The following is a 72089-nucleotide window of genomic DNA, read 5'->3' on the forward strand; positions in this document are numbered from 1 at the left end:
AGTACTTTGTCCTTTCTTGTGGGTTAGTATAAACCCTCAGTTACTGCTCTTATTGGAAAAGCAATACCTCCTATGTGAGGTCCAAACACTTGGCCCTATTTGAATGCATCTAATAGTTCAGGAAATTAGACCTCACAAAGAATATTGGGCTTCCTTCTGCCCTGCTTCTAAACTGGAGATAGGTATCACTGTATTTCAAACAACATTTCAAAACTGGGAAATGATCTCCAAGATTTCTCCCAGTAACAGCATGCGATTTCTGAGAAACCAGGCCCAATGCATGCAGTGTATTAGCCAACATTCGGGAAATCCCCTTCCTATTGCCTAGTCATGGAGTTTGCTCTTTGGTTTCAGTTTCCTTACAGAGATTTCCAAACTTCGGCCCTTCTTTCCTTAGTTTCCATTTCATTTTCCAGTCTTCTGATCTCAGGCAAAAAATAGCGGAAATCCCCACGTTGGATAAGGAAGAGATATGGCAGAAAGCCCACACCTAAACTAAGGGACAAGAGTTAGGACTCCTACCACATTCTCATCAAAGCAGCTTTCTTATCAAGAAAAAGGACCTCTGCTGGGAGTTTCACAGTTAAGGTGAGATTGGGGCCAGGGTGGGAGGAGATTGGCAAGGGGCAGCTCACTGCAGAAACATTCCATCAGGACAGGATGCTGCAGAGCCTGATGCGGAATATCAGGCCTCAGTGAGGGTTCAGCTGTGGTTTTATCAGATGGTCAGGAGGATTCTGAAAGGCCGGCTTGCTTTGCTTAATGCTCAATTACACACAAGCATGTATGGAGAATAAACTGAGAGACTGAAATGTCTTAAAGCTTTTTTTCTTCCTTTTCCGCCTTATGACCTATCTGGGAGCATAATTACCACTTGTTACCTTTATCTTTGATAGAATCTGATTAAGCTGGCTCAAACTGCAGCCTTACTCGACAATGATTGCCTTATTTTTATGAGAAACAGCAATAATGAGAAGCAACGTAATTAGCATGCTAACATTCCTAAGTTGGTGGTGGGGGGGGGGTCCCTGAGTGTGGCAAATGGTTAAGTGCTTGACTACTGGGCAATTCGAACCCACCCAGAGGCGCCTCAGAAGACAGGCGTGGCACTCTGCTTCCAAAAGGTCACAGCTCTGAAAATCCTATGGAGAAGTTCTACTTTGCACACAGCAACAACATTGTTAGGTACAAAAAAATAAGAAAAAAGAGGAAAGTTGAAACCTGGAGTAAACAATGAAGAGGTTTCCTGAAAACAGCTACATATTTTTAGTCATAGTGTCGTACTTTATTTGAAGATCAATTTTTTCTTTTAGACATAGTTCTGATATAAGTGGTTTCAATTTCTCCATGCCCTTAGCCCCTTTTGTGTTGGATCCTGCTTGACTACTGTACTTCCTCTATAGTATAAATCACTTGATTCAGCAGTTGTTGCCTGACTTGACCCCTCTGACAATATCTGGCAATTTTGCTTACTCCTTGGAACTCTCTCCACCATATAACACAAGTTTTATGCATCTCTTGTTTGATTTCCATTTATCTCCTTGTTAAGAGCCTTTTTTCTTAAACCACAATCAACACAAAACAAAGCAAATAACAACAACAAAACACACAGGACACAAACTAGTATAGCCAAAAAAAGAGATATTTTCTTTCAGAATCTCCGTCTCCAGCACTCCTGAACATTTTCTCCTGTATTTCTTAATGTTTTCTTTATTTGCACTTTTTTTTCTCTCCTGTAGCTTTGTCTTTATTAAGCTAGCAGTTTTAATGAGTGCATCATTGAATTTTACCTCCAACTATTTACTTACTTATCCTCTTTTTTTTTTTTTTTTAAAGAGAAACTAGGCTTAAAGACTTGAGTGAAATGTCGAATGTCAGGTAGCTAGCCAGTGGCAGAACTGGGATTAGAAATCAGGTCTGCTTTACTTCAAGGACAAAATGTGTATTCCTTTTTTGTATCTCAATTCATTCTTGCATTGCCTTCATTTATAAAAGGTTATGGTACAGTAACAGAGTTAGGGAAAATGTATCCCAGAACACACAGCACTGGCTGTTACGAATGGCAGAGCCATGGTTGAATCTGCAATGGTATTTTGGAGCTTGGGCTCTCTTAAGGAGCAGTAAAGATGTTATCCAGTTAACATGTGGGGACGATGCATAAAATAATATTATTAGTATAGACATATAGCAGTAGTGTTATTTCTGAGGCTTGAAAACGTGGACAAATTAGTTCCCCCCCCCCGCCATTAATGACATCAGCCCAAAGCACAAAAGCTGGTTGCCCCAATATCTGCGTATATATATTTGGTTCTCCTAGCTAACTGTTATAGAACATCACTGCCAGGTCTTACATCTTTCTAATTTAAAAACAATTATGGCCCTTGCTATAAATGAGTCAGGCAACCAGAACTCTACAACTATAAGGCACCAATACTGCTTAGGGAGTGGATTAGAATAGAAAGAGACTTGTCATTTGAGTTTCTAAAATCATTGTGCAATCCCTTCTTTCTGGATAAGACTCGAACTTGGCATTTCTGATTCCCATGCCTGGTGATGTGCCATGTGCCATGGATTTCTACTGTCTACTTCGAAGCAGTTTCTGTTTTGATCTGTCACCTGATTCATCTTTGGGTCCTTGGCTATGAGAAAGAAGTAGAAGGGGGAATGTGTCCTTAGAATTGTTTTTAAAAAACCCATTTGTTTTTGCAATCTGCTAATAAAGAGGTTAGGAATCCAAATCTTTTAGTCGCAAGATAAAGGAAGTTGCAAGTTAAAGGAAGAGTCAGGCAGATGGTGGATTTTTTTACTTCTGTAGTAGATACTCACTTTTAAAACAGAAGTAAATTATTCTTTACAGTAAGGGAAGGTAGAAAAGTGTGCATTTTCTTGTATCTCATATAGCCTAAAAAATATTTTATCAAGGACTCTTTGGGCTATAGGAATTAATGCCCAGAAGTTAGAAAATAAGTGGTTAATCATAATTAAAGGAAATATTTTTACTCACCTCCTCATCCATAAAAAGGTCACGTTTGAAGTGTTATTGAAGAAGCTATATCAATAACTGTATATAAAACTTACTGAAACAACATAGCTCTAAGAAGAAAACAACTGTAATGTGTTAGATAATGCTATGTAAAGAACTGGCAGGATTTAATATAATACAGTTTGACTGGACATAGCCCTAAATAAGAGAAAAGCAAGTTGAAATGAGGTAAAAGAAAGAAATGTAGTATAAGATATAATGGTCATAAAGAATCAATCTAGTGATGCAGGGAGATAAAAACTAGGAAACAAAAGTAAACCAAAAATCAATGGAGTAAGATTCAAACTAACGGTACTAAGTTAAACTGAGGAAATAGATTTTCTATGCCCATCAAATATTTAAGAGCCAGTGGGGTAGCCTGTAAGAGACCTTAAAGAGCCTCAAGACTTATTTTACTGTGGTTCTCTTTGCAATCACTTTTTAAAAATATTTATCCAGAAATTTAGGCCATGCTGGGGAGTAGTATGATACCAAATTCCAGAAGTAAAATGACTTCTTCTGCTTAAACACCAGACATTTCAGGTCATTTCACCTCCTCCCTTGCAGACAAGGTAACACCCTGGACATGGCCTCAGAGATCCACATGCCAGGCCCAATGTGCCTCATTGAGAACATTAATGAGCAACTGATGATTAATCAGGAAGCTCTGAAGATCCTGTCTGCCATTACTCAGCCTGTAGTGGTGGTGGCTATCGTGGGCCTCTACCGCACAGGCAAATCCTACCTGATGAACAAGCTGGCTGGCAAGAAACACGGTAAGTGCCACCAACAAAACTGTACTGAATACCCTGTCTTCACTCACGCTGCCCACTCTGTAGTTAAGATGATTTCAGAAGATAAAGTTTAGACAAAAAGATGCATATTGAAAGCTAGTGTCTGGGCTCCGATCTGGGAGTTTAAAGTCTGCTCCCAATTTCTGGCATACCACTTTTTTTGCCTTACTATTTCCTTGGAAAAAGTATTTTATCCTCATATTTCTCATAAGGAGTAAGAAAGCAATGAAATAACTTTGGTTTACATAATTACACCATGAATGTTGTTAATAACATGATATTCTTGTAAAAAATATCAAATTTCAAACCTATGGTATCTGCTGTTGTCATTTCCCATTTGTGTAGTTGTAGTTTAGATTGCTACCAGTTGTACTTTCTGCTATTTCCTCATCCTGCTTTCCTTAAATCCTAGCTCAGTTATCAAGTCCCCTATTTCCAGAGCCCCTCTGCTGTCACAACCTTCAGTCACCCCCGCCCCTTCTGCAGGGTTCTCTGTTGGATCTACAGTGCAGTCTCACACCAAGGGTATCTGGATGTGGTGTATGCCTCACCCGGAGAAGTCAAATCTCACACTAGTGCTGCTTGACACTGAGGGCCTAGGTGACGTAGAGAAGGTAAGGAAGGAGGATTTGGTTTTGATTAACCTCCTCATCTCTGAACATTCTTTACACAGGTAGGTTTTACATAAATTTGTACTTCCACTTGACCAAAGTATACCTTATCTTTTTTCCTGTTTTAAGTAGTCAAGGTTTGGAATTGTGAAGTGAGAAAAAATATTTATATGCCAGAATCATGACTAGATCTTACTACACAGATGTTGCCAGGCGGTTATTGCAGATATATTAAGATGATGCAAAAAAAAAAAAAAAAAATCACTCAAGAGTCTGTTCCTGTAGAGATGGTGGTTAGGGCCTTGGGCTCTGGGTCAGGTGAACGTGTGTACAAATCAGGGCTCTGGCACCTGTAGATCTCTGACTTTGACAAGTAAGAGAAAGAATATTTCAATGCTTCTTAGTCTATACGGAGTTCAAGTGTTCCAAATCATTTATTTTCTCTTGGTCTTATCCAACTCATCATTTGATTAGTAGCTACATGGGTTTTTCGCAATGGTGTGGTGATAAATGCTTAATGATGAGCTTACTGGGGGAAAAAAACAAAGCCTTGATTTGTAGCACTTGTGCATTTCCTAAATACTGCCTTCATGGCTGATTTCAAGCTGGGAAGAGACGTACACAATCTGCTCTCATATATTGTTATGAGTTGGCTCTAGTGCATCACTGGATCCCTTGAATTTCCTTCTTTTTTAAATTTTTTTCATTTTGCTTTGATTTACCAGAGTTTAGAGATGATTAGCCTCAATTTGAACCTTGGTTTCCTTATCTGTAAAATTTATCTCACAGTGTTGTTTTGAGTTTAAGATCACGAATGTGAACTCTCTGGTGCATAACAGCTAATCAATAAAATAGATATATATGGGTTTGCAATGAGTTGAAATTGACTCAGTGGCTGCTAACAACTGCAACATTATGCGTATAGGCAAACTTTGTTTTATATAATAAAAAACTTGATTTTAAGAGCTTTGGTTGATTTACTAACTTCGACTCCCTATTTTGCAAATATCTAACAGTAGTTACAAGAGGGATTGATGAATTGAAAATTTATAGTTCTATATAAAATTATCAATGCTAATGATAGAACTATTCAAAGTTCCTGTGCATGTGACAATCATTTTTATTTATGTCTTGTTTGATATTTGCAATGCACAGGTCTATTTTTAACAATTGCTCTTCTGGGGATGCCATGGGACATGACATAAATCTGTTTTCGCTTCTAGCTTGATAAGAAGAATGATACCCAGGTCTTTGCTCTGGCAATGCTACTGAGCAGCATCTTTGTATACAATACCATGAACAAAATCGACCAGGAAGCTATCGACCTACTGTAGTATCCTTTTATGGTTCAAGAAAGCACCAAAACCAGAGAGGAATCCTATATTCATCAGCTGTATGTCTATGAATCATTTGAAAGAAACCTAAAAATGAAAACATGATAAACACTGAGAGTACAAGGAAAAAGTCTATATCTTTGCTGGTGAAGTGATGAATTGGTTAAGGCCCAAGGGGAAAATAAACGTTCAGAGATACATGGAATTAAATATAGGCTTAGATGCAGTCCTATTTCTACCAGTTATCCTTAATTGCATTTCAGCAAAGTGACAGAACTGACAAATCTGCTCAGGGAAAGATCCTCATCTGATCTTGACGAGGTTGCAGATTCAGCTGACTTTGTGAGCTCCTTCCCCGACTTAGTGTGGACTCTGAGAGATTTCTTCCTTGAGCTGGAAATGGATGAGCAAGTCATCACAGCAGATGAATACCTAGAGAATTCACTAAGACCGAAGCAAGGTAACAGGGACTTCAGTTTTGGAAACAGAGGGAAAATAACACAGGAAATTACCTGTTTTGTGTAGGTGGTTAAATTTATGGTCTCCTGTATGTATGTAATCAACTAGTGGTTAAGTGCTATGGCTGCTAACCAAAGGGCTGGCAGTTCAATTCCAGCAGGTGCTCCTTGGAAACTCTATAGGGCAGCTCTACTCTGTCCTATAGGGTTGCTATGAGTTGGAATTGACTCGATGGCACTGGGTTTGGGTTTGGGTTTGATATGTAATCAACTAGCTATTCTACCAAATTAACAAGTACTATTAATTTTTTTTAATTAATTTAGACCCTGGTGGTGTAGTGGTTAAGTGTTATGGCTGCTAACCAAGGGTTCGGCAGTTCGAATCCACCAGGCGCTCCTTGGAAACTCTACGGGGCAGTTCGCTATGAGTAGGAATCAACTCGATGGCACTGGGTTTGGTTTTTTTTGGTATTAATTTAGAATAAACTATGAGACTCGGTACTAATTTGTACTACTCCTAGGTTCTTGGAGAAAGTTTCTTTTTTTTTTTTCCCCCTAATTATTTACCTTATATCTTTTTGCTTGGAGCCCTGGTGACATGGTGGTTAAGAGCTCAGGCTGCTAACCAAAGTTGGCAGTTCAAATCCACCAGCTGCTCTTTGGAAGCCCTATGGGGGCAATTCCACTCTGTCCTATAGGGTTGCTATGAGTTGGAATTGACTCAACGGCATACATCAACGACAATCTTTTTGCTTAGAGCTTGTGAAGATATATTGAAATAAATAACAACAGATAGAAAGAATATTTATTGAGGGAAAGAGATTAAAATTAACATAAACACCATATTAAATAAATCCTAAGGTGCCGTGGTAGCACAGTGGTTAAAATGCTTGACTGCTAACCAAAAGGTCGGAAGCTCAAACTCACCAGGCACTCTGCTGGAGAAAGATGTGGCAGTCTCTGCTTCTGTAAAGATTTACAGCCTTGGAAACCTTATGGGACAGTTCTTCTCTGTCCTATAGGGTCGTTATGAGTCAGAATCGACTTGACGGCAAAGGGTGGTTTTTAAATAAATCCTACTTTTCCATCTCTAGGCACTGATCAAACAGTTCAGAATTTCAACTTGCCCCGCCTATGTATACAAAAGTTCTTTCCAATGAAGAAATGCTTTATCTTTGAGTTGCCTAGTCATCGGAAGAAGCTTGCCCAACTTGAGACTCTACGTGATGATGAACTGGATCCTGAATTTGTGCAACAAGTTGCAGAATTCTGTTCCTACATCTTCAGCCATTCTAAAATAAAGGCTCTCCCAGGAGACATCAAGGTCAATGGACCTCGTGAGTATCTTTTTTAGGATTTTCCTTCAATTCAACATAATAAATAAGGAACTTTGTTATAAGATTCCCTCTCCCAGTGTCAGTGTTGACAAATACGTAGTCAATTACCATCAAGCAAATCATATTACGATATTTGTTAAGTTCAAGTGGGTATCAAAAATATTTCTAGTGCTTTTTCAGTTATGCTTCCAAAGTAGGATAAAATGGGAGCATAGCCTGAAGAAAGGGCAGAGTTAAAGAAATTCTACCCATAAATGGTCCACTGTTGAACTAGAGTAAACCACATGGGTTGGAAGCATTTGTTCCACAGATTTATTGGATACTTATTATGTGTCACAGCCTGTGCTAAGCACAAGGTGAGCAAGTCCTATAGAAATAGAATTTAATCAATGCAAACATAAACAAACAGAGGCCCACGATGTCAAGAACACCAAAAGAGTCTGAGCAGACTTCTCGGTCCAGGTGTTCCTAAGGGTTCTATGTCTAGAACTTTGTAAATTTTTGCAGTGTTATTGAAGGAAGTTGGATATAAACAAAAACTGTGCCAAGAATAAGGAAGGAAAACATGAAAATTCCAACAAAGTTAAAGGAGACCTGTTCTAATTTGCTCATTTGTTGTTATTCTGTGGAAGGTAACTCTTATATCACCCTTACTGAAGTGAAAGAAAAGGGAATATTGAAGAGAATAGACACCTGAGGAAGAGGAAAGAAATGGAAGGGTAAAGAGGCAAAAGGCCTATAGCATTCTAATGAAATGAATACATGTGACTTTTACATAATCATCTCCACATTTCTCCACGGGAGTAGGAAGAAATGTGGACAATGACATGGACATCTTGAGTTCTCTCTATTTTTCCCTTTGAACATGGTTTCTTTTCCCAAAGAGTGAAAGATCAGACTTCTTGGTCACACAGTTTCCCAAAGGAACTTATCTGGGCCACTGGAGTACTGTACAAAATGCTGGAAAAGTTCAGGCAATGCAATGTTAAATTAACATTCTCAAAATGACTCAGTATAGAGCATGCCCTTTTTACCTACAAATAATAAGAGTACCTTTCCCCCCGTGAAGGTCTAGAGAGTCTGATGTTGACCTACGTCAATGCCATCAACAGTGGTGATCTGCCCTGCATGGAGAACGCAGTCCTGGCCTTGGCCCAGATTGAGAACTCAGCTGCAGTGCAAAAGGCCATTGCCCACTATGATCAGCAGATGGGCCAGAAGGTGCAGCTGCCCACAGAAACACTCCAGGAGCTGCTGGACCTGCACAGGGCCACTGAGAGAGAGGCCATCGAGGTCTTCATGAAGAGCTCCTTCAAGGATGTGGACCGAAAGTTCCAGAAGGATTTGGTGGTAATTTTTGTTGTCATTCTAGTTCATGGAGATTAGAGTCAGTATAAGGCAAAGTATTGCTATGAAAGGAAAAAATGGAGACTTAATTAAGAAAAGCAATTCTTACTAGACTAGAAAAAATGATAATCATTTATGTGGCCAAGGTATCAATGTTATTTTGGAAAAAAAAAAAAGTAACTGCTGTGGGCCCTATAGATTTTGAAACTTTCATATGCATATAATCTACTTTTTGCATGTTATTCCCATGGTCCCATTTTTTTGAATAATATTATTCTTTTAAAAATTGTATTTTTAGAGGCGGAGCCAAGATGGCGGACTAGGCAGACGCTACCTCGGATCCCTCTTACAACAAAGACACGGAAAAACAAGTAAATCGATCACATACATAACAATCTACGAACCCTGAACAACAAACACAGATTTAGAGACGGAGAACGAACTAATACGGGGAAGCAGCGATTGTTTCCAGAGCCTGGAGCCAGCATACCAGTCAGGTACGGCACAAGCACAGAGACCTGCTCCACCCCCCTGAACTAACCCCGGGAGGGGGACTAGCCGGTTCCACGGGCGGCGTGGGACGCAGCCGTTAGGAGAAGTCCCCGGGAGGCAGTGACTGATCTTGGAGCAGAAAGAGCAGCATCCGAGCCGGGGAACCGTCCCACAGGGATTTGGACTGCACGCAGGTACGCCATAAACACGGAGAGTTGCTCCACCCCCTGAACTAACCCCGGGAAGGTGACCATCCGGGTCGCGCGGGCGGCGTGGGACGCAGCCGGTAGGAGAAGTCCCCGGGAGGCAGCGACTGGTATTGGAGCGGGGAGAACAGCGTTCCAGCCGGGACACTCGGTCGCGGCACAAGCACGGGGAGCTACTCCACCCATCTGAACTAACCCCGGGAGGGGGCCCACCTGGTTCACGGGGGCGGCACGGCCACGCGGCTGGAGGGACGAGAAGTCCCCGGGAGGCAGCGACTGATTTTGGAGTCGAGAGTGCACCGTCCCAGTAGGGGAGCCTTGACGCTGGGCGTGGGGCTGGAAGCGGAGGATCTGACCGTGACTCCAGCGGGCCAGACCCCCCGGGGGCAATCTCCACACAGACAGCACACATAGGCGACGCGCCCGCGGGAATCTCAGATATAAGAGTCATTCCAAGCAAGACAAGCAACTCTGGCTATATTCTGAGGTGCTACTCTCCTATCTCTCTGTTCCCTCCCCCACCCTCCCCAGGCGGCTTCATTAACATCTGAATAGCCTGAGCCAGAGGGAGAACTCTGATAGGGATCTGACTGCAGTTTTTTTTTAGCGGATTTTCTGGAAAAACTAGTTTCCCAGTGATGGCTCGGAGACAACAATCCATATCAAACCACTTAAAGAAGCAGACCGTGACAGCTTCTCCAACTCCCCAAACAAAAGAATCAAAATCTTTCCCAAATGAAGATACAATTTTGGAATTATCAGATACAGAATATAAAAAACTAATTTACAGAATGCTTAATGATATCACAAATGAAATTAGGATATCTGCAGAAAAAGCCAAGGAACACACTGATAAAACTGTTGAAGAACTCAAAAAGATTATTCAAGAACATACTGGAAAAATTAATAAGTTGCAAGAATCCATAGAGAGACAACATGTAGAAATCCAAAAGATTAACAATAAAATAACAGAATTAGACAACACACTAGGAAGTCAGAGGAGCAGACTCGAGCAATTAGAATGCAGACTGGGACATCTGGAGGACCAGGGAATCAACACCAACATAGCTGAAAAAAAATCAGATAAAAGAATTAAAAAAAATGAAGAAACCCTAAGAATTATGTGGGACTCTATCAAGAAGGATAACCTGCGGGTGATTGGAGTCCCAGAACAGGGAGGGGGGACAGAAAACACAGAGAAAATAGTTGAAGAACTTCTGACAGAAAACTTCCCTGACATCATGAAAGACGAAAGGATATCTATCCAAGATGCTCATCGAACCCCATTTAAGATTGATCCAAAAAGAAAAACACCAAGACATATTATCATCAAACTCACCAAAACCAAAGATAAACAGAAAATTTTAAAAGCAGCCAGGGAGAAAAGAAAGGTTTCCTTCAAGGGAGAATCAATAAGAATATGTTCTGACTACTCAGCAGAAACCATGCAGGCAAGAAGGGAATGGGACGACATATACAGAACACTGAAGGAGAAGAACTGCCAACCAAGGATCATATATCCAGCAAAACTCTCTCTGAAATATGAAGGCGAAATTAAGATATTTACAGACAAACACAAGTTTAGAGAATTTGCAAAAACCAAACCAAAGCTACAAGAAATACTAAAGGATATTGTTTGGTCAGAGAACCAATAATATCAGATATCAGCACAACACAAGGTCACAAAACAGAACGTCCTGATATCAACTCAAATAGGGAAATCACAAAAACAAACAAATTAAGATTAATTAAAAAAAAAATACACATAACAGGGAATCATGGAAGTCAATAGGTAAAAGATCACAATAATCAAAAAGAGGGACTAAATACAGGAGGCATTGAACTGCCATATGGAGAGTGATACAAGGCGATATAGAACAATACAAGTTAGGTTTTTACTTAGAAAAATAGGGGTATATAATGAGGTAACCACAAAAAGGTATAACAACTCTATAACTCAAGACAAAAACCAAGAAAAACGTAACGACTCAACTAACATAAAGTCAAACACTATGAAAGTGAGGATCTCACAATTTACTAAGAAAAACGCCTCAGCACAAAAAAGTATGTGGAAAAATGAAATTGTCAACAACACACATAAAAAGGCATCAAAATGACAGCACTAAAAACTTATTTATCTATAATTACCCTGAATGTAAATGGACTAAATGCACCAATAAAGAGACAGAGAGTCACAGACTGGATAAAGAAACACGATCCATCTATATGCTGCCTACAAGAGACACACCTTAGACTTAGAGACACAAACAAACTAAAACTCAAAGGATGGAAAAAAGTATATCAAGCAAACAATAAGCAAAAAAGAAGAGGAGTAGCAATATTAATTTCTGACAAAATAGACTTTAGACTTAAATCCACCACAAAGGATAAAGAAGGACACTATATAATGATAAAAGGGACAATTGATCAGGAAGACATAACCATATTAAATATTTACGCACCCAATGACAGGGCTGCAAGATATATAAATCAAATTTTAACAGAACTGAAAAGCCAGATAGATACCTCCACAATTATAGTAGGAGACTTCAACACACCCCTTTCGGAGAAGGACAGGACATCCAGTAAGAAGCTCAACAGAGACACGGAAGATCTAATTACAACAATCAACCAACTTGACCTCATTGACTTATACAGAACTCTCCACCCAACTGCTGCAAAATATACTTTTTTTTCTAGCGCACATGGAACATTCTCTAGAATAGACCACATATTAGGTCATAAAACAAACCTTTGCAGAGTCCAAAACATCGAAATATTACAAAGCATCTTCTCAGACCACAAGGCAATAAAACTAGAGATCAATAACAGAAGAACGAGGGAAAAGAAATCAAATACTTGGAAAATGAACAATACCCTCCTGAAAAAAGACTGGGTTATAGAAGACATCAAGGAGGGAATAAGGAAATTCATAGAAAGCAACAAGAATGAAAATACTTCCTATCAAAACCTCTGGGACACAGCAAAAGCAGTGCTCAGAGGCCAATTTATATCAATAAATGCACACATACAAAAAGAAGAAAGAGCCAAAATCAGAGAACTGTCCCTACAACTTGAACAAATAGAAAGTGAGCAACAAAAGAATCCATCAGGCACCAGAAGAAAACAAATAATAAAAATTAGAGCTGAACTAAATGAATTAGAGAGCAGAAAAACAATTGAAAGAATTAACAAAGCCAAAAGCTGGTTCTTTGAAAAAATTAACAAAATTGATAAACCATTGGCTAGACTGACTAAAGAAATACAGGAAAGGAAACAAATAACCCGAATAAGAAATGAGAAGGACCACATCACAACAGAACCAAATGAAATTAAAAGAATCATTTCAGATTATTATGAAAAATTGTACTCTAACAAATTTGAAAACCTAGAAGAAATGGATGAATTCCTTGAAAAACACTACCTACCTAAACTAACACATTCAGAAGCAGAACAACTAAATAGACCCATAACAAAAAAAGAGATTGAAACGGTAATCAAAAAACTCCCAACAAAAAAAAAAGTCCTGGCCCGGACGGCTTCACTGCAGAGTTCTACCAAATTTTCAGAGAAGAGTTAACACCACTACTACTAAAGGTATTCCAAAGCATAGAAAATGACGGAATACTACCCAACTCATTCTATGAAGCCACCATCTCCCTGATACCAAAACCAGGTAAAGACATTACAAAAAAAGAAAATTATAGACCTATATCCCTCATGAACATTGATGCAAAAATCCTCAACAAAATTCTAGCCAATAGAATCCAACAACACATCAAAAAAATAATTCACCCTGATCAAGTGGGATTTATACCAGGTATGCAAGGCTGGTTTAATATCAGAAAAACCATTAATGTAATCCATCACATAAATAAAACAAAAGACAAAAACCACATGATCTTATCAATTGATGCAGAAAAGGCATTTGACAAAGTCCAACACCCATTTATGATAAAAACTCTTACCAAAATAGGAATTGAAGGAAAATTCCTCAACATAATAAAGGGCATCTATGCAAAGCCAACAGCCAATATCACTCTAAATGGAGAGAACCTGAAAGCATTTCCCTTGAGAACGGGAACCAGACAAGGATGCCCTTTATCACCGCTCTTATTCAACATCGTGTTGGAAGTCTTAGCCAGGGCAATCAGGCTAGACAAAGAAATAAAAGGTATCCGGATTGGCAAGGAAGAAGTAAAGTTATCACTATTTGCAGATGACATGATTATATACACAGAAAACCCTAAGGAATCCTCCAGAAAACTACTGAAACTAATAGAAGAGTTTGGCAGAGTCTCAGGTTATAAAATAAACATACAAAAATCACTTGGATTCCTCTACATCAACAAAAAGAACACCGAAGAGGAAATAACCAAATCAATACCATTCACGGTAGCCCCCAAGAAGATAAGATACTTAGGAATAAATCTTACCAAGGATGTAAAAGACCTATACAAAGAAAACTACAAAGCTCTACTACAAGAAATTCAAAAGGACATACTTAAGTGGAAAAACATACCTTGCTCATGGATAGGAAGACTTAACATAGTAAAAATGTCTATTCTACCAAAAGCCATCTATACATTTAACGCACTTCCGATCCAAATTCCAATGTCATATTTTAAGGGGATAGAGAAACAAATCACCAATTTCATATGGAAGGGAAAGAAGCCCCGGATAAGCAAAGCACTACTGAAAAAGAAGAAGAAAGTGGGAGGCCTCACCTTACCTGACTTCAGAACCTATTATACAGCCACAGTAGTCAAAACAGCCTGGTATTGGTACAACAACAGACACATAGACCAATGGAACAGAATTGAGAACCCAGACATAGATCCATCCACGTATGAGCAGCTGATATTTGACAAAGGACCAGTGTCAATTAACTGGGGAAAAGACAGCCTTTTTAACAAATGGTGCTGGCATAACTGGATATCCATTTGCAAAAAAATGAAACAGGACCCATACCTCACACCATGCACAAAAACTAACTCCAAGTGGATCAAAGACCTAAACATAAAGACTAAAACGATAAAGATCATGGAAGAAAAAATTGGGACAACCCTAGGAGCCCTAATACAAGGTATAAACAGAATACAAAACATTACCAAAAATGATGAAGAGAAACCCGATAACTGGGAGCTCCTAAAAATCAAACACCTATGCTCATCTAAAGACTTCACCAAAAGAGTAAAAAGACCACCTACAGACTGGGAAAGAATTTTCAGCTATGACATCTCCGACCAGCGCCTGATCTCTAAAATCTACATGATTCTGTCAAAACTCAACCACAAAAAGACAAACAACCCAATCAAGAAGTGGGCAAAGGATATGAACACACATTTCTCTAAAGAAGATATTCAGGCAGCCAACAGATACATGAGAAAATGCTCTCGATCATTAGCCATTAGAGAAATGCAAATTAAAACTACGATGAGATTCCATCTCACACCAGCAAGGCTGGCATTAATCCAAAAAACACAAAATAATAAATGTTGGAGAGGCTGCGGAGAGATTGGAACTCTCATACACTGCTGGTGGGAATGTAAAATGGTACAACCACTTTGGAAATCTATCTGGCGTTATCTTAAACAGTTAGAAATAGAACTACCATACAACCCAGAAATCCCACTCCTCGGAATATACCCTAGAGATACAAGAGCCTTCATACAAACAGATATATGCACACCCATGTTTATTGCAGCTCTGTTTACAATAGCAAAAAGTTGGAAGCAACCAAGGTGTCCATCAAGGGATGAATGGGTAAATAAATTGTGGTATATTCACACAATGGAATACTACGCATCGATAAAGAACAGTGACGAATCTCTGAAACATTTCATAACATGGAGGAACCTGGAAGGCATTATGCTGAGCGAAATGAGTCAGAGGGAAAAGGACAAATACTGTATAAGACCACTATTATAAGATCTTGAGAAATAGTAAACCTGAGAAGAACACATACTTTTGTGGTTACGAGGGGGGGAGGGAGGGAGGGTGGGAGAGGGTTTTTTTATTGATTAATCAGTAGATAAGAACTGCTTTAGGTGAAGGGAAAGACAACACCCAATACATGGAAGGTCAGCTCAATTGGACTGGACCAAAAGCAAAGAAGTTTCCGGGATAAAATGAATGCTTCAAAGCTCAGCGGAGCAAGCGCGGGGGTCTGGGGAACATGGTTTGCGGGGACTTCTAAGTCAATTGGCAAAATAATTCTATTATGAAATCATTCTGCATCCCACTTTGAAATGTGGCGTCTGGGGTCTTAAATGCTAACAAGCAGCCATCTAAGATGCAGCAATTGGTCTCAACCCACCTGGAGCAAAGGAAAATGAAGAACACCAAGCCCACATGACAACTAAGAGCCCAAGAGACAGAAAGGGCCACATGAACAAGAGACCTACATCATCCTGAGACCAGAAGAACTAGTTGGTGCCCGGCCACAATCGATGACTGCCCTGACAGGGAGCTCAGCAGAGGACCCCTGAGGGAGCAGGAGAGCAGTGGGATGCAGACCCCAAATTCTCATAAGAAGACCAAACTTAATGGTCTGACTGAGACTGGAGGAATCCCGGCGGCCATGCTCTCCAGACCTTCTGTTGACACAGGACAGGAACCATCCCCGAAGACAACTCATCAGACATGAAAGGGACTGGTCAGCGGGTGGGAGAGAGACGCTGATGAAGAGTGAGCTAATTATATCAGGTGTACACTTGAGATTGTGTTGGCAACTCTTGTCTGGAGGGGGGATGGGAGGATAGAGAGAGAGGGAAGCCGGCAAAATTGTCAAGAAAGGAGAGACTGAAAGGGCTGACTCAAGACGGGGAGAGTAAGTGGGAGTAGGGAGTGAGATGTATGTAAACTTATATGTGACAGACTGATTGGATTTGTAAACGTTCACTTGAAGCTTAATAAAAGTTATTATAAAAAAAAAAAAAAATTGTATTTTTAAAAGTATTAACTTTTTATTTTTATTAATTAAGCAAGCAAAACTCCCAGTTACATCTTCTAAAAATTTATGTATTTGGGCTTTGTACAGTAGGCTGATATCATTCCAGGCCAAAGCTAAGAAATTGATGTCATTAAAAACCAGAATGGCATTAGCTATACCACAATTATTCTAATAATCACCTCCTTATTTGAAATCCCAAGTCCAGGATAATACTGAAACCAGGAATGTGAAAAAAGTGATAGACACATTTAAAAGAAGGGCATGAGACTAGAGATCTGTGATCTGCTCCTCACAGCTAAGGGAGAAATAACAGCAGAAAGGCACTTAAGGAGATTTCTAACTTTCTAGAAAAAATATAGATTCTTTTTGAGAATCATTGCTAGAACTGCTGCTGTGTTTCTTTGAAGACCCAGCTAGAAGCAAAACAGGAAGACTTTTGTAAGCAGAATCTGCAAGCATCATGGGATCGTTGCTCAGCTTTACTGCAGGGTATTTTTTTTTTTTTAGAAGAAGAAGTGAATCAAGGGATTTATTCTAAACCCGGGGGGTATCGTCTCTACATTCAGAAGATGGAAAGGCTGAGGAAAAATTACTATCAGGAGCCCAGGAAGGGAATACAGGTATTCTTAATTTACCAATTAATTCTAGAAAATTGCTGGGTAGTGGGGAAGGGGGTCTTTAAAAATTCAGGGAGAACAGGAGGAAAGGCATATACAGGCACACAGATGAGATTTATGTCTCTGCCTAGTAGTTACACTTTCATTCAATCAATAAGCATGGATAAAAAACCTACTCTGTGCCTCCTATTAGTGTTCCTGGCACAAGATTATGCTGTAATGACAGCTGTGAAATTAAATTGAAATATCAGCAAAATCATCAGACTTTTATTGCAACATCTATTATGGTAAGATCTTTTTGGTTGCATAGGACAGAAACCTAACAACTAAAACTAACTTAAGAAAAAACAATAGTTTATTGGCTCATAAAGATTAAAAACAAAAGATTTCATTTAGTTTTAAGCACAACTACATTCTGAAGTTTAAATAATGTCACCACTTCTCCTTCCTATTTTCCACCCCCACCCCCCTTCATTTTTTTTTGTCGTTGTTATTTCTTTTCCCTCCCTTTTGGCTTTATTCTCAGCCAGGCTCATCCCAGATGGCAGCGAAAACACCAACAGCTCCAAGCTTAGCTAGTCCTTAGTGCCCTCAGTCTCAGGAAAGAGAGCATCTTTTTCCCAGAATCCATGTCAGTCTTTAAAAAACTCAGGTTGCAGTGTTCCCCTGCCTGTGAACAAGTGCTTTGTATCTAGTGGCCTTGTAACCGATTGGCCAGCCTGGAGAAAGTGCCCACTCCTGTGACAGAAGAGGCTTGTTTGACAGTTCCACCAGCGTGGGCTGTGCACTTCTGGGGATGAAAAGACTCTGGGAGGACACAGAAATGAAGATGTTTACATTTCTGACCATCAATTCCTGTTCTAACTGCATGTTTTGGGGGTTCCTAGGCTGAGGAAACTCTGCAGAAATATTTAATGTCCAAGGAGTCTGTGAGTGATGCAATTCTACAGACAGACCTGATTCTCACAGCAAAGGAAAAGGAGTTGGAAGGTGAGAAGAAAATGGAAGATAGACCAGAAATATCTCCAAGTTTGAAGTTAACTTGGCCTGGTCCACCTGGGATCATCAAATTAGGGCAGGAATGCTGAAGATGTTTCTTACTTCCTGAGGCTGTATCTGGGTATGGCACATATAATCAGCTGTATTAAGGCTACCTGGAAGGAAAAAAGGGCCCCAGGGAATTTTCTCTATAACAAGAGTGGAAGGTAGAAGGGAGTAACACTTCAATCTTAGAGAATTTTGTTTTTTTCCTTTGTCCTCAGAGGCACGCATGAAAGCAGAGGCTGCACAGGCTGAAGCACAAAAGTTGGAGGAGATTCGAAGGCAGAATCAGCTAATGATGGAGCAGAGGGAGAGACTCCATCAGGAGCAAGTGAGACAGATGGAGAGGGACAGAGCAAACTGGCTGGCAGAGCAACAGAGGGCCCAGGAGTGTAAAATCCAGGTATGTAGCAATTGTATCATGCTAGGATTGTAGTCTTCTCCATTTAATGATGAGACCAGGCAGCAATGACAAGGAAGAAAAGGCAGCATAATATTGTGACCCTGGATAAGGACTCTGGAGCCAGTCTACTTGGGTGTGACTCCCATTTCCACTATTTACAAAATGTATGATTTGGGCAACTTATCTAACCCCTCTGTTGCTCAGTTTCCTCTTCTGCAAAATGGAGACAGTACTAATACCTATCTTATAGGATTGTTTTAATAATTATATGAGTTAATATTTGTGTTTGCAATGGTGCCTGGGACAGAGTAAGCACTATAATTTATTAAACAAAAGTGAAGGACATTTCTAGCCTACAGTTATTATTCTTTTCTGTTAACTTATTAACCTCTCTGGACAATCTTTTGCTTCAGTCATAGATTAACTAATTAATTTAATATTACTGTTTTTATGACCCTAACCTTGACTTGGGAAACCCTGGTGGCATAGTGGTTAAGTGCTACGGCAGATTCGGCAGTTTGAATCTGCCAGTTGCTCCTTGGAAACTCTATGAGGCAGTTCTACTCTGTCCTATAGGATTGCTGTAAGCCAGAATCAACTCGACGGCAGTGGATTTTTTTTTTTTTTTTGGTTTCTCAACCTTGACTTGATCATCCCTGGTTCTGAAGGTCTTTAACTGGCAAACTTTGTTTCATCCCATCCTTTTTTATTATTATGATTATGAGTCAATAGGCAGTAGTTCTGATTTATCAAGCATTATACAAACACTTGGCATGCATTGCCTCATCTGCTGTGTTCACTATGAAGCTCAACTGTTATGTGCCCATTTTCAGAAAACAGACTCCAAAGACATAACTAAGTGCCAGCATTCCACAGCCTAGGAAATTATCAGAACTGTCTTCCCCACAGAATGAGGTCCACAATTGCTTCTGCAAACCTGGTATAAAATTTCTGTGTGAGTCCCCTTATGGGACAAAGGACATTCTACCCCTCCCCTTGGGTGACCAGTCTACCTGTGTATAATAGTTTTCCACGTGGTAGTCCAAGACATTTTTAAGATTGCCACTCTGTTCTGAAGGACAGTATGGTCAGTCTGGGGTCTTTGATTTCGTTCTACTTCTGCTACCAAAACTGCAGAGACATGGAACAGATTCCCTCACGTAAGGCTCAGACACCTCACCTGATTCTGGGCACCCTGCTGCAGGATCAGCTTCCCCTTTTAGAAATATGTGAGACATTCATCTGTGTAGCAATGAGGCTTGAAGTTAAGATGTGACTAAGATTTCCTAATGAGATTGTTTAGAATGAAGGGGCAGGGAGTCTCAGAATGGAATTCTGAGATAACAGCATTTCATGGACTGAGAGATGATGATGTTTCTGGAGCTACAGCAAGAGACGTATAGATGCTTACAGAAGTAGGATATCCAAGAGTGGGAGAGAAAACAGGTATGAATGGAAGAGAGGAACTGAGTAATTGTTGTTACTGATAGATTAAAATAAATAAGGAAAAAAAGATTTGTTTGCGTGTTTCCCCCACCGATTTGGGCACTACTATAGGGTCACTATGAGTTGGAATCAACTTGACAGCCCTGGGTCTGGCTCTATTCCCACAGTAATTAGTCCTTTCTGCGAACTTATTAACCCCAATGTTTTTATTTCTCACTCATTAGGAAGAAGCCAAAAGGCTCGAAGAAAGATTAAAAGCTGAAAACAGAAGGCTTCAAAAAACATTACGGCGTCTTTTTAGGTAATACATGTGTCTTACTGTAAAGAGCTAAACATCAGAGCTTCCTTTTATTGCTCACTCTCACCGAGGACACGACTAGCCCAAGCAACTACAGAACTTAAGACAATTACCATTTAAGTAAACTTTATAATTGGTATGAACATATCTGCCAAAAGAATGAACAAATCTGTCTTGGAAGAAACACAGTCAGAATGCTCCTTTGAAGCAAGGATGGTGAGACTATGTCTCAAATACTTTGGACATGTTATCAGGAGGAATCAGTCCGTGGAGATGGACATCATGCTTGGTAAAGTAGAGGGTCAGTGAAAAATGGGAAGACCCTCAACAAGATGGATTGACACAGTGGCTGCAACAACGGTTGTGAGGATAGTGCAGGACTGGGCAGTGTTTCATTCTGTTCTCCGTAGGGTCGCTATGAGTTGGAACCAACTTGATGACACCTAACAACAACAAACCAAAAAACCCATTGCCACTGAGTCAGTTCTGACTCAGCGACCCTACAGGACAGAGTAGAACTGCCCCATAGAGTTTCCAAGGAGTGCTTGGTGAATTTGAACTACCGACCTTTTGGTTAGCAGCCATAGCTGTTACCCACTACACCACCAGGGTTTCCTAACAACAACACCATAATTATTATATTAAGCATTTGTTTAAAGTTATGGTGCTAGTAATTGGTAACATGTGCATCTTAATAGTCCAATAATTAAAAAGATGCTTACTTCCTTAAGGAGATTATAAATTGTATAATAGAAAACATTTTACCACTACCTCAATTTTGGGGTGATATGTAGCATATTCCAAGAGAGAGAGCTTTCTCTTCCACCCAAATGCCGCCAGTCTAGTTTTCCACTTCTGTCTCAAAAGATAGCAAGTGACCTGTGAGTATTATCCACATGACTAAGTCAAATGGAAGTTGACCAAAATCTTAGGCTTAGTTGGACATCACTCCTGTCAGGTGGTCATGTGCTAGTTGCCAGCAGATGGAGGCGCCAATGGTAAAGACAACTAACCTAGCTCCCTAGTTGAGACAATATACAGTTCTCAACTAGGTGGCAGTTTTTCAGTCTATAGTCAGCAGCATGACACCTGGGCACTGTCAACAGACAGTTTGCATGGACCAAGATGAAAGCAAATAACCTCATAAAATCTAGATCCTCCAGAACATGGAAGGTGCTATCAACATGGAGTTGAAGATGTATCATAGGCTGAAGGACTAAAGAAGAAACCTTCTCTTTCTTGTTCACCTTCACCCAAGACATAACTTAAATAGTACATTGTAGAACTTGAAACAGTTGACACTGGACTATATAATTGTGTTGCATGTTTAGGTCCTTATAGCTTGTAAATATATGGTATAAGTGATGTTAGATGCAGTGGCAAAAATCTGATGGGGCTAATGTAATTTTATACTTCTTTATAGTTTTAAAGTTAAATGATCTCAGTTCTTTGTAGTCATGTTTGAAACTCTGCTGGTGTTTCCTAAAAACATTATGGATTGAATAAAATTATTTATTTGTACATATTTAATCTGTAAACTTCCATTAAAATTTTTTGAAAACCCTAACTCTCCTTTTTACTTAATTTTTTCCTCAATTTTTAAAAATCAATAGGGAAACCATTTGAGTTTCCATAAAGAGGTTAAGAATTACACTAAGGCAGGAAATAAAGCAAAAATGTTTTATTAGACCCTTAATATTTTTGTTTGTTTGTTTACTCCTGTAAAGTAAGGTTTTAAAATTATAGAAACATTACCAAATCTGCATTTTGCCTCCCTCGTAATTGCTTATCTGTCCAAGGAATCCTCAGATTGGGTTATATTGAGGATCTTGAAATTTTTTAGCTGCTCAAAATATGATTTACTTATTTGCAGAAAAAAAAGCTTATCTATTTTAGTGTCCCTAATTGAAACAATTATCACTGACTGTGCCATTAGAAAAGTCCCAAGTTCAGAATATTTATGACTTCTTGCAAAATCTAAAAATTCAAATACTACCTACCTACTGCTTGCTGTCAAGTCAATTCCAGTATTAAAATAGATCTAAGATATTTGAGAAAATAGAAAAATGGTAATACTTCTCAAATAATTTTGAGGCTAATATTACCATAATTTTAAAACTGATTAGAGCAAGTAAAAGAAAAGAAAATCATAGATCATCTCATTTATGAACATATTTCTTTACTTATTAATTCAATAAATGTGTGTTAAAACTATTGCCATTGAGTTGATTCTGCTTCATAGATACTCTACAGGACAGAGCAGAACTGTTCCATAGGCTTTCCAAGGAGCAGACGGTGGTATGAACTGCCAACCTTTCAGTTAGAATCTGTGCATTTAACCACTGTGCTACCAGGGTTCCAAATGTGTATCAGGTACCTATTATGTTCTAAGCATGTTTAATTACTAGAGAAACTGGTGAAAATGTATACAGAGTTTTTAGCCCCTTGAACTTAATTCTCTTGTAGAGAAAGTCAATATACACATTTTAAAATAGGTATAATAAGCCATAGGTGCAAAATCCTAAATAAAATATAAATAACCAAATATAACTCTGTATTAAAAATATCACAGACTTTAAAACTGAAATGAAGGCATGATTTATCAACAGAAAATCTAAAAATAACCTTTAATCATGTTTATTGTTAACTTTTATATGTAATTTTTCCCCTTTTTTTACTGTGCTTTAAGTGAAAGTTTACGAATCAAGTCAGTCTGTCATACAAAAACTCATACACACACTGCTACTCCTAGTTGCTCTCCCTGCAATGAGACAGCACACTCCTCCTCTCCACCTTGCATTCCCTGTGTCCATTCAGCCCGCTCCTGTCCCCTCTGCCTTCCCATCCCAACTCCAGACAGGAGCTGCCCACACAGTCTCATGCATCCACCTGAGCCAAGAAACCCACTTCTCACCAGTATCATTTCCTGTCCCACAGTCCAGTCCAATCCCCATCAGAAGAGTTGGCTTTGGGAATGGTTCCAGTCTTGGGCTAACAGAAGGTCCAGGGACTGTGACCTCTGGGGTCTCTCCAGTATCAGTCAGACCATTAAGTCTGGTCTTTTCATGAGAATTTGGGACCTGCATCCATGGCTCTCCTGCTCCCTCAGGGGTTCTCTGTTGTGTTCCCTGTCAGGGCAATCACTGGTTGTAGTTGGGCACCATCTAGTTCTTCTGGTCTCAGGCTGATGGAGTCTCTGGTTTATGTGGCCCTTTCTGTCTCCTGGGCTCATAATTACCTTGGGTCTTTGGTGTTCTTCATTCTCCTTTGCTACAGGTGGGTTGAGACTGATGCATCTTAGATGGCTGCTTGCTAATGTTTAAGACCCCAGACGCCACTCACCAAAGTGGGATGCAGAATATTTTCTTAATATACTTGTTATGCCAATTGACCTAGATGTCCCCTGAAACCATGGTCCCCAGACCCCCGCCCCTGCTACTCCGGCCTTCGAAGCATTCAGTTGTATTCAGGAAACTGCTTTTGGTTTAGTTCAGTTGTGCTGACCTCTTCTATATTATGTGCTGTCTTTCCCTTCACCTAAAATACTTCTTGTCTACTATCTAGTGAATACCCCTCTCCCTCCCTCCCCACCCTGTAAATATCAGAGAATATTTTCTTCAGTGTTTAAACTATTTCTTGAGTTCTTAAAATTTAGAGGTCTCATACAATATTTGTCCTTTTGCAACTGACTAATTTCACTCAGCATAATGCCTCCCAGATTCCTCCATGGTATGAAATGTTTCACGGATTCATCAATGTTCTTTATCATTGTGTAGTATTCCATTGTGTGAATATACCATAATTTATTTATCCATTCATTCATTGATGGGCACCCTGGTTGCTTCCATTTTTTGCTGTTGTAAACTGTGCTGCAATGAACGTGAGTGTGCATATATCTGTTTGTGTGAAAGCTCTTATTTCTCTAGGATATATTCTGAGAAGTGGAATTGCTGAATTGTATGGTAGTTCTATTTCTAGCTTTTGAAGAAAAAAAAAATTTTTTTTTTTTAAGGAAGCACCAAATTGATTTCCAAAGTGGTTGTACCATTTTACATTCCTACCAGCAGTGTATAAGTGTTCCAGTCTCTCCACAACCTCTCCAACATTTATTATTTTGTGTTTTTGGATTAAGGACAGCCTTGTTGGAATGAGACCGTATCTCATTGTAGTTTTGATTTGTATTTCTCTAATGGCTGATGATCGAGAGCATTTCCTTATGTATTTGTTAGCTACCAGAATGTCTTCAATGGTGAAGTGCCTGTTCATATCCTTTGCCCATTTTTTAATTGGGTTATTTGTCTTTTTGTAGTTGAGTTTTTGCAGTATTATGTAGATTTTAGAGATCAGACACTGATTGGAATTGCAGAAGCTAAAATTTTCTTCCCAGTCTGTAGGTAATCTTTTTACTCTTTTGGTGAAGTCTTTGGATGAGCATAGGTGTTTGATTTTTAGGAGCTCCCAGTTATTTAGTTTTTCTTCTGCATTGTTAGTAATGTTTTGTATACTGTTTATGCCATGTATTAGGGCTCCTAGTGTTGTCCTTATTTTTTCTTCCATGGTCTTTATCATTTTAGATTTTATATTTAGGTCTTTGATCCATTTTGAGTTAGTTTTTGTGCATGGTGTGAGGCATAGGTCCTCTTTCATTTTTTTGCAGATGGATATCTAGTTATGCCAGCACCATTTGTTAAAGAGACTGTCTTTTCCCCATTTAACCGACTTTGGGTCTTTGTCAAATATCAGCTGCTCATATGTGGATGGATTTATGTCTGCATTCTCAATTGTGTTCCATTGGTCAATGCATCTGTTGTTGTACCAGTACCAGGCTGTTTTGACTACTGTGGCAGTATAATAGGTTCTAAAATCAGGTAGAGTGAGGCCTCCCACTTTGTTCTTCTTTTTCAGTAATGCTTTAGTTATCTGGGGCCTCTTTCCCTTCCATATGAAGTTGGTGATTTGTTCATCCATCTCATTAAAAATACCATAGGAATTTGGATCACGATTGTGTTGTATCTATAGGTCGTTTTGGCTAGAATAGACATTTTTGCAATGTTGAGACTTCAAATCTGTGAGCAAGGTATGTTTTTCCACTTATATAGGTCTTTTTGGTTTCTTACAGTACTGTCTTGTAGTTTTCTTTGTATAAGTCTTTTATGTCTCTGGTTAGATTTATTCCTAAGTATTTTATCTTCTTGGGTGCTATTGTAAATGGTATTGATTTGGTGATTTCCTCTTTGACATTCTCTTTGTCAGTGCAGAGGAATCCAACTGATTTTTCTATGTTTATCTTGTATCCTGATACTTTGCTGAACTCTTCTATTAGTTTCAGTAGTTTTCTTGATTATTCCTTAGGGTTTACTGTGTATAAAATCATGTCATCTGCAAATAGAGATACTTTTACTTCTTCCTTACCAATTTGGATGCCCTCTATTTCTTTGTGTAGCCTAATTGCTCTGCCCAGGACCTCCAGCACAATGTTGAATAAGAGTGGTGTTGAAGGGCATCCTTGTCTGGTTCCTGTTCTTAGGGGGAATACTTTCAGACTATCTCCATTTAGGATGATGTTGGCTGTTGGCTTTATATAAATGCCCTTTATTATGTTCAGGAATTTCCCTTCTATTCCTATTCTGCTGAGAGTTTCTTATCAAGAATGGGTGTTGAACTTTGCCAAATGCCTTTTCTGCAACAACTGAATAGATCATGTGGTTCTTGTCTTTTGTTTTACTTACATGACAGAACAGATTACATTAATTAGTTTTCTAGTGTTGAACCATCCCTGCATAAAAAATAGCTGGTATGAATCCCACTTGGTCATGGCGAATTATTTTTTGATATGTTGTTGAATTCTATTGGCTAGAATTTTGTTGAGGATTTTTTTTTATCTAAGTTCATGAGGATATAGATTTATAATTTTCTTTTTTTATGGTGTCTCTACATGGTTTTGGTATCAGGGATATGCTGGCTTCATAGAATGAATTTGGGAGTATTCCATCCTTTTCTATGCTCTGAAATACCTTTAGTGGTAGAGGTGTTAACTTTTCTCTGAAAGTTTGGTCGAATTCTGCAGTGAAACTGTCAGGGCCAGGGTCTATTTTTCTTGGGAGTTTTTTTATTTACCTTTTCAATCTCTTCTTTCATTTTATGGGTTTATTTAGTTGTTCTATGTCTGTTTGTGATAGTTTAGGTAGGCAGTATGTTTCTAGAAATTCGTCAATTTCTTCTAGGTTTTCAAATTTGTTGGAGTACAATTTTTCATATTCATCATGATTCTTTTGTTTTCAACGGAGTCTGTTGTGATATAGCCTATTTCATTACTTATTTGGGTTATTTGTTTCTTCTTCTGATTTTATTTTGTCAGTTTGGCCAATGGTTTATTGATTTTGTTAATTTGTTCAAAGAATCAGCTTTTGGTCTTGTTAACTCTATTGTTTTCTGTTCTCTATTTCATTTAATTCTGCCGTAATTTTTATTTGTTTTCTTTTGGTGCCTGAGGACTTCTATTCTTGCTCTCTTTGTATTTGTTCAAGTTGTAGGGATAATTCTTCAATTTTGTCTCTTTCTTCTTTTCGGATGTGTGCATTTATTGTCATAAATTTACCTCTGAGGACTGCTTTAGCTGTGTCACAAAGATTCGGATAGGAAGAGTTTTCATTCTCTTTGGATTGTATGAATTACTTTATGCCATCTTTAATTTCTTCTATAACCCAGTTGTTTTTGACCAAGGTGTTGTTCAGTTTCCACGTGTTTGATTTCTTTTCCCTGCTTTTTTTGCTATTGATTTCTACTTTAATGGCTCTATGGTCAGAGGAGGTGCTTTGTAATATTTCAATGTTTTGGATTCTGTTATGGCTTGCTTTATTACCTAACATGCAGTCTATTCTAGAGAAAGTGCTACGTGAATTGGAAAAGAAAGTATACTTGGCTGCTGTTAGGTACAGTGTTCCCTATATGTCTATGAAGTCAAGTTGGTTGATTGTGGCGTTAGGTCTTCTGTGTCTTTATTGAGTTTCTTTCTGGATGTTCTGTCTTTCACCAAAAGTGGTGTGTTGAAGTCTCCTACTATTGTCGTGGAACTGTCTATCTTGTTTTTCAATGCTGTTAGAGTTTGTTTTATGTATCCTGATGCCCTGTTTTGGGGTGTGTAAATATTTAATGAAGTTGTGTCCTCCTGGTATATTGTCCCTTTAATCATTATATAGTGTCCCTCTTTGTCTTTTGTGGTGGATTTAATTTAAAGTCTATTTTGTCAGAAATTAATATTTCCACTCCTGTTTTTTTTTATTTTTGTTAGATTGATATTTTTTTTTCCCATCCTTTAAATTTTACTTTGTTTGTGTCTTTAAGTCTAAGGTGTGTCTCTTATAGGCGGTATATAGATGGATCTTTTTTTTTTTTTGTCCATTCTGTGACTCTCTGTCTGTTTATTGGTGCATTTAGTTCATTTACATTCAGCGTAATTTTCAACAAGTATGAGTTTAGTTCTGTCATTTTGATATTTTTTTTTGCGTGTTGTTGACAGTTTCTTTTTTCCATTTAATTTTTTGTGCTAAGTAGTTTTTCCTTATATATTGTCTTTTTCTCTTTTTCATTGTCGTTGATTTTGTTTTTCCTGAGTCTATGTTTTTCTTGTATTTTATTTTGATGTGTGGGATTGTTAGCCTCCTTTGTGGTTACCTTAATATTTACCCCTATTTTTCTAAATTTAAACCAGATTTTATCTCTTTATGTTGCCTTGACTTCCTCTCCATATGAAAGATCTATGGCTACATTTTTGAGCCCCTCTTTGTTGATTTATAGTTGTCATCTTTTACATTATGATATTGCTGTTTCGAGTATTTTTTTATCTTGATTTATGTTTGTGATTTCCCTGTCTGGGTTGATATCTAGTTGCTCTGTCCTACGTTCTAGTCTTGGGTAGTTATCTGGTATTATTGATTTTCTAACCAGAGGACTGCCTTTAGTATTTCTTGCAATTTTGGTTTGGTTTTTACAAATTCCCTAAACTTCTGTTTATCTGGAAATGTCCTAATTTTGCCTTCATATTTGAGAGACAGTTTCGCTCGATATATGGTTTTGGCTGGCAATTTTTTTTCCTTCAATGCTTTATATATCTCATCCCATTGCCTTCTTGCCTGAATGATTTCTGCCAAGTAGTCCGAGCTTATTCTTATTGACTCTCCTTTGTTGGTGGCTTTTTGTTTATCCCTAGCCACTCTTAAAATTCTTTCTTTATCTTTGGTTTTGGCAGTTTGATTATAATATGTCTTGGTGACATTCCTTTCGGATCTACCTTATGTGGGGTTCGATGAACATCTTGGGTAGATATTGTCTCATCTTTCAAGATATCAGGGAAGTTTTCTGCCAACAAATCTTCAACAACTCTTTTTGTATTTTCTGTTCTCTCTTCCTGTTTCTGGTATTTCAATCCCTCATCAGTTATTTCTCTTGATAGAGTCCTACATGATTCTTAGTGTTTCTTCATTTTTTAAAATTCTTTTCTCTGAATTTTCTTTGAATATATGGTGCCAAGTGCTTTATCTTCAATTTCACTAATTCTGACTTCCATTTCCTCAGTTCTGCTCCTGTGACTTTCTATTGAGTTTTCTAATTCTGAAATTTTATTGTTAATCTTCTGAATTTCTGATTGCTGTCTCTCTATGGCTTCATGCAGACTATTAAATTTGTCATTATGTTCTTAAATAACCTTCTTAATTTCCTCTGCTACTTTATCTCTATATTCCTTGGTTTGATGTGCGTTTTGACTTATCTCCTTCCTGATCTCTTGAAGAGTTCTGTATATCAATCTTTTGTATTCTGCCTGTGGTAATTCCAGGAATATATCTTCATCCAGAAGATTTCTTGGTTCTTTGTTTTGAGAGCTTGTTGACGCGATCATGGTCTGCTTCTTTATATGGTTTGATATTGACTGTTTTCTCAGAGCCATCTATAAGTTATTGTATCAATTTATTTTATGTTTGCTTACTGTATTCTAGCTTCTTGCTGTGTCTTGTTTTGATATGTGCAGATAGGCTGCTTGAGAGATCTAGCTTGATTATTTGCACCTTTGAAGCTGTAATGTCCTACCACCAGATAGTTAGAGCTGTTACCAGGTATATGAGCGTAGGAGTCCATTTACTTTTCTTGTGTGGATTCAGCTCAGGAGCCCAGGTATTCAGTTACCAAGTGTGTGATGCAGGCTCTATCCTACAGTCTTTGAGGGGCAGGAGTGACTGGTGAAGGCACAGGTATCTGTTTGCAGTAGGGGGTCACTCTCTGAGCAAGACAGGGGGCTAACAGCTGTCCCCGAGTGTCTGTGAGGTAAGCACACCCTTTTTCCCTAGGAATGCACAGGTGAGTGGGTCCTGCAGCCAAACCATGGGCGCCCAGTTCTTTTGGTAGTAAGGACTGGGAGGCACCACTTATCCTTGGACTGCTGTCACGCGTGGCTAGGTGGCATGGGTGGAGCCACCAGTCCTCAGATCCCTGATGTGGGTAGGTGAAGACCCCAGTTGCAGTTTTCCAGCTATGGCCTAAGCTCCTGAAATGGGCCCACACAGGTCCATGGAGGTGTGAAATGCATTCAAAGCCCGTGGACTGTTTGTTCCTGGACAGGAGCCATTTCTGCCCTGAGTTCCTAGCTTAGGGGAATCAGCAGATTATCTTTTCCCCCAAATGTTAATTTATTCCTTCTCCAAGGCCGGGAGAATGGCTTAGGGCATGCAGGAGTACCTAGCTCAGGCCCAGTGAAATCGACCACCACTGAAGCCAGCTTGGTGGCTGTGGGAGTGCTAAATTAGACTCAAGTACTTAGCTTTTGTTGAGAGTGCTGTTCTAATCCCAGGGATGTGAGTAGACTATGCAGGTCATTGTCTCTCCCTGAGGAACTAATTTCCCAAACACCACCAGGGGATCATGCCTGAGGGGCTCTGGTTCCTGCCGAGTCAGGTCCGACAACTCCTTGCCAGTTCTGAACCGTCTCTCCCTCCCCCCTTCCATGCAGTCCAACTTCCTAACTTTGCCTTTGATGTTCACGGCTCCTAACCTGTCATATATATAATCCCTTCACTTGTTTTTTTCTGGTCTTTGTTGTAAATGGGATCACCGGAAGCATCTGACTACTCTGCCATCTTGGCCCCTCCTCTATAAATATTTGTATAAAAACCAGAGAACCTGGCCAATGCTAGAAGACAAGATAAAAGAAATTGGAAATAAAAAGAAAGGAGGGAAAAACCAAAATCTTTGAAGATATGCTCACCAACATAGAAAAGTCAACATAATCTATAGACAAAGTATTAGAATTCCCCAGGCATTGTATAAAACCTAAATATCAATGATACTTTGCTTCTTTAGAGGTAAGCAACCAGACAATATAATAGAAAAAAGGGCAACCATTTACAATAACAATACAATTTCTCTGTGAGTTACTTTAATGAAGAAACACAAGTCCATTATGGATAATTTTGTTTGTGCTTTAGTTGAAAACTTACAGCTCAAGTTAATTTCTCATGCAAAAATTTATACATATATTGTTATGTGAACTTAGTTGCAGTCCCTATAATGTGACAGCACTCTTCCCCTTTCCATTCCACATTTCCCATGCACATTCAACCAGCTCCTATTCCTATCTGTCTTCTCATCCCGCCTTTGGACAGGAGCTGCTCATTTAGTCTTGTGTTTCTACTTGAACTAAGAAGCGCACTCTTCATGAGTATTATTTTACATTTTATAGTCCAGTCTAATCTTTTTCTGAAGAGTTGGCTACTGGAATAACTTTAGTTCTGGGCCAATAGACAGTCCGGGGGCCATATCTTCTGGGGCTCCTCCAATCTCAGTCAGACCATTAAGATTGGTCTTTTTACTAGAATTTGAGTTCTGCACCACACATTTCTCCTGCTCCATCAGGGACTCTTAGTTGTGTTACCTATCAGGGCAGTCATTGGTGGTAGCCAGGCACCAACTAGTTCTTCTGGTCATAGGCAGATGTATTCTCTGGTTTATGTGGTCCTATAGGGTCGCTATGAGTCAGAATCGACTTCTCAGCAATGGGTTTTGTTTCTTAGAAACTCTGGTGGCGTAGTGGTTAAGTGCTGTGTCTGCTACTCAAAAGGTCAGCAGTACGAATCCACCAGGTGCTCCTTGGAAACCCTGTGGGGCAGTTCTTCTCTGTCCTATAGTGTCTCTATGGTTGGAATTGACTCACTGGCAATGCTTGTTGTTTGTCTCTTGGGCTAATATCTTCCTTGTGTCTTTGGTGTTCTTCATTTTCCTTTGCTCCAAGTGGGTTGAGGACAATTGATGCATCTTGGATGGCTGCTTCTTGCACTCTTTTAAGACCCCAGGTACCGCTCACCAAAATGGGATGCAGAACATTTTCTTAATAAATTTTGTTATGGCTATTGACCTAGATGTCCCCAGAAATCATGATCCCCAGACTCCCACCCCTGCTACTCTGTTCCTTGAAGTGTTTGGTTGTGTTCAGGAAATGTCTTAGATTTTGGTTTAGTCCAGTTGCGCTGACTTTCCCTGTATTGTGTGCTGTCCGTCCCTTCGCCTAAGATAATTCTTATCTACTATCTGGTTAGTGAATTCCCTTCTCCCTCCCTCCCCACCCTTGTAACCCTCAAAGACTGTTTTCTTCTGTGTTTAAACCTTTTCTTAAGTTCTTATAATAGTGGTCTCATACAATATTTGTCCTTTCGGACTGGCTAATTTCACTCAGCATAATTCATTTTAGATTCATACATGTTGTGAGATGTTTCATGGATTCATCATTTTTTTTTAATCTTTGTGTAGTATTCCATTGTATGAATATACCATAATTTTGTTTATCCATTCATCTGTCTATGGGGACCTAGGTTGTTTCCATTTTTTTTTTTTTGCTATTGTGAGCAGTGCTGCAATGAACATGGGTGTGCATATATCTATATGTGTGATGGCTCATATTTCTCTAGGATGTATTCCAAGGAGTGGGATTTCTGGACTGTATGGTAGTTCTATTTCTAGCTTTTAAAGGAAGTGCCAAATCAATTTCCAAAGTGGTTGTACCATTTTGCATTCCCACCAGCAGTGTAGAAGCATTCCAGTCTCTCCACGACCTCTCCAACATTTATCATTTTGTGTTTTGGTGGATTAATGCTAGCATTGTTGGGTGAGATGGAATCTCATTGTAGTTTTGATTTGCATTTCTCTAATGGCTAATGATCGGGAGCATTTCCTCATGTATCTGTTAGCTGTCTGAATGTCTTCTTTAGTGAAGTGCTTGTTCATATCCTTGGCCCATTTTTTAAATTGGGTTATTTGTCTTTTTATTGTTGAGGTTTTGCAGTATCTTGTAGATTTTAGAGATTAGACCCTGATCGGATATGTCATAGCCAAATTTTTTTTTTCCCAATCTGTAGGTTGTCTTTTTACTCTTTTGGTGAAGTCTTTGAATGAGCATAAGTGTTTGATTTTTAGGAGCTCCCAGTTATCTAGCTTCCCTTCTAGTGTTTCTGCATTGTTAGTTATGTTTCGTATTCTGTTTATGCCATGTATTAAGGCTCCTAGCATTGTCCCTATTTTTTCTTCCATGGTCTTTCTTGTTTTAGGTTTTATTATTAGTTCTTTGATCCATTTTGAGTTTGTTTTTTTACATGCTGTAAGGTATGGGTCTTGTTTCATTTTTTGGCATGTGGATATTCAGTTATGCCAGCACCATTTGTTAGAGACTGTCTTTTCCCCATTTAACAGACTTTTGTTCTTTGTCAAATATCAGCTATTCCTAGGTGGATGAATTTATGTCTGAATTCTCAATTCTGTTCCATTGGTCTATGTGTCTGTTATTGTACCAGTACCAGGATGTTTTGACTACCATGGGGGTATAGTAGGTTCTAAAATCAGGTACTGTGAGGCCTCCCACTTTGTTCTTCTTCTTTAGTAATGCTTTACTTGTTCAGGGCCTCTTCCCTTTCCATATGTAGTTGGTGATTTGTTTTTCCAACTCATTAAAAAATGTCATTGGTATTTGGATTGGGATTACCTTGTATCTATAGATAGCTTTGGGTAGAATAGACATTTTTACAATGTTGAGTCTTCCTATCCATGAGCAAGGTATGTTTTTCCACTCTTGTAGGTCTTTTGGTTTCTTGCTGTAGTATCTTATAGTTTTTTGTGTGTGTGTGTAGGTCTTTCACATCTCTGGTTAGATTTATTCCTAAGTCTTTTATCTTCTTGAGGGCTACTGTAAATAGTACTGATTGGTGATTTCCTCTTCGACTTTCTCTTCTTTGAAGTAGAGGAATTCAACTGATTTTGTATGCTTATCTTGTATCCTGATACTTTGCTGAACTCTTCTATTAGTTCCAATAGTTTTCTTGTGGATTCTTTATGGTTTTATGTGTATAAGATCATATCATCTGCAATTAGGCATACTTTGACTTCTTCCTTAACAATCTGGATGTGCTTTATTTCTTTTTCTTGCCTTGTTTCTTTGACTAGGGCCTCCAAACACAATGTTGAATAAGAGTGGCGATAAAGGGCATCCTTGTCTGGTTCCTCTTCTCAAGGGGAATGCTTTTGGGCTCTTTCCATTTAGGGTGATATTGATTGTTTTTCTAATGTTGAACCATCTCTGCACACCTGGTATGAATTCCATTGGTCATAATGTATTGTTTTTTGATATGGTGTGGAGTTCTATTGGCTAGAATTTTGTTGAGGATTTTCACATCTATGTTCATGATGGATATTGGTCCGTTATTTTGTTTTTTTGTGGTGTATTTACCTGGTTTTGGTATCAGGGTTATGCTGGCTTCATAGAATGAGTTAAGGAGCAATCCTTCCTTTTCTATTCTCTGAAATACCTTGAATAGCACTGATGCTAACTGTTCTCTGAAAATTCGGTAGAATTCTCCATTGAAGATTCCAGAGCCAGGGCTTTTTTTTGTTTGTTTTAATTGTTGTCGGGAATTTTTAAATTAGTGTTTCAATCTCTTTTTTTATTATAGGTTTATTTAGTTGTTCTGTCTCTGGTTGTGTTAGTTTAGACAGGTAGTGTGTTTCTAGAAATTTGTCCATTTCCTCTAGGTTTTCAAATTTATTGCAGTACAATTTTTCATAGTATTCTTGTTATGATTCTTTTAATTTCAGTTGGACCTGTTGTGATATCACCCATCTCGTTACTTATTCTGGTTATTTGCTTCTTCTCCTATTTTTCTTCTTCAATTTGGCCAATGGATTATCAGTTTTGTTCTTTTTAAACAAGAAGCTTTTGATCTTGTTAGCTCTTTCAATTGTTTTTCTGTTCTATATTTCACTTAATTCTGCTCTAATTTTCATTATTTGCTTTCTTCTGGTGCCCGTGGGTTTCTTTTGCTGCTCTCTTCCTATTTGTTCTAGTTGTAGAGTTAATGTTTTCATTTTGGCCCTGTCTTCTTTTTTGGATGTGTGCTTTTATTGCTATAAATTGACTTCTGAGCATTGTTTTTGCTGTGTGCCAAAGGTTATGGTGGGATGTGTTTCCATTCTCATTTGATTCTGTGACTTTTTTATTCTGTCCTTGATTTCCTCTATAATCCAGTGGTATTTGAGCAAGGTGTTGTTCTGTTTCCATGTATCAATTTTTTTTTTCCCTTGCTTTTTCTGTTTTTGATTTCTACTTTCATGGCTTTATGGTCAGAAAGATGTTTTGTAATATTTCAGTGTACTGGGTTCTGTTAAGACTTGCTTTGTGGCCTAATATGTGGTCTATTCTAGAGAATGTTTCATATGCATTGGAAAAGAAAATATACTTGGCTACCGTTGGGTGGAGTGTTCTGAATATGCCTATGAGGTCAAGTTGGTTGACTGTGACATTTAGGTCTTCCATGTCTTTATTGAGCTTTTTTCTGAGTGTCCTGCCCTTCATCAAAAGTGGTGTGTTGATGTCTCCTGCTATTATTATGAAGCTGTCTATTTCTCTTTTCAGTGCTGTTAGAGTTTGTTTTATGTATTTGCAGCCCTGTCATTGGAAGCATAAATATTTATTATGGTTATGTCCTCCTGATGTATTGACCCTTTAATCATTATATAGTGTCTTTCCTTATCCTTAGTGGTGGATTTCGCTTTGTCAGAGATTAATATTATTTTGTCAGAGATTAATATTGCCACTCCTGCTTTTTTTTGGCTGTTGTTTGCTTGATATATTTTTTGCATCCTTTGAGTTTTAGTTTGTTTGTGTCTTTGAGTCTAAGGTGTGTCCCTTGTAGGCACCATATAGACAGGCCATGTTTTTTAATCCACTCTGCCACTCTCTGTCTCTTTATTGTTGCATTTAGTCCATTTACATTCAGTGTAATTATTGATAGCTATGAGTTTAGTGCTGTCATTTTGATGTATTTGTGTGTGTGTTGTTGTTGACAGTTTCTTTGTTTCACTTAATTTTTTGTGTAGTCATTTTTCTTTACGTATTTTCTTTTCATCTTTTTCATTGTTGTTGATTTATTATTTGTTGAATCTTTATTTTTTTTTGTTCTTTATTTTGATGTGTAAAATTCTTAGTTTCCTTTGTGTTTACCTATAATATTTACCTCTATTTTTCTGAGTATAAACCAATCTTTTATTCCTTATTATTGCCTTGACTTCTTCTACATATGAAAATTCTGTGCCTACTTTATTTAGTCACCCTTTTTTGTTTTAATGTTGTCATCTTTTTCATATTGTCTTCCGTGTTTCCCTATTTTAAGTGTTTTAGCTTTGACTTATTTTTGTGACTTCCCTATCTGGGTTGATATATGGCTGTTCTGTCCTGTGTTCTTGCCTTGGGTTGTTATCTGATGTTATTGATTTTCTAACTGGAGGACTCCCTTTAGTATTTCTTGTAATTTTGGTTTGGTTTTTACAAATTCCCTTTCACTGGAAATGCCCTAATTTCACCATCATATTTGAGAGAGAGTTTTGCTGGATATGCAATTCTTGTCTGGCAATTTTTCTTTCTTTAAATCTTTTGGGTGGGTTTTAAGTCTTTATATATGTAATCCTGTTGCCTTCTTGCCTGCTTGGTTTCTGCTGAGTTGTCAGAGTTTAGGATTATTGACTCTTATGTGTAGATGACTTTTAGTTTATCCCTAGCTGCTCTGAAAATTCTCTCTTTATCTTTGGTTTTGGGATGTTAGATTATAATATGTCTTTGTGACTTTCTTTTGGGCTCTACTTTGTGTGGGGTTTGATGAGCTTCTTGGATAGGCATCTTGTTCTCTTTGATGGGGGAAGTTTTCCGTGAAAAAAATCTTCAACAATTATCTCTGTATTTTCTGTTGGCCACCCTCCATTCTGGTAACTCATTCACTTGTAGGTTATTCCTCTTGATAGAGTTCCGCATAATTCTTAGGGTTTCTTCATTAAAAAAAATTATTTTATCTGATTTTTCCTCAAATAATTTGGTGTCAAGTGCTTTATCTTCAGTCTCACGAATTATGGCTTCTGTTTTCTCAATTCTGCTCCCATGACTTTCTATTGAGTTGTGTAATTCTGAAATTTTATTGTTAATCTTTTGGATTTCTGTTTGCTCTCTCTCTGTGGATTCTTGCAGCTTGTTAAATTTGTCATTATGTTCTTGTATAACCTTCTTAAATTTCGGTGTTGTTTTTTCTGTGTGTTCCTTGCCTTTGTCTGCATTTTGCCTAATCTCCTTCCTGATCTCTGTATATTAATCTTTTGAGTTCTACCTCCAGTAATCCCAAGAGGTTCTCTTCTTCCGGAAGGTTTCTTTGTTCTTTGTTTTGGTTGGTTGCTGAAGCCACATGTTCTGTCTCTTTATGTGATTTGAAATTGACTGTTGTCACCAAGCCATCAATAAGTTATTGTATTTGTTTATTTTATGCTTGCTTTTTTTTTTTTTTTTTACTGTGTCCTAGCTTCTTGTTTTGTTTTGTTTTGTTTTGTTTTGTTTTGTTTTGATATGCCCAAATAGGCCGGTTGTATGAGCTACTTTGATTATTGGCATTTTTGAATCCCTCACATCCTGTCACCAGGTGGTTAGAGCTGTTACTAGGTATGTGAGCCACGAGTCCATTTACTTTCTTGTATAGATTCAGCTCAGGTGCTCCAGTCATCAGTCAGCAAGTGTGTGGTACAGGCTGTCACCTACAGGTCTAGATGGACAGGAGTGATTGGAGTAGGCACAGGTATCTGACTGTAGTAGGGGGTCATGTGCTAAGCAAGGCAGGTGGATGATGCTACCCCTGAGTGCTTGGGTGGAAGAGGTGTCCCTGTCCCATACAGCACTTTTGTGGGTGGGTTTTGCAGCCAGGCTTTGGGCACTGAATGCTGTGGGCTGCAAGGACTGGGAGGCACCACTTTTTCTCAGACCCCTGTTGTGGGTGGCTAGGTAGAGTGGGTAAAACCACCAGTCCTCAGGTCCCTGAAGTGGGTAGCGGAGGACTCTACTTAATGGGCAGGGTGGTGTCAAATGTCACAAACCTGCCAGTCCCCTTAGCTGTTGCAGTTGAAAACAGGCTTCAGGTATACACCCTGTTGTACTGTGCTATTGAAGGGCTATGCTGTTGAAATGGGCCCACACAGGTCTAGGCAGGGGTGAAAGGTATTCAAAGTCCATGGGCCTCTTACTCCTGTGCCTAGGCAAAGGGCTCTGCCTGCTCTGAGTTCCCAGCTTAGGGGAGCTGGCAGATTATTTTTTACTGTTTGTTAAACTGGGAGAGTTGTTCAGGCAGTGTCGTCCCTCTTCCGGCCCAGGGGGCACAGTAATCACTGAAACTGGTTGGACTGGGACTGGAGCAGAGCAGAGCAGAGATGGGATGGGTAAGGGTAAGAGTTACTTCCCAAAGGCGGGAAGGTTTTTTTTTTTTTTATCCTGTGTGTTAGATGAGACCTGTGAACTTTACTTTTGTAGATTCAGTGCCACTTTCCCCTGACTCAAGGGACTTGTGCAGACTTTCAGCCACTCAGTTTCCCCTAGTATGGCAAAGGCTTCCCAAGTGCTAGTGCTTGCCTCAGCCTGAGCATGTTGGCCAATCCAGCCTGTAGGGCACCTGCCAGCTCAGTTCTGTCAAATCCTTGCTGTGTCTGAACTGTATCTCCCTCCCCCTGCTGCTTTGTCTGACTCCTCAAATTTGTCTTTGATGTTCAGGGCTCCTAGATTTTCATACATAATAGATTCACTTGTTTATTCAGGTCTGTGTTGTAAGAGAGACAACAGGAAGAGTCTGACTACTCCACCATCTTGGCTCTGGCCTCCATTATGGGTAAAAAATTTTAACTCCATGAGACGATGTTAAAGACCTACATAACAGATGAATATCTCACCAATGGGAATAAAATCTTATTCTCAGCAAAATTATCATTAAAGTGTTAGAATAAAAAAAAAAAAAGAATCTCATGGAAAGAACTAAATAATGTATTTCAGCAAGAAGAGAAATATTTCTAAAAGGAATATTGCCCGAAAGTAATGTTGAGCAAAGAAATAATAAAAGGTGTTGGTTAATCTAGAAAAGCACAGAATGAGAGGTAGTGATAGTAGTAGTAGAAGTGGCTGCAGTATTAGGAATTGAAATATATATATTTTTGTTTTTAAACTAACAGAAATTAAAAATTCCAACAATACAGCAGTGGCTCTTAATGGGAGACTTTGGAGAGAAGATAAAGAATTTCTGAGGTAGGCAGAATAATGGACCCTCCCCAATATGCCCACATCTTAATCCCTGAAACATATGAATGTGTCCCGCCACTTGTCAGTCAGTTTGTTGTGCTGTGGTGGCTTGCATATTGCTATGATGCTAGAAGCTATGCCACCAGTATTTCAAATACCAGCAGGTTTACCCATGGTGGACAGGTTTCAGTTGAGCTTTCAGACTAAGACAGATTGGGAGGAAGGATCTGATGACACACTTCTGAAAAAATTGCCCAGTGAAAATATTTTGGACAGCAGCAGAACATTGTCTGATATGGTGCTGAAAGATGAGTCCCTCAGGTTGTAAGCCACTGAAAATACGACTAGGGAAGAGCTGCCACCTCAAAATAGAGTCAACCTTAATGATGTAGTTGGGGTCAAGCTTTTGGGACCTTTATTTGCTGATGCAGCATGACTCAAAATGAGAAGGAACAGCTGCAAATATCCTTTAATAATCAGAATGTGGAATGTACAAAGTACAAATCAAGAAAAATTGGAAGTTGTCAAAAGTGAAATGGAATGTTTGAAGATCTATATTCTAGGCATCGGTGAGCTGAAACAAACTGGTATCAGCCATTTTAAATTGGACAATCTACTTCGCCTAGAATGACAAATTAAAGATGAGCAGTATCTCATACTCGACAACAAGAACATTTCAAGATTTATCCTGATGTACAACGCTGTCAGTGAGAGGATAAGATCTGTATGCCTACAAAGAAGACCAGTTAACACCACTATTATTCAAATTTACACACCAACCACTAATGCCAAAGATGAAGAAATAGAAGATTTTTTGCCAACTTCTGCATTCTGAAACTGATCAAACATACAATTGAAATGCATTGATAATTACTGATTATCGGAATGGGAAAGCTGGAAGCAAAGAAGAAGGATAGGAAGTTGGGAAATATGGCCTTGGTGATAGAAATGACTCAGGAGATCGCATGATAGAGTTTTGCAAGACCAGTGACTTCTTCATTACAAATACCTTTTTCAACAATATAAACAGTGACTATAGACATGGGCTTCAAACGGAATACACAGGAATTAAATCCACTGTATTTGTGGAAAGAGGTGATGCAGAAGCTCAATACCATCAGTCAGAACAAGGCCAGGGGCTGACTGCAGGACAGACGAAAATTAGTTGCTCATATACAAGTTGAAGTTGAAGCTGAAGAAAATTACAACAAGTCCATGAGAGCTGGAGCACGACCTTGAGTATATCCTACTTCAATTTAGAGATCAACGCAAGAATAGATTTGGAGCTTTGAACCCTTATGACCAAATGCCAGAAGAGTTGTGTGATGATATCAGGGGGCTCATATATGAAGAGAGCAAAAAGTTATTAAAAAGAAAGAAAAAAAAAATCAAATGGATGCCAGAAAAGCGTCTGAAACTTGCTCTTGAACTTAGAGTAGCTAAAGCAAATGGAAGAAATGATGAACTAAAAGAGCTGACCAGATTTCGAAGGGCAGCTTGTGAAGACAAAGTATAACGAAACGTGCAAAGACCTGGAGTTAAAAAACCAGATGGGAAGAACACATTTGGTATTTTTCAAGCTAAAAGAATGGAAGAAAAAATTTAAGCCTCGGGCTGCAGCATTGAAAGAGTCTGTGGGCAAAATGAGCCCTGGTGGCACAGTGGTTATAAGTTCAATTGCTAGCCAAAAATGTCAGCAGTTCGAATCTGCCAGCTGTTCCTTGGAAGCCCTATAGGGCAGTTCAGCTCTGCAGTTTTTTTTTTATGAGTTGGAATCAACTCAACTGTAACTGGTTTTTCTTTCTTTCCTTTTTTTTTTTTTTTACGGAGACAACTGCATTATTGAGAGATTTCTTATGAATCAGACTCACAAAATGAATACTGGTTCAAAGTACCAAGGAACCAGAGGTTACTACTTAGCTCCTACCAATCAAATACAAATTGATGTAATGTCTGTTCTGCCTGTTGTTCTGATAGCTGTGAGTTTGGTTAATTCCACTGATCTATCTCACATTTTCTAATTTTTTCCTTTACTATGTACATATTCAGTCTTCTGTTTAATCCATTAAAGGAATTCATCACTGATACTGTGCTTTTCATTTATAGTATTTCCATTTGACTCTATTAATAAAAAAAACCCATTGCCATCGAGTTGATTCCAACTCATAGCGACCTTAAAGGACAGAGCAGAACTGCCCAGTAGGGTTTCCAAGAAGTACCTGGTGGATTTGAACTGCTGATCTTTTGGTTAGCAGACATAACTCTTTACCACTATACCACCAGGGTTTCTTGTAAATGACTCTATTAATAGTTTCCGTTTTTCTGTCAAAATTCCATGTATTCAAGTGTGTTGGTTACCCTTCTACTACATCCTTTGACATAATAATCATAGTCATTTGAAAGGTCCTCTGATTACTGCAACTTTGGATCTCTCTGTTTTTGTTATTTGCTTTATGGTTAGCTTTTAATTGATTTCTCTATCTCTCATAATTCTTTATTGATTGTTAGGCATTGCTTAAAACAAATTAGTTACTGATATAATAATATTTATGGTTTAAGATGTTTTCGGTGAGCATCAATTCAAATGCAGTTGTAGTTCAGCTGGATTTGAATTTTGTTGTTACTATAGCTACATTCACTGTACCATTAGCTTCAAATTCCACCAGTGGAGTTCTCTCACTATATTGTTCTTTATGCAAGGCCTGGAGTTCCAGAAATTTTGTCTCAGTATTCCAGTTCCTCCTGCAGCTTTTAGCAGACCCTTCATAACTGTCACATAGATGCTTTCAAATTTGTCTCAGTACTCCTGTTCCTCTCTGAGCTTTTAGCAGACCCTGTATAACTGTCACATGGATGCTTTCTTTCTCCGTGCTCTTGTTCCTGTCCCAGTGATATTAATTGTTACTCAATACAAGGCTTCTGGTGAAGGCATGAGTGTTTCTCTGAAATCCAGATAACTTCTGCAGCAAACTCAAACCTTAGAATTCTCAATGTGCACACCCTGCCAAAGGGGCTCTCTCTTCTTTCTTGCCATGTAATTAAGTGGAAAGTTGTTTATTAATACATGTGCATTTGCTTTGTATTTGGTGCTTTTGGAAATTCTAAATTGTCAGGCTAGCACCTTCATGTTGTTGTTATGTTGCCGTTAGGTGCCATCCAGTCGGTTCTGACTCATAGTGACTCTATATACCACAAGATGAAACACTGCCCGGTCCTTCCCCATGTTCACCATCATTACGCTTGAGCCCATAGCTGCAGCCAGTGTCAGTCCATCTCATTGAGGGTTTCCCCTTTTCTGCTGACCCTGTACTTTGCCAAACATGATGTCTTTCTCCAGGGACTGATCCCTCCTGACAACATGTCCAAAGTACGTAAGACGCAGTCTTGCCATCCTTGCTTCTAAGGAACCTTGCAGTTGTACTTCTCCCAAGACAGATCTGTTTGTTCTTTTGGCAGTTCATGATATATTCAGTGTTCTTTGCCAACACCACAATTCAAAGGCATCAATTCTTCTTTGACTTTCCTTATTCATTGTCCAGCTTTCATATGATGCAATGGAAAATACCATGGCTTGGGTCAGGGGCACCTTAGTCTTCAAGGTGACATCTTTGCTTTTCAACACTTTAACGAGGTCCTTTGCAGCATATTTGCCCAATGCAATGCATCTTTTGATTTCTTGACTGCTGCTTCCGTGGGTGCTGATTGTGGATCCAGGTAAAATGAAATCCTTGACAACTTCAATCTTTTCTCCATTTATGATGATGTTGCTCATTGGTCCAGTTGTGAGGATTTTTGTTTTCTTTATGTTGAGGTGCAATCCATACTGAAGGCTGTGGTTTTTGATCTTCATCAGTAAGTGCTTCAAGTCCTCTTCACTTTCAGCAAACAAAGTGTCATCTGGATAAATCAGGCTGTTAATGAGTCTTCCTCCAATCGTGAGGCCCCATTCTTCTTCATATAATCCAGCTTCTCAGATTATTTGCTCAGCATACAGATTGAATAGGTATGGTGAAAGGGTACAACCCAGAAACACACCTTTCCTGACATTAAACCACGCAGTACTCACTTGTACTGTCTGAACAACTGCCTTTTAATCTATATAAGGTTCCTCATAAGCACAATTAAATGTTCTAGAATTCGAATTCTTCACAATGTTATCCATAATTTGTTATGATCCCCACAATCGAATGCCTTTGCATAGTTGATGAAACACACGTAAACATCCTTCTGGTATTCTCTGCTTTCAGCCAGGATCCAGCTGACATCAGCAATGATATCCCTGGTTCCACGTCCTCTTCCAAATCTGGCCTGAATTTCTGGCAGTTCTCTGTCAATATGCAGCTGCAGCTGCTTTTGAATCATCTTCAGCAGAATTTTGCTTGTGTGTGATATTAATGATATTGTTCCATAACTTCCACATTCTGTTGGATCACCTTTCCTGGGAATAGGCATAAATATGGATCTCTTCCAGTCACTTGGCCAGGAAGCTTTCTTCCATACTTCTTGGCATAGACAAGTGAACACCTCCAGCGCTGCATCCGTTTGTTGAAACATCTCAGTTGATACTCTGTCAATTCCTGGAGGCTTGTTTTTCACCAATGCCTTCAGAGCAGCTTGGACTTCTTCCTTCAGTACCATCGGGTCCTGACCATGTGCTACCTCTTGAAATGGTTGAACATCGACCAATTCTTTTCAGCATAATGCCTCTGTGTCTTCCTTCCATCCTCTTTTGATGCTTTCTGCATCATTTAGTATTTTCCCCATAGAATCCTTCACTAATGCAAGTCGAGACTTGAATTTTTTCTTCAGTTCTTTCAGCTTGAGAAACGCCGAGCATGTTCTTTCGTTTTGGTTTTCTAGCTCCAGCTCTTTAAACAAGTAACTATAATACTTTACTTTGTCTTGTCGAGCCAACCTTTGAAATCTTCTGTTCAGTTATTTTACTTTGTCATTTTTTCCTTTTGCTTTAGCTGCTCAATGATCAAGAGCAAGTTTCAAAGTCCCTTCTGACATCCGTTTTGGTCTTTTCTTTCTTGCCTGTCTTTTTAACGACCTCTTGCTTTCTTCGTGTATGATGCCCTTGATGTCATTCCACAACTCATCTGGCCTTTGGTCATTAGTGTTCAATGAGTCAAATCTATTCTTGAGATGGTCTCTAAATTCAGATGGGATATACTCAGGGTCGTACTTTGGCTCTCGTAGACTTGTTCTAATTTTCTTCAGTTTCAGCTTGAACTTGCACATGAGCAATTGATGGTCTGTTCCACAGTCGGCCCCTGGCCTGGTTCTGACTGATGGTATTGAGCTTTTCCATCATCTCTTTCCACAGAGGTAGTTGATTTGATTTCCTGTGTATTCCATCTGGCAAGGTCCATGTGTATGGTCGCCGTTTATGTTGGTAAAAAAAGGTATTTGCCATGAAGTTGTTGGTCTTGCAAAATTCAATCATGCAATCTCTGGCATAGTTTCTATAACCAAGGCCATATTTTCCACCTAACAACCCTTCTTCTTTGTTTTCAGTTTTTGAATTCCAATCATAAATAATTATCGATGCATCTGATTGCATGTTCCATCAATTTCAGACTACAGAAACTGATAAAAAATCTTCAATTTCTTTATCTGTGGCCTTAGAGGTTGGTGCTTAAATTTGAATAATAGTCATATTAACTGGTCTTCCTTGTAGACGTATGGATATTGTCCTATCATTGACAGCGTTGTACTTCAGGATAGATCTTGAAATGTTCTTTTTGATGATGAATGCAACACCATTCCTCTTCAAGTTGTCATTCCTGGCATTGTAGACCGTATGATTGTCCGATTGAACACGGCCAATACCAGTTCATTTCTCCTCACTAATGGGTGGGATACTGATGTTTATGCATTTCATTTTTGATGATTTCCAATTTTCTTAGATTCATACTTCATACCGCGTTCTGATTATTAATGATGTTTGCAGCTGTTTCTTCTCTTTCAGTAGTGCCCCATCAGCAAATGAAGGTTCTGAAAGCTTTACTCAATCCACATCATTAAGGTTGACTCTACTTTGGGGAGACAGCCCTTCTGCAGTTGTCTTTTGAGTGCCTTCCAACCTGGGGGGCTCATCTTCCGGCACCATTTCAGTCAATGTTCTGCTGCTACTCATAAGGTTTTCACTGGCTAATTCTTTTCAGAAGTAGACTGATGGGTACTTCTTCCTACTCTGTCTTAATCTGGAGTTCAGCTGAAACCTGTTCTCCATGAGTGACCCTGCTGGTATCTGAATACTGGTGGCATGGCTTCCAGCATCAGAGCAGCACACAATCCCCCACAGTACGACAAACTGACAGACACATGAGGGTAATGAATAAGATCAATTATAAATCAGCAAAAAAAAAAAATAAAAAAAGAAAGAAAATTGCCTTTTTAAAATGGGCAAATATGTAAGAAGAAATTAAAAATGTTGAGATTCATTGAAAATAAGAGATCTGCAAATTAAAACTATGAGGTACTTTTCCATTTCTAAGATTGGCATGGAAAAACACATCTGAAGAGACAATGGGTTGGCAATGGTTTGTGGAAACAGGAAATCTCTCATATTTGCTATAACCCAACCAACCAGTGCCGTTGAATCGATATTTGCTATAGAGAGTGCAAATCGGTACACTTATATAGGGTTAAGCACTTGGCTGCTAACCAAAATGTTGGTGGTTGGAACCTAGCATTGGCTCAACAGGAGGAAAGACCTGGTGATCTGCTTTCCTAAAGATTTCAGCCTAGGAAACCATGTGGGGCACAGTCCTCTAGGAATTGACTGCATGACTCCAACAACAACATGTATCAAAAACTTAAATGCCCAATGGTTTGATCCACATAGTTCACATTTTGAAATTTATGTTATAGATTTATTTACCCATGCCCAAAATGCCATATATATTAGCGTATTTGTTGCAGCATTGTTGTATGGCAAAAGATAGAAACAATCCTAAAGTCCCTCCTTAATGTACTGGTAATGTAAATCATGAGACATACTTACAATGAAAGACTCTGGAGTCACAAAAATGACTATATTAATATGAGAAAATCTCCAGGATTTATCATAACATGAAAAAAAAATGTAGAAAAATTATAGGGTTACTACCACTGAATTTAGAAAATAATGAATATATATATATACATACATGTACATATATGTATGTATGAAATTATCTATCTCAGGAAAACTACTCAATAAAATGGTAGCCATGGTTACAACTGGAACCTTGACCTGAGTAGATGAAGTAAACTTTGCATCATATAGTCTTCAATGTCTTTTGCCTTTTTTGTCTTAGGAATTTAATACATACTCTGAAATAGATAAATACAATTACTATAATTAATGAAATAATTCATGAAACGGGAACATTTTCATGACAGTATGAAAGTATTTAATGCTACTAGAAGTGGCAGAAGACAGCTTGATGACAAGAATCTGCTCATTACAATAAGGAACTGGAAAGGACACAGCGTGTATCCTAACCTTGCTTCATTACGGCATTTTAATGAGTCCTTAATGTTCTAGTTCCTAATTTATTTTCAGATACAAAGTCGTCTGGGCTGCTGATTACAATGGCCTCTAAATTCCAGTTCTACATTTGTAAAGTCGGTGAGTTAGAAGGTAAGTTTGTTTTCAGGGTCTACTCAACTTTTTAGGAATTCCTTCTAGCTGAAGGGTGCTTTAGACTGCTGTGGTTAGATTGAACTCCTTGTAATTTCACAAGCTAGATGTGTTATCTCTTGACTCTGGACCTCTTCACACAGCATACAGACTTCTGAAAACAACCTTGCTTCCTCACCCTGTACCCTTTATTTGCTAAACTCTGTTTTGCCTTAAGGTCTCTTACTTCCTGACTTCCTGAGACTGGATAAGGTGTCCTCCTCCACACTGCTGTTTCACCATGATGTTGTTCCTACCATAGCACCTTTTATGTAATTGTAAGAATTGAAATGGCCTGTTTACAGCTGTCTTGATCTCAGGTACCTTATATTCATCATATCTTTAGCTCCTAGCACACAACCTGCCACATAAACTCCAGGTGTTGAAAATACGTTGATTGAATAAATATGTGAGCTGCCATCTAATAGGACCTCAATATACCATGTGTTCGCTGTATTAAGTGCTCTCTAGAGTTCTCAATATAAAGGACAGTTTAGGAACTTTGGCTCACAGGCCAATTATTATATTGAAAATAGTAAAGAAACGCCAGAATTATGAACCTCTCATTTCCAACATAGTTATATCATTTTAGGGGTCTTCTCCTAAAATAAAAGCATACACTTTATATGTCAATACATTTCTTTCCGAATGTGATACGCACAGGCTGGTAGAGTGGTGGAATCTCTACATTGCCCAATGAACCATCAGGTAGTAACACTGTCGTCAGTCTTCATTTCTCGCACCCTTCTAAACCTTAAAGGCACAGCTCTGTGAGTTAATACTTGGTTTCCTTCCAGTTTCCCCAACCAAAGCCACTGGAATAGAAGTCTGGCCACCGAGCAAGTCCCCAAAGACCCACTGGGATCCCACAGATACCCACTCCTCGTACTGCACAGCTGGGTGGTCTGGTAAAGGGGATCAGGGTTAGGGATAAGCCCTGCTTCCCTTCAAATCCCCGTACACACATGACCAGCACCTGCAATACACACAAACTCCTTATAACTGAGCTGCTTCATCTTTCAGGAGATATTTTTGTCAAGTAATACCCTAAAATATAGGACACTTGGTTGTTCTTGTTGTTAGTTGCCATTGAGTCGATTTAGAGTCATGGCAACCCCATGTGTGCAGAGTAGAACTACCGTATAGGGTTTTCAAGGCTGTGATCTTTTGGAAGCAGGTCGCCATACCTGTCTTCTGAAAAGCCTCTGGGTGAGTTTGAACTACTAAACTTTCTTTTTTTTAGATTTTAATTTATGGTTTATCTGGCTTCATTTATTTATTTTTATTGTACTTTAGATGAAGGTTTACAGAACAAACTAGTTTCTCATCAAATAGTTAGTATACACATTGTTCTATGACACTGGGTAACAACGTCACGACATATCAACACTCTCCCTTCTCAACACTGGGTACTGTATTACCAGCTTTCCTGTTCCCTCCTGCCTTCCAGGCTCTTTCTCAGGGCTGGTGCGCACCGTTAGTCTTGTTTTGCTCCATGGGCCTGTTCAATCTTTGGCTGAAGGGTGAACTTTGGGAGTGACCTTATTACTGAGCTGAAAGGGTGCCTGGGGGCCATACTGTCAGGATTTTTCCAGCCTCTGTCAGGCCAGCAAGTCAGATCTTTCTTTTTGAGTACAATTTTGTTCTACGTTTTTCTCCAGCTCTGTCCAGGACCCTCTATTATGATTCCTGTCAGAGCAGTCCGTGGTGGTAGCCAGGTACCATCTCATTGTTCTGGATGCAGTCTGGTGGAGGCAGTGGTAAATGTGGTCCATTAGTCCTTTGGACCAATCTTTCTCTTGTGTGTTTAGTTTTCTTCATTCTTCCTTGCTCCCAAAGTGGTGAGGCCAGTGGAGTATCCTAGATGCCCGCTCACAGGCTTTTAAGACCCCAGATGCTACTCAACAAAGTTGAACTACTAACTTTTCACTTAACCATTTGCCATTCAGGGACTCTGAGTCACCCAGGATGCTTGGTAGCTGCAGTTAGAGGACAATCCACAGTGGCAATAGGAATATGAAACAGTCAAAAAGAGAATGTTTACATGAAATGATAGCAGTTTAGAGATCAGGAAGGGATCAAGAGTGAGGTAAAGGATGATAGAAGAGTGAAAAGATTCTTCACCCACTCTGAAGTTCAGCCATAGGTTGTCACATGTATTAATAAAGTGTATAAGCATCCCAAGATTAGTCTTCAGGAAAAAAGGTCTCTCACATAATTGAACATTAATAAATAATTGTTGAATTGTTGAAGAAATAGGAGCTCTATTTCAAGCACTTTTCCAGCAATTTCATCAGAAGTTACTTTCACAACTATTCTTGCACATGGTATTTTGGTGCAGTAAGATAACAGCTGTCAGGAAATAAAGTTTCAGATTGTGTCCAAATGGACAGCAGAATCTGTACTTTCATGAGGAAGGTGTAGGTAAACTTTAGCTCATATAATTTCAAAATATTAATCAGAGACTGAGAAGAGTACAGAGAGCAAGAGGAGAAACAGGCAGAATCTGTGTCCTTGTCCAGTTTCATTCAGGTGAAAGTTGAATCTGTACCCCAATGTGGCCTCGAATTGGCACACTGAGACTGGTCATTTTATAATCTAAGCCTATTCTCCTGAAAGCTTGGATAAGAATCTTAACTTTAGATCTTGCTTTAAATTGTCCAGTGATTTCATAATCAAATTCTGTTGGCTAACTGTAACATTAGTTAGGAATATCTAACTTAAAAATGATGGGGCTCTGTTTGGATGACTCTGTCATAGGTCAGTTCTGATGTAAGTCTAGTATCTAATTTTTTTTTTTTAGTTTTCATTATTACTGCTTTTTATTATCAGTATCTTTATAAATTGGGTCTTTATTTGTCTTTGGTGTCTGGAAACATTACATATATTTAAATACACACATATTAAAAAATACACAAAAATTTAATGATGAAGAAAAATTGGATGACATTGGCATTTCATCAGTTGCCGTAATAATTCCACTTGTGAAAGGCTCTGGAACAACTGAATTATCCCTGGAAATGGGGATGGTGTTTCCAATCAGAAAATTAGAGTTGTCTCTATGCTCCTGTTCCTTTTTTCTTCACATATTTCATGATAACATTTCACTGCTTCCTGAATATGCCTGTCAGACTTAGCTATGGGATGGGGATTTGGGTCCATCTTTTCAAGCAACTGAAGCCCCTGATTTAGTTTAGAAAAAGCTCCAGCTAATCATTTCACTATAAATTTTTTGGCAACTTCTCTCCTTCCTCTTCCTCATTATTTCTTTCTTCTTCAGCATTTCTTTCCTCTTCAAAATCCATTAAGTTCTGATCTGTCAGTTCCCTTTCTTTGTGATCTATGAAGTATTCCACATCAGTGACATTGATTTCAAAATTAGCTCTCTTGCTGTATGGATGTTTTTTCCACCAATCTCTCCCATCATATTATCCTGATCAAATGCTTGGAGTGTGTTCACATAACTCAGCGATTTTTTTCCAAATCCCCTGCATGCATTTCTCCATAAACTCCTCCCTGGAAGATGCAAAGTTTCAGATACACTGATGGTCATAAGTGCAGTATGTCATAACTCGAATTCACCATAAGTCAGAGACTAGCTGTACGTTTAGTTTCTTTCAATTTATTTTTGAAACAAATCATTTATAAATAAAAGCCCCAAGTCACCTTTTACTTGGTATAAGGACTTCTGCCAGAGATTTTTTTTAAAACTTTTTAATTGAAGTGTATGTTGTTGTGTGCTGTGGAGTTGATTTCAACTTATAGCGACCCTAAAGGACAGAGTATAACTGCCTGGTAGGGTTTCCTAGGCTGTAATCTTTATGGAAGCAGATCTCCAGGTCTTTTCTTCTGCAGAATGACTGATGGATTCAAACCGCTTACCTTTCAATTAGCATTTGAGGGCTTAACCATTGTGCCACCAGGGCGCATATAAATATAGGAACTGAAAAATGCTCAGCACACAAGTGTACAATGTCACAGAATTCCACAGAATGCTATCACCAATGCCGCAGAAACTTTCTTGTGTCTCTTCCAATCAGTAACCCTCTCTTCTGCTTGAAGATAATCACTCTTTTGACATTTATCATCAAAGTTAGATTTGACTGTGAATTTTAAAAAAATTGAATTAAACAGTATATAGTCTATAACTTCCAGTTCATTTTGCTTCACATTATGGCTGTGTTATATGTTGTATTGTTTGGTGTAAATGTAGTTTGGTCATGTTAATTGCTGTAAAACATTCCATTGTACAAATATAGCACAATTTATTTGGCAACCATACTGGGACAATCTGGCTTTTATACTGGGACATTTGGGATAATTACCACTTGGAAACCCTTTGGATATTAATAAATTTAAGAAAAGCAGGGCTATATCCAGAAGCCAAAGCTGGCTTAAGATGAGCCATCCTGAGGAGGTAGGAGAGCTGTGAGGATGGTGTTGGGGATCTCCTTGGGCACTCTATGTGAGTGGCAGCAAGACAAATAGCTCGTGGGAAGATAACTAGCACAGGTCAGTCTGGAACTTCTGGCTGATCTGATTCCAGTGAAGTGGACCTTGGTACTCCCCTTCTTTCCTCTAGAAAACAGGGAATTGATTATACCACATGATCTCATCGATTGTTTTAAAGTTCTACTAGTTCCAGAGAGGCTGATTACTTAGTTGACATTGATCTCTCTCCAGTATCCCACCTTGCAACCAAATTCCCACAGCTGAGCTACATGGTCGAGGACCAGGTTCTCAGGACTCATTCTCATCCGAAGCAAGAGAGTTCACCCAGTCAAGAGCAACATTCTGAGGTTTGAATTTACCTTCGTCCACGTTTAAGAGTTCCTCTCCAGGAAACATACCTAATACCTATTCCCTTCTAAGAACACAGTCCACTCCTTTAAGCCAGCTGTCTCCTACCACCTCCCTCTCAGGTGAAGTCCTGATTGCATTGGCTGGGCTCCCCAAGGCTCTTGAACTGATTCAGACTCTGTTTCACACTGTTTCTGACACACCACTAGGTTCTCTACCACTTCACCTTGGTCCTTTGCTTTTCACTTGTGTTGACAAAGCCAGGAGGCCCTTTGGCAGATGTTTGGAGTTTTTTGTTAACATTGGTAGCCCCTAGCTGTTAAAACTCTGAAGAGTCATAGATTCCAATAAAAAAAATTTTTTTTTTTGAAGAAAGTCACTTTATTCTAATTAATTCACAAACAATAACATCACAACAGCTAGTTTAAGGAGGCCACGGGAACATTTGCCCAGCCCCAAACTTGACATCATCTCAGTACAATAAGAACACCCTCATCCATGATGATTCTGAAGCAAAGAAGCTGTTCGTGATGGGGGAGAGGTTTAACTGGTGCTTGTATACTTTATATTGTCACTAACAACTACAGTCCTTATGCCAAATTAACTTGGGCATAACAGCAGATTTTCCATTTCTTCTCTTTGAACTTCTTGATTATGCTAATCTATTTGCAAATCTGCACTGCTTCAACACCTTGCTGAAACCCTCACAAAGGTTGAGGTCAATCTGGTTCTGGGCACACTCCAAAAACTGTTTCATCTCATAGTGGCAACAGCCAAACTGCTGCTTCTGGTATGCTGGTTGGGCTGTCTGAGGCTCCTGGCAAGTGATGTCAGCCCTTGGGGGCTCAGCTTTATTTACTCCACTGAAGCCTGCAGTGATGGCATGGTCCAGCCTGTGCTGGACAGCAGAGCCCAGAGAGACATGGTCGGCATGGTTGCCATCTGGGTCACCAGACCTGGCTGCTGAGGGTGCAGCAGCAGGTGAGCCAATAGCGGATGGCAGGGCTGGCCTGGAGGCGGCTGTCATCTGATTCACCTGGCTGGCAGGAGGGGCCCCTTCAGGAAGTGCAACACTGGCTTCCATGCAGCGTTGTAACTCCAAGGCAGACTGGCTTCTAAACGTGCGAAAAGCTGAGGAGACAGCCTTCAGTCTCAAAAACTTGATAACAGGTTTTTAGTTACATGAAAAAGAAAAGCCATGGATTAAATTCTGTCAGACATTTAACAGCAAGGAGGTACAAAATAGTCATACAACTTGTTTGTAACCTATGGAGGTCTCTCCTCTGAAGCAATGCACACTCGAAGGTGAAGGTGCTAAGGTTCTGTGCCTGGCCTTGAATTCAGACCATATTCTGAAATCCTCTGGGTAGCGAAGTTAAGCAGGGCAATGGATTCACAGCTTGGAACGTACACAACTGATGTAGGCCTCAGGCTTACCAAGAGTCTTTTTTTTTTTTCCTAAGCAATCACCTGTCTTAAACACCACTGACTTCATTATTTCTACCACCCCTTATGGCAGTTGACAAAGACTCTGGTGTTGATTCAGAGAACAAAATTCCCTCTTAAGGGGATCATCCCACATTGGGCAATTCATACACTTATCGTTTAGAATGTAAATTGAAGTCAATTTGTAAATACATCGTTCTGATTATTCCGAATTATTTTCAGGTAGTTATACACAGACAACATAATAACTTGCTGTTCTCAACCTGCTATTGCCATAACTTGATTTGGTCACTGGGATAAAAATACCTGCAGCTCCATCATTTCCCCACTTCTTCTCTGTCATGGATTGAATTATATTCCCCCAAAATGTGGGACAACTTGGCTAGATCACGATTCCCAGTATTGTGCGGTTGCCCTCCATTTTGTGATCTGATGTAATTTTCCTATGTTATAAATCCTAATCTCTGCCTGTGGCTAATGAGAGAAGATTAGTTTACATTAAAGAAGATCAGGGTGGGGTGCAACACCCTTACTCAAGTCACAGCCCTGATTCTATGTAAGGGGAGTTTCTCTGGGGAGTGACCTTTATCTTAAAAGAGATAAAAGGAGAGAGATGTAAGCAGAGAGAGACAGAGGGACCTCATACAACCAAGAAAGAAGAGCTGGGAGCACAGCATGTCCTTTGGACCCAGGGTCTGTACTCTGAGAAACTCCTAGAACAGGGAAAGATTGATGACAAAGACCTTCACCCAGAGCCTACAGAGAGAGAAAGCCTTCCGCTGAAGCTGGTGCACTGAGATCAGACTTCTACCATCCTAAACAGTGAGAGAATAAATTTCTGTTTGTTGAAGTCATCCACTTCTGGCATTTCTGCTATAGCCACACTAGGTAACTAAGACGCTGTCCAAAACCAGTGAACCAATAAAACCCCTCATTCCAAACAGCTTTTTCTCTCTGCTTCATCTTGTAAATAAATCACAAGCTTATTAAAATAAATGAATTCTCCTAAAAATGAAAACTGCATCAATGCGATGTTTGTGGCTGTGATTATAAAAAATGCAATCATTTAAAAGTTATCTAATCAGAAAGATATTTTTTAAAAAAATCACTTATAATCCTGTCAGTGAGATAGAAATACTGCTAATCTTTTTGGCTGGGGGGTGTATACTTGTAGGGTTTTATCTAACTAAGCATATACATGTGTACATCTTTCTCATAACTGTAATCATAATACGTATAATATACAAACACTGAATGAAATGTCTTCTTGACTAACATTTACTGAGTTATCTAAAGCCATTAAAATTAGATTTCCTAGAAAAAAAGGTGTCATTTGAGGTTGTCATAAATTTTTTTTCTACTTATAACTGTAGCTCTTGTACACAAATCACTGGTGTACAAACTCCTGGAACTGGATTTGCTGGATCACAGGATATGTGTGTCTTTAGTCGTTATAGATAATACCAAACACATTTTCAAAATTTTGTGTAATTTATATTCTTATTAGTAGTAATTGAGAATCCTCAACAACCTTAAAAAATTTGCTAGTGGAGGACTTTTCAACTTTTGCTGATCTGGCTACTGTATAAAACCCAAAATTAAAGCAGTTGCTGTCCAGTAAGTTCCAACTCATGGCAATCGCATCTGTGCCGGAGTAGAACTGCGCTCCACAGGACTTGCAGTGGCTGATCTTTTGGAGGTAAATTGGCAACCCTTTCTTCCAAGGTGCCTCTGGGTGGACTCAAACCTCCAATGTTTCAGTTAGCAGCCTAGCACTTAACTGCGCCAGTTTGCCTCACTATAAGGGACGTGGAGCACCCTTTCAAATATGTCTTTGCCATTTATATTTCCTATTTTGTGAAGTCTTTGTTTTCCTGCTGGATTGTTTCCTTCAGTTGTTATTGATTTTCAAAGAATTCCTCATGATCTGTCCCTGAAGACCTAGTAGCCATTTTTTTTTTCTCTCTCTAACACCTCACTTCCTCTTAGCACAGCTAGGGATTGACACTCAGTCCACAAAACTCTCAGGACCGCTGTGCTTATCGTTCTGTCTCTGTCTTTTTCTCTTTGTTTCTCTCTTCCTTCCTCTTTCCATCCCTCTCTTCTGCTCTTTCTCCTTATTTCTCTTTTTCCCTTGAATTTTTCCTGTCTCCTTCTTTCCTTTCTCCATTTCCCCTTCTTTTATGAACAAGCCAGTCTTCCCCTTGGCTTCTAAGCAAACATTTTGTCTTTATTTTTATTTTAGGGGAGTTTCTGAGCATCAGGAAGGGGGGACACTTTTCCTTCCATGACCCAAATAAATTCATAGGGATTTTTTGTTGATAGATTACAGTTCAGAACTTCAGGAGACAGATTTCAACAACATCCTTTTATTTTCTACTAAAGATAACATCAAGTCATAACCAGATAATTTCCCAGGACTCTGCTGAGGAAATCCCTGACCTCAAGGTGTTTTAAAATTTCTGACTTGTGACTCTACCACCCCACCTGAAGAACAGAAAGAAAGAGATTCATTCCAGGTCTAAGTCCATGAGCAGGACCAGGTCACTACTTCTGGTTTCTTGGCAGTGATTTGCTTTGTTTTTTTTTTTATACCTCTGTTGCCTAAGAGTGATGACCTTCAATTACACCTTGTACTTCCTCATTGGAGCCCTGGAGTTGGGCTTACTCTGTATTAATTAACAAATATGAAAAATTATCATGATGTAGAAGAGTGCAAAGGAGCCCTGGTGTTTAAGTGCTTGACTGCTAACCAAAAGGTGGGTGGTTTGAACCCACCAGCCATTTCATAGGAGAAAAATGTGGCAATCTGCTTTTGTAAAGATTTATGGGGCAGTTCTACTCTGTCCCATAGGGATACGATGAGTCAGAATCCACTCGAGGGCAATGGTCAATGGGTTTAGAAGAGTGCAAACCAGTCCATCCTTTTATATTCATTCACACCCGGGAGAAAACACGGGATGGGGAGATTGAATGGCCTGGGTCATGTTAAACCATGATCCCCTAGGTGTTTCATCACTACCATTTCTAGACTCAGTTGAAGGAAGCATTACGTATGACAGATGGTCAAAATTTTAGGCTTTTTAACAGGATATATCATCCACAGGCTCTTGGGCATAGCCCTCCAATCCTATCTCCCTGTGGGTTTAAGCCACTGGAAAGAAAATCCAGCAGGTCTGAAGGGTCTTTTCTGTTTTCCCCTCTGTTATATCCCCCTCCTAAAGCAATGGAAACAGAACCCATCATTTTCTTGAAGAGGAGAGAGGAAAATACAGGGAGAATGGGGAGGAGGATCAAATCCAACAGATGACTCACTCAAGGGATAATGAAGAGCATTTAATGGCAAGACCTTTACAAGGGAAGAGACAGGGCAATGGGCAACAACGAGGGATGGCGAAGCACCTAGACAAGTAGTAATAGCAATAGCAGTGTAGCCATTGTCATCTCTAGGCCTGAAGAGGCAAGCAAAGAATAGATAGCAGAATGTGGCAGGGCCAGAGTTATTGGATGAGGCTGAGTGAAAGGAGCTGTGACCTGAGGTAGAGGAAGAGAGCCACTGGGATAGTGCATCCCAACAGGGAGCGAGGTGAGAGAGCACATGCTTGCTTTCTGCCCTCCTGCGGTATCTCCCGCAGGTTGAACTCCACCAGAAGCCAGAGGCCAAAGAAGCCCTTATGATAGAAGACATAAAGGTCCGTGCCCTAGGGCACAAGCCAGGATGCAGAGCAGAAAAGATTTAATCTAATAGGGGGAAAAGGGGTGTGAACAAAGACAACTAATTAGTATATCAAAATCTTATTTGCCATGCTGGAAATTATAACACTTTCCCACCAAGTTATGAAACCTTGGCATGCTCTGACTCTTCCCTCTTCAATTTCTGTCCCATCCTCTTCTTCTCTAGATTTATCAAATCCTTTTATTCATTTTGTTGCTGGGTGAAAACCCAGGTTTTACTTAGTGTGACTTGTTAAAGCCAGCAAGCAAAAGGCCAAGGTAGGAGATCAGAAAGACATCTTTATTTCCTTGAATATACAAGGAAAGGAGCAATCAGGGCTCTTGCCTCCAAGACTGTTCAAAGTCAGCTCGAAGAGGTGGGCTTTTACAGAAAGCAGACAAGGAAATGCAAATTCATCACAAATATTCAAGATTGACCTTCGCACAGGTGCTCAGGGCTCAGGGCTGATCATGCATTTTCTCTAGACAAGGGTTCAATTCCCTGGCAGGGTGCTTATATGTATTTTGCACATAATGAGCTAATAGGTCTTTTGACCTATGGACATCATTGCTGATGTCCGATGGACCCTGGCTGAAAGCAAAGAATACCAGAAGGATGTTTACCTGTATTTAATTGACTATGCAAAGGCATGTGGGTGTGTGGATCATAACAAGTTATGGATAACACTGCAAAGGATGGGAATTCCAGAACACTTAATTGTGCTCATAAGGAACCTGTACATAGATCAAGAGGTAGTTGTTCAGACAGAACAAGGGGATACTGAGTGGTTTAAAGTTAGGAAAGGTATGCTTCAGGGTTGTATCCTTTCACCATACCTATTCAACCTGTATGCTGAGCAAGTAATTACAGAACCTGGACTATATAAAGAAGTATGGGCATCAGGATTGGAGGAAGTGTCATTAACAACCTACCTTATGGAGATGACACAACCTTGTTTGCAGAAAGTGAAGAGGACTTGAAGCACTTACTGATGAAGATCAAAGACCACAGCCTTCGGTATGGATTATACCTCAGCATAAAGAAAGCAAAAATCCTCACAACTGGACCAATAAGCCACATCATGATAAACGGAGAAGAGATTTAAGTTGTCAAAGATTTCATTTTACTTGGATCCACAATCAACACCCAAGGAAGCAGCAGTCAGGAAATCAAGATGCATTGAATTGGGCAAATGTGCTGAAACGACCTCTTTAAAGTGTTGAAGAGCAAAGATGTCACCTTAAAGACTAAGGTGTGCCTGACCCAAGCCATGGTATTTTCAATCACGTCAAATGTATGTGAAAGCTGGACAATGAATAAGGAAGGCCAAAGAATTGACACCTTTGAATTGTGGTGTTGGTGAAGATTGCTCACTGCCAAAAGAACAAACAAAGCTGTCTTGGAAGAAGTAGGACCAGAAAGCTCCTTAGAAGCAAGGACGGCGAGAGTACATCTCACATACTTTGGACATGTTATCAGGAGGGATCAGTCCCTGGAGACGGACGTCATGTTTGGTAAAGTACAGGGTCAGCAGCAAAGAGGAAGACCCTCAGTGAGATGGATTGACAGTGTGGCTGCAACAATGGGCTCAAGCATAACAACGATTGTAAGGATGGCTCAGGACCAGGCGGTGTTTTATTCAGTGGTACACAGTGTCGCTATGAGTCAGAACCGACTTGATGGCACCTAACAACGACAGGTCTCTTGAAGTGTTGAGATAACATAGAAATCTTGCTAAGACTGGTTCGGGCCCACTATGGCTGTTCTGTGGTTATCTTGTCAAGGGTAGTGTTTGGCCCATTCTATAGCTATCTTATCAAGGACAGTTTCCGAATGTGTAGCCTATTTTTCTGTGTGTAGAACGATAAACTAGAGCAGGTGTCTCTCAGAAGGGTTGCGCTCTGAGGTTGCCTGCTTCAATTTTTCTACTACTTGCAGTCTAGTTAGTCACCTTATTACATCAGACTATCAATCTGTTTGCAGGGTTAGTGTAACCCACAGAGAAACAGGCTGGGAGTCAGGGGGCCTGTCTTAAGTCCAGGCTGTATGTCTAAGTAGGTGTGCCAATCAGTGACAGTTCCGGGTGTCAGTTTCATCGTTCACAAAATGATTGAGTTTGACAAAATCATCATTTGACTTTTTCCCGGCTTTAAAATTTTAGAAACCTCCTAATGGTTCCAGGATCTCAATTCCGAATTACTCCTGTATTTTAATACTACACTGATTTTGGTAAATTCTTCTGGTCCTTCTGGACACTGAGGACCTGGGCTATGTGGCTAAGGTAAGGCAGAGTCATGGAGAAGTCGTCTTTACTCTTGATTCTCTACTTACCTTTTAATTTGCCACATTAATTCAACTTTTGTGACATAGTATTATAATCAAATTAGGGATAATAGGTTAAATTTTGTTTCTTTGAACTTACTTCCTTTGCATGCTTAAATATTATTGCTTTATTAGGGATAGATCTTCTTTTGTTTAACACTGGGATGAATAAAAATATTAATAAACACTTTCCGAGCAGTTGAATTTCAGGGCTCTGTGCTAAGTGTTGTAGGTACAGAGTGAATAAGGCAAAGGCCCAGAGCCTAGTTGGAGACTCAACATGTACAAAGTGCGATCAATATCAGTTGTCATGAATGCATGGAAATGAGCCCCTAACAAAGGTCTATGGATTAGGGGAAGCTATGACCATGGGATCAACGGGAGCTACCAGTTAAAGAATGTAGAGCTGATGGGGTTGGAGGTAGGAACCATGAGATTAGGGTTTCAGTGAAGTATTCTACTTAAACAACCTTCAGAAAAGCTTCAGCCACATGAGGAATATTCATAACGATTTTGGTCCAAATCCCTGGGCTTTGGAGATTAATTCTCTGCTAGCTTCTCTATAAAACCATGAGCTTGACCCACAGAAAACATTGCAAATGGGATGATTTTAGGTAGTCTGTCTTCATAATATTAAGTGCAATGAACCATTTCATTTTATTTAATTTCTCCTTGTTCGTTACTATGAGTCTAAATTGAAAGTAGATCTTTGGTTTTCATTACTGCCAACAACAACAACAACAACAATCAAAAATACAGGGAGAGTTTAACCTGAATCTTGTTTCCAGACTCAGCTTTCAATCCTATACACCTACCCCCTACTTCAGTCAAATGGGATAACTCTAGAATACCTCTAAATGACCCGTACTTTCTAACATTTTTTTTTAATTCTGCTTTTTACAAATCAAGTCAGTCTCTCATACGAAAACTTTTTGTTTTTTTATATACTCCTAGTTGCTCTCCACCTAATGAGACCGCACATTCCTTCCCTCTACTCTCTATTTTCGTGTCCATTTGGCCAGCTTCTGACCCCCTCTGCCCTCTCAGCTCCCCTCCAGACAGGAGCTGACCATATACTCTCATGTGTCTACTTGATCCAAGATGCTCACTCTTCACCAGTATCATTTTCTATCCCATAGTCCAGTCCAATCACTGTCTGAAGAGTTGACTTTGGGAATGGTTCCTGTCTTGGGCTTACAGAAGGTCTGGGGACCATGACCTCCAGGGTCCTTCTAGTCTCAGTCAGACCATTCAGTCTGGTCTTTTTACAAGAATTTGGGGTCTGCATCACACTGCACTCCTGCTCCCTCAGGTGTTCTCTGTTGTGTTCCATGTCAGGGCAGTCATGAGCACCATCTAGTTCTTCTGGTCTCAGGCTGATATATAGTCTCTGGTTTATGTGGCCCTTTCTGTTCCTTGGGCTCATAATTACCTTGTGTCCTTGGTGTTCTTCATTCTCCTTTGCTCCAGGTGGGTTGAGACCAATTGATGCATCTTAGACGTCCACTTGCTAGCATTTAAGACCCCAGATGCCACTCTCCAAAGTGGGATGCAGAATATTTGCTTAAAAGATTTTTTTTATGCCAATTGACTTAGGTGTCCCCTGAACCCATGGTCCCCAAACCCTGCCCCTGTTATGCCAGCCTTCAAAGCTTTCAGTTTATTCAGGAAACTTCTTTACTTTTGGTTTAGTCCAGTTGTGCTGACCTCTCCTGTATTTTGCGTTGTTTTTCCCATCACCTAAAATAGCTCTTATCTACTACCTAATTGGTGAAAACCCCTTTCCCCTACTCCCTCCCTGCTCTTGTAACAATCGAAGAATATTTTCTTCTCTGTTTAAACTATTTTTGGAGCTCTTATAGTAGTGCCCTTATATAATATTTGTCCTTTGGCAACTGACTAATTTCACTCAGCATAATGCCTTCCAGATTCCTTCACGTGATGAAACGTTTCACAGATTCATCATTGTTCTTTACCAATGTGTAGTATTCCATTGTGTGAATATACTGTAATTTATTTAACCATTCTTCTGTTGATGGGCACCTTGGTTGCTTCCATCTTGTTGCTATTGTAAATAATACTTCAGTGAACATGGGTGTGCATATATCTGTTTATGTAAAGGCTGCTATTTCTCTAGGATATATTCCAAGGAGTGGGATTGCTGGATCATATGGCAGTTCCATTTCTAGTTTTTTAAGGAAGTGCCATATCGATTTCCAAAGTGGTTGTACCATTTTACATTCCCACCAGCAGTGTAGAAGTGTTCCAGTCTCTCTACCACCTCTCCAACATTTATTATTTTGTGTTTTTTGGATGTATGCCAACCTTGTTGGAGTGAGGCATTTCTCTAATGGCTAATGATCCTGAGCATTTCCTCATGTATTTGTTAGCTACCTGAATGTCTTCTTTAGTGAAGTGCCTGTTCGTATCCTTTGTCCCTTTTTTAATTGGGTTATTTGTCTTTCTGTAGTTGAGTTTTTGCAGTATCATGTAGATTTTAGAGATGAAGCAGTGATCCGAAATGTCATAGCGAAAAGCTTTTTCCCAGTCTGTAGGTAATCTTTTTACTCTTTTGATGAAGTCTTTGGCTGAGCATAGGTGTTTGATTTTTAGGAGCTCCCAGTTATCTAGTTTTTCTTCTGCATTGTTAGTAATGTTTTGTATACAGTTTATGCCATGTATTGGGGCTTCTAGCATTGTCCTTATTTTTTCTTCCATGATCTTTATCATTTTAGATTTTATATTTAGATCTTTGATCCATTTTGAGTTCATTTTTTGTATGGGGTGAGGTATGGGTTTTGTTTCATTTTTTTGCAGATGAATATGCAGTTATGTCAGCACCATTTGTTAAAGAGACTGTCTTTTCCCTATTCAACTGACTTTGGGCTTTCAGCAAATATCAGCTGCTCATATATGGATGGATTTATGTCTGGATTCTCAATTCTGTTCCATTGGTCCATGTATCTGTTGTTGTACCAGTACCAGGCTGTTTTGACTACTGTGGAGGTATAATAGGTTCTAAAATCAGGTAAAGTGAGGCCTCCCAAGTTGTTCTTCTTTTTCAGTAATGCTTTTACTTATCTGAGGCCTCTTTCCCTTCCATAGGAAGTTGGTGATTTGTTTCTCCATCTCATTAAAAAATGTAGTTGAAATTTGGTTTGGAATTGCATTGTATTTACATATGGCTTTTTTTTTTTTTTTGGTAGAATAGACATTTTCATAATGTTATGTCTTCCTATCCATGAGCAAGGTATGTTTTTCCACTTATGTAGGTCTCTTTTGGTTTCTTGCAGTAACATCTTGTAGTTTTCTTTATAAAGGTCTTTTACATCTCTGGGAAGATTTATTCCTCAGTATTTTATCTTCTTGGGGGCTATTGTAAATGATATTGATTTGGTAACTTTCTCTTCAATGTTCTTTTTGTTGGTGTAGAGAAATCCAACTGATATTTGTGTGTTTATCTTGTATCCTGATACTCTGCTGAACTCTTCTATTAGTTTCAGTAGTTTTCTTGAGGATTCTTTAGAGTCTTCTGTGTATAAGATCATGTTATCTGCAAATAGAGATACTTTTACTTCTTCCTTACCAAACTGGATGTCCTTTATTTCTTTATCTAGCCTAATTGCTCTGCCTAGGACCTCCAGCACAATGTTGAATAAGAGTGGTGACAACAGGCATCCTTGTCTGGTTCCCGATCTCAAGGGGAGTGCTTTCAGACTCTCTCCATTTAGGATGATGTTGGCTATTGGCTTTATGTAAACGCCCTTTATTATGGTGAGGAATTTTCCTTCTGTTCCTATTTTGCTGAGAGTTCTTATCATGAATGGGTGTTGAACTTTGTCAAATGCTTTTTCTGCATCAATTGATAAGATCATGTGGTTCTTGTCTGTTTTATTTCTGTGATAGATTACACTAATTGTTTTTCTAATGTTGAACCAACCCTGCATACCTGGTATGAATCCCACTTGGCCATGGTGAATTATTTTTTTGATGTGTTGTTGAATTCTATTGGCTAGAATTTTGTTGAGGATTTTTGCATCTAAGTTCATGCGGGATATAGGTCCGTAATTTTTTTTGTGGTGTCTTTACCTGTTTTTGGTATCAGGGATATGGTGGCTTCATAGAATGAGTTTGGGAGCATTCCATCCTTTTCTATGCTCTGAAATACTCTTAGTAGTAGTGGTGTTAAGTCTTCTCTGAAAGTGTGGTAGAACTCTGCAGTGAAGCCATCCAGGCCAGGGCTTTTTTTTTGTTGGGAGATTTTTGATTACCTTTTCAATCTCTTCTTTTGTTATGGGTCTATTTAGTTGTTCTACCTCTGTTTGTGTTAGTTTAGGCAGGTAATGTGTTTCTGGAAATTCTTCCATTTCTTCTAGGTTTTCAAATTTGTTAGAGTACAATTTTTCATAGTAATCTGATATGATTCTTTTAATTTCAGTTGGGTCTGTTGTAATATCCATCTCATTTCTTATTCAGAGTATTTGATTCCTCTTTTGTTTTTCTTTTGTCACTTTGGACAATGGATTATCAATTTTGTAAATTTTTTCAAAGAACCATCTTTTGGTCTTGTTAACTCTTTCTATTGTTTGTCCTCGATTTCATTTAATTCTACTGTAATTTTTATTGTTTTCTTGTGGTGCCTGAGGGTTTCTTTTGTTGCTCTCTGTTCCAGTTGTCGGGATAATTCTTTGATTTTAGCACTTGCTTCTTTTTGTATTTGTGCATTTATTGATATACATTGACCTCTGCGCACTGCTTTCGCTGTGTCCCAAAGGTTCTGATGGGAAGTGTTTTCATTTTCATTAGATTCTATGAATTTCTTTATTCCATCCTTGATGTCTTCTGCAACCCAGTCATTTTTGAGCAGGGTATTGTTCAGTTTCAAAGTGTTTGATTTTTTTCCCCTGCTTTTTCTGCCATTGATTTCTACTTTTATGGCCTTATGGTCAGAGAAGATGCTTTGCAATATTTTGATGTTTTGGGTCCTGGTAAGGCTTGCTTTATGACCCAATACATGGTCTGTTCTAGAGAATGTTCCATGTGCATTGGAAAAGAAAGTATACTTGGCTGTTTTTGGGTGCTGTGTTTTGTATATGTCTACGAGGTCAAGTTGGTTGGTTGTGGCATTTAGATCTTCCACGTCGTTATTGAGCTTCTTTCTGGGTGTCCTGTCCTTCACCAAAAGTGGCGTGTTGAAGTCTCCTACTATAATTATGGAGATGTCTCTCTCACTTTTCGATGCTGATAGAGTTTGTTTTATGAATCTTGCAGCCCTGGCATTGGGTGCATAAATATTCAATATGGTTATATCCTCCTGGTATTAAAAAAAAAAAAAATTTTTTTTTTTGACCCTTTAATCATTATATTGTGTCCTTCCTTATCCTTTGTGGTGGATTTAACTTTAAAGCCTATTTTGTCAGAAATTACTATTACCACTCCTGCTCTTTTTTGATTGTTGTTTGCTCGATATGTTTTTTTTCCATTCTTTGAGTTTTAGTTTGTATGTGTCGCTGAGTGTAAGGTTTGTCTCTTGTAGGCAGCATATAGATGGATTGTGTTTTTTTTATCCATTCTGCCACGGTCTGTCTCTTTACTGGTGCATTTAGTCCATTTACATTCAGCTTAATTATGGATAGGTGTGAGTTTAGTATTGTCTCATTTGGATGTCTTTTTTGTGTGTTGTTGACCATTTCTTTTTCCCACTTAATTTTTTGTGCTGAGTAGTTTATCTTTATATATTGTCTTTTCCTCTTACCTGCTGTATTTGATTTTGTTTATGCTAAGTCTCTATTTTTTTTCCTTGTATTTTATTTTAATGAGTAGGACTGTTAGTCTCCTTTGTGGTTAACTTAATATTTACCCCTATATTTCTGAGTTTAAACCTAACTTTTATTTCTTTACATCACCTTGTGTTACTCTCCACATGAAAGATCTATGACTACATTTCTTAGTCCTTCTTTATTGTTTTAATGTTGTCTTCTTTTACATAGTGACATCACTGTTTACCTGTTTTGAGCATTTTTTAAATCTTGATTTATTTTTATGATTTCTCTACCTGGTTTGACATCTGATTGCTCTCTCCAGTGTTCTAGTCTTGGGCTGATAAACCAAAAAAAAAAAAAACCCACTGCCATCAAGTCATTTTCAACTCATAATGACAGTATAGGACGGAGTAGAACTACCCCATAGAGTTTCCAAGGAGTGCCTGGTGAATTCCTACCGCCAGCCTCTTGGTTAGCAGCCGTCGTACTTATGCACTAAGCCACCAAGGTTTCCCTTGGGTTGATATTTGATATTATTGATTATCCATCCAGTTAAGTTCCTTTAGTATTTCTTATAGTTTTGGTTTGGTTTTTCCAAATTCTCTAAACTTCTGTTTTTCTGTAAATGTCTCAATTTCGCCTTCATATTTGAGAGACAGTTTTGCTGGATATATGATACTTGGCTGGCAATTTTTTTCCTTCAGTGCTTTATACAAGTCATCCCACTGCCTTCTTGCCTGCATGGTTTCTGCTGAGTAGTCTGAGTTTACTCTTATTGACTGTCCTTTGTAGGTGACTTTTCATTTATCCCTAGCTACTCTTAAAATTCCACCACCACTCTTAAAATTCTCTCTTCATCTTTAGTTTTGGCAAATTTGGTTATAATATGTCTTGGTGACTTTCTTTTAAGATCTGCTTTATGTGGAGTTCAATGAGCATCTTGGATAGATAGTTTCTCATCTTTCACAATATCAGGGAAGTTGTCTGCCAACAAATCTTCAACAATTCTCTCTGTATTTTCCATTCTTCTTCCTGTTCTGGTACTCTAGTCACTTGTAGGTTATTTCTCTTGATAGAGTTCCACGTGATTCTCAGGGTTTCTTCATTTTTTAAAATTCTTTTATCTGATTTTTCTTCAGATATATTTGTGCCAAGTGTTTTATCGTCAATCTCACCAATTCTGCCTTCCACTCACGGAATTCTGCTCCTCTGACTTTCTATTGAGTTGTCTAATTCTGTAATTTTATTGGTAATCTTTTGAATTTTTGAATGCTGTCTCTCTACAGATTCTTGCAGCTTATTAAATTTTTCATTATGTTTTTGAATAACCTTTTTGATTTCTTCAACTGCTTTATCTGTGTGTTCCTTGGCTTGTTCTGCATATTTCCTGATCCCCTTCCTGATGTCTTGAAGGGTTCTGTATATTAATCTTTTGTATTCTGCATCTGGTAATTCCAGGAAGACACCTTCATCCGGAAGATTCCTTGAGCCTTTGTTTTGAGAGCTTGTTGAAGTGATTATGTTCTGCTCCTTTATGTGATTTGCTATTGGCTCTTGTGTCTGTGCCATCTATAAGTTATTGTATTAGTTTATTTTATGTTTGTTTACTATACCCTAGCATCTTGCTTTGCTTTGTTTTGATATGTCCAAATAGATTGCTTGAGTGAGCTAGCTTGATTATTTTCACATTTGAAGCTCTAACATCCTGTCACCAGATGGCTAGAGCTGTTACCAGGTATTTCAGCCTAGGAGTCCATTCACTTTTCTTGTATGGAGTCACCTCATGTGTTCAGATAGTTGGTCATCAAGTGTGTCATACAGGCTCTGTTCTACAGTCTTAGAGGGGCAGGGGCAATTGGTGTAGGTACAGGTATCTGGTTGCATCAGGGGGTAATGCTCTGAACAAGGCAGGGGGCTGAGCACTGTCCTCTGAGTGTCTGTAAAGAGAGCATGTCCCTGCTCCCTAAAGCGCACAGATTGCTGGGTTCTGCAGACGGACCTGGGGCACCCAATGCTTTTGGTTTTAAGGAATGGGAGGTATCAGTTACCCTTGGAACTCTGTCACAGGTGGCTGTGTGACCTGCATGGAACCACCAGTCCTTAGGCACCTGATGCGGGTAGGTGAGGACCCTGTTTAAAAGGCAAAGTGGTATCAAACTTCAAACACCCCTCTCTCCACTGCACAGCTGAAATAGTTGCAGTCTGCCAACAAGGGCCTATTCTTCTGAAATAGGCCCACACAGGTCCTTGCAGAGGGGAAAGGTATTCAAAGTCCACGAACTGTTTATGCCTGGATGGGAGCTGCTTCTGTCCTGAGCTCCCCAGGTTAGCGAAGCTGGGAGATTATCTTTTCTCCCAATTGTGAATTTATTCCTTTTCTAAGGCTTTGCTTCTGGGTGCAAGCAAAGAACTTTTATTCGTATATCTTTACCCATGCAAAGACCAAGACCCTGAGAAAGGGAATCATTGTCACTGGGGACTGTGAGTCACCTTTGCCCCGAAGCATGTCTCTCTGCAGATCAGTGCGTGTGGTGAAGCTGTGATTGTTCTGTGAGTTTGTCTGTAATTCTGCGTTTGTATATGAATGCAGAGAAGCAGATGTTCATGCCACACATAGTAATGCGTGTTTCTTAATTATTTTCTCTCTACCTGAGGGTTTATTGAGGCCAAATATATCTCAAGAAAATAATCCACTAATCGTATAGACACAAACTGCTATTAAGGAGAGAATATCTGTGTTGCGTGGAGAAATTATATGGGATACAAATGCTTTTCAGGGTAGAATATATACTTTGTAAAATTACACAAATCAGAACATACATAGCGGGCCATGAGTCCCTCCAAGTCCATTGAGATTTTGAAAAACAAAGTTAAATAGGTAGATTTACCTGCAAGGCAGTCTTCATGAGCATGTGACCTGCGCAGTTGTGCAATATCTCTGCTGAGATGTGTCCACACTTTGTTTAATGCTCTGTGTTGCCATCTTGAATTTTTTTTCCAGAAAGAACTTGTATTTTCTTTTGGAATTGACCCCACAAATTATGTAATTACTTTGCCTATCTAATATACACTTTTTATTTTATTTAAATAGGAAAGTATCTTTCCAGCAAACACTGGAAAAGATATTAGTTGTGATCAATACTCCAATTTTATGTAGTCACGAAATGGAGAATCATTAAAGAAAGAAAAAATAGGAGGAAAAGTGATGTTACTTGAAGGAAATGGATTCATAAAAAAAGAAAAAGAAGGGAAAGAAAAAGAAAAAAAGTTCACATTAAATTTAGAATGCTGATCACTAAAATTTTTAAAACAGTGAGAGAGAACTTGATACTTATCCCTAAATTTGTTAATTTCCTGGCTCATTCAGGGTTGGGGACTCTGGTGGAGACCTATGTGGGTGCCATCATCAGTGGAATCGTGCCTTGTTTGGAGAATGCGATAACAACTCTGCACCAGCAGGAGAACTTGGTACCTGTGCAGAAGGCAGCTGACAACTACAGCAAGCAGAATGCTCAGTGCATGAAGCTCCCCACAGACACGCTCCAGGAGCTGCTAGACGTGCACACAGCCTGTGAGGGGGAAGCCATTACACTCTTCATGGAGCACTCCTTAGGATGAAAATCAGGAGTTCCAGAAATAGCTCATGGTACTTGTTTAGCACTTATCATTCCTGATTCCTGTTCACTTTTTTAACCCCATGTTTCATGTGTTTCATGTGGTAGAAGGAGCCTAGATTGCAGGGAGTGACAGAGCTCTACAGGGCTGCCATTCACTTTTTTTTCTAGAAGAAGTGCACTTCATTTTTTATTTCTATACAACAAATTACTATGACCTTAGCATTCACACACTTATCACCTCACAGTTTTTTATTTCAGAAGGTCAGCAAGAGTGTATGGGTTCTGTGCTCAGGGTATCACAAGCTAAAATTAGGGTGTCTTCTGTGCTTTGCTCTCAAATGGAGGTTCTGGGAAACCCCACTTCACCTTCATGTCAACAATGATTCATCAGATCCTTCTCTTGTCTTGAATCTCTCCGACTTCCTCTTCTAACAATAGCTGGAAAACTCTACTTTTGAAAATCAAATGCCCATTGCAATTGATGCAATTCCAACTCATAGTGACCCTATAGGACAGAGTAGAACTGATTGATGGGGTTTCCAAGGAGCAGCTGGTGAATTTGAAATGCTGACTTTTTGGTTAGCAGCCGAACTCTTAATCACAATCAAATTCTAATTAAGAGAATTCATAAAGGTTTCCAAAGTCAGCTCAGAGTGCATTTAAGTCATTACCGCATGGGCTGCTTTTTCATGATAACATTTTCATCCACAGCCACCCACGTTCTCTGAGGAAACTCTTCTTCGGGCCAAATTGACTTTTCTATTACTCATTGTGATTGCTGGATCACTGTTAACCACACTATACAGTAGAGAAACCATAAAATTCATGTCGTCTACACCCACCATTTTATATATGCTGAACTTGACCCATGTCTAACACAAATCTCCTGGCTCCACTCTGAGGCTGTCAGCCTGCTTCTTCTAAAAGAACCATAGTTGGTTCATCCCTTCTAACAGCTTCTTTCTATTGTGTTTCTTGACATTTCCCTGCAGTGCACAATAGAGAAAAAGAAAGAAGACTTTGTACTGCAGAATGAAGAGGCATCTGTGAAATACTGTCAGACTGAGCTCAAGCAGCTTTCAGAGCCCTTGATGGAAAGTATTTCGAGAGGAACTTTCTCTGTTCCTAGAATATACAGTCTCTACTTAGATATAAAAAAAGGTTGAACAGGACTATAAGCGAGTGCCCAGGAAAGGAGTTAAAGTGAGGAAAAAGGCAGAGGAGGGAAAATCAGCAGAGTGGAGGCAGGAGGTCTTTGTCCTACTGAAAATCTAAGACCACAGCATCTGTAGTAGGGCTAAAGCATTGCATGGTGTTTTCTTTACATTTTTAGTTTTACATCTACAATTAGAAACTCTTGAAGAAATCACAAATATTTATTTCCAAAGAAAGGAATTAGAATCAGGAATCCAGATGACATAACATTACTTTCATTTTCAAGCAATGTGCTTATTTTGTGCTAAGTGCCAAAAACCAAACCAACTGCCATCAAGTCGACTCCAACTCATGGTAACTCCATGTGTGTCAGAGGAGAACTGCTCCATAGGATTTGCAATGGCTGTGATCTCTCAGATCACAAGGCCTTTGTTCTGAGGCACCTCTGAGTGGATTTGAACCACCAAACTTTTGGTTAATAGTTGATCACTTAACTGTTGGCACCACCCAGGGACTCCATGCTAATTACAGGAAATACAATATTAGAGAAACAATCTTTGTTCTCAAGAAGCTCATGATCATTTTGAGATAGAGAGATAGTCAGTTGGATATGGTATGATAAGGGTCATCATAATGTTCTGCACAGATAGTAACAAGGATGAGGATGATGATTATATAGTGGCTAGCATGTACTGAGCACTCATTTCTTAGACCAGGTATGGTCTTAGAGGCTTTTGTTGGATTATACCTTAATCCTCAGGTCAATACTTTTCTCATTATATATATAATAAATGTATATATAAATATATATATAATAAAAAATAATAATATTATACATACTGTATAAAGACCTGGTGATCTGCTTCTGTAAACATTACAGCCTAGAAAACATTGTGGTGGGGCAGTTCTACTCTGCCACATGGGGTTAATACAAGTCAGAATCCACTCAATGACACTTAAGAACAACAACATTGTTATAGTATCACTACTATTATCCACATTATACAGTTGAGTAATATGATACACAGGGAAGTTTATAAGTTGCTCAAGGACACACAGAAAGGAAGTGTTGGAGCTAGGAGGGCAGCTCAGTGTACTTGGCATCTATTCCAAACTGGGAATGCATCCTAGGAAAGCTCCCTGCAAGAGGAGATAGGTGATACAAGTTGAAGTATTGACAGATGTTATCCTAGTTAAGAAAGTATAGAACAGCATCCAGGCAGAAGAAAAACAATGTGTAAATATATGAAAGCAACATATGTTATGTGGTAGTACAACTGCACACAAGTCTGGTTGGCTATTACATGGCTGGATGGTGCCCAGCACCACTGGGAGAAGAGGCTGGAGATCTAGGAAGGAGGCTGTGATGAACGGTTTTCATGCCCCCCAAATGGGCTTGGAATTTATATTTTGGTCAGAGAAAGAAAGGAAGCTCTGGGGAACCTAAGCTTGTTTTAAACTATTCATGATCAGATTTAGGGTTTTATGGAACACTAATTCCCCATTAAGAGACTAGACTTCTGCTGCCTGCCATGTCTTTGATCCTCCTTGTTTCCTTAGGCAAATGAGATCCTCAAGATCTTCCTGCAGTCACAGGTGGCAATAGAGGAATCCATCCTGCAGTCAGACAGAGCCCTCACAGCTGGAGAGAAGGCCAGAGCAGGTACAGGGGCAGGACTCAACCCACAACCGGGTGGAGAGACTCCTGCAATACCCTGTGACTGACCTGAGATGAAGATCTTCTGAAATAACGAGCTTTCTGTCTTCTATGGAACACTTACCCATTCAGGTAAGTAGGGCCTATCCTATCACATTCTGAAGGGTATCTTTGATGGTATAGATACAGAGATAATTCAGAGAGTTGCGCTCTCCCTTTTTCAAGTCACTTTGATATCTGAGCACAAGAGGATAGAGCTCAGGCATGACCTGCTGTTTCCTTCCCTCTCTACAACCTTTGTGGTACAGCAGAGAGGGCCAAGATGGAAGCAGTTGAGAAAGAAAAGGAGCTGCTGAAACAGAAATAGGAGAAGCAGCAGCAAAAGATGGAGGCTCCAGAGTTTCTTCAAGGAAAACATGGAGCGACTGAAAGAAAAGATGGAGAGAGAAAGAGAAAATATTCTGAGACAGGAGGAAATGATATTGGAGCATGAACTGAAGGTAAGTGTGTCCTGGGCCTGGACAGTGTCTGAGGGACACTGCAATGGTACCCAAAGAAGGGAAGGGTCAAAATTTGAAGCAAAAACATGGTCTCAGAGGGAAACACATAAGGCATTTGGTTTACTAAAATCTGAAATCCATCTGGATCCTGCTGAACTCCTTAAATCCCCAAAACTCCAGCACCTTCTTTAGTGTTAGATCCTGTAGAGGACAAATAATATCTCCCAGAGCATGGGCTGCCATTTGCTGTGATTATAGGTCAGTATGATTGTGCCCTTGTTGAATATGACCTTAGTCCCATAGTCATTAGGCTTCCTGGTACAATATCAAAGAGACTTGAAACAGCCATCAGGCCTTGAAAGATTAAATTTGGCCTGATATGAAATAAAGGGTGAAAAAGCTCTGATACTTGCTACATTTGTTTCCAAATTGGCCCAAGTTGCCCCATGCAACCAGGAGTGAA

General features: G+C 39.2%; 2 protein-coding genes across 2 annotated transcripts; one reads left to right on the top strand and one right to left on the bottom strand.

Annotated features, from left to right (window-relative positions):
• Positions 1–359: 359 nt before the first annotated feature.
• On the top strand, positions 360–21909 carry LOC126071563 (guanylate-binding protein 5-like). Its single transcript, XM_049875758.1, has 11 exons — positions 360–588; positions 3590–3798; positions 4303–4430; positions 5651–5760; positions 6025–6221; positions 7314–7556; positions 8626–8906; positions 16964–17176; positions 18061–18163; positions 18436–18617; positions 20288–21909. Exons 2-11 carry the CDS (start codon positions 3609–3611, stop codon positions 20366–20368), a joined length of 1728 nt encoding a protein of 575 aa, XP_049731715.1. The 5' UTR covers positions 360–588; positions 3590–3608; the 3' UTR covers positions 20369–21909.
• Positions 21910–52104: 30195 nt separating this feature from the next.
• Positions 52105–52536, bottom strand: LOC126071360 (coiled-coil-helix-coiled-coil-helix domain-containing protein 2-like). Its single transcript, XM_049875560.1, has one exon. The coding sequence runs from the start codon at positions 52534–52536 to the stop codon at positions 52105–52107; it is 432 nt and encodes a 143-aa protein (XP_049731517.1).
• Positions 52537–72089: the final 19553 nt, after the last annotated feature.

This window comes from Elephas maximus, chromosome 3, assembly GCF_024166365.1.
Source record: "Elephas maximus indicus isolate mEleMax1 chromosome 3, mEleMax1 primary haplotype, whole genome shotgun sequence".
Taxonomy (NCBI): domain Eukaryota; kingdom Metazoa; phylum Chordata; class Mammalia; order Proboscidea; family Elephantidae; genus Elephas; species Elephas maximus.

Coding starts and splice junctions, on each gene's coding strand:
- LOC126071563 (XM_049875758.1), top strand. CDS start 3,609: ATGGCCTCAGAGATCCACATGCCAGGCCCAATGTGCCTCATTGAGAAC. Junction 8,907..16,963: donor AGTTCCAGAAGGATTTGGTG/GTAATTTTTGTT, acceptor GTTTCTTTGAAG/ACCCAGCTAGAAGCAAAACA. Junction 17,177..18,060: donor AGCCCAGGAAGGGAATACAG/GTATTCTTAATT, acceptor GGGGGTTCCTAG/GCTGAGGAAACTCTGCAGAA.
- LOC126071360 (XM_049875560.1), bottom strand. CDS start 52,536: ATGGAAGCCAGTGTTGCACTTCCTGAAGGGGCCCCTCCTGCCAGCCAG.